Source organism: Oncorhynchus gorbuscha, linkage group LG13, assembly GCF_021184085.1.
Source record: "Oncorhynchus gorbuscha isolate QuinsamMale2020 ecotype Even-year linkage group LG13, OgorEven_v1.0, whole genome shotgun sequence".
In the NCBI taxonomy this organism is placed as follows: domain Eukaryota; kingdom Metazoa; phylum Chordata; class Actinopteri; order Salmoniformes; family Salmonidae; genus Oncorhynchus; species Oncorhynchus gorbuscha.
The window spans coordinates 73,530,821-73,602,909 of record NC_060185.1 but is presented as its reverse complement, the minus strand read 5'-3'; the positions used below and the strand labels follow the sequence as shown (position 1 = coordinate 73,602,909).

The 72,089-nt window shown below is 41.8% G+C and overlaps 3 protein-coding genes and 1 long non-coding RNA gene across 4 annotated transcripts in view; all 4 read left to right on the top strand.

Moving 5' to 3' along the window:
- The window catches only part of LOC123992604, a 19,381-nt gene extending 16,979 nt beyond the window's left edge, over positions 1 to 2,402 (top strand). Inside the window, exon 3 of the long non-coding RNA XR_006831281.1 lies at positions 2,352 to 2,402. This is a non-coding gene — a long non-coding RNA (uncharacterized LOC123992604). The remainder of the gene's footprint in view (positions 1 to 2,351) is intronic.
- A 38,470-nt stretch (positions 2,403 to 40,872) lies between these two features.
- On the top strand, positions 40,873 to 46,889 carry LOC123994110 (H/ACA ribonucleoprotein complex subunit 1-like). The gene is given in 8 exon segments (XM_046296617.1): positions 40,873 to 41,011; positions 43,435 to 43,636; positions 43,863 to 44,017; positions 44,207 to 44,266; positions 45,765 to 45,815; positions 45,817 to 45,886; positions 45,997 to 46,119; positions 46,232 to 46,889. Coding segments are annotated over 7 exon segments (660 nt in total). The 5' UTR covers positions 40,873 to 41,011; positions 43,435 to 43,446; the 3' UTR covers positions 46,243 to 46,889.
- A 2,616-nt stretch (positions 46,890 to 49,505) lies between these two features.
- LOC123993496 (alcohol dehydrogenase class-3-like) lies at positions 49,506 to 57,817 on the top strand. Its single transcript, XM_046295697.1, is given in 10 exon segments — positions 49,506 to 49,546; positions 51,101 to 51,202; positions 51,836 to 51,848; positions 51,851 to 51,976; positions 53,870 to 53,957; positions 54,894 to 55,113; positions 55,406 to 55,666; positions 57,009 to 57,144; positions 57,332 to 57,470; positions 57,607 to 57,817. Coding segments are annotated over 10 exon segments (1,128 nt in total). The 5' UTR covers positions 49,506 to 49,528; the 3' UTR covers positions 57,632 to 57,817.
- A 597-nt stretch (positions 57,818 to 58,414) lies between these two features.
- Positions 58,415 to 64,226, top strand: eif4ea (eukaryotic translation initiation factor 4ea). The gene is made up of 7 exons (XM_046296616.1): positions 58,415 to 58,551; positions 59,049 to 59,149; positions 60,036 to 60,131; positions 60,234 to 60,297; positions 61,117 to 61,230; positions 63,328 to 63,467; positions 63,578 to 64,226. Exons 1-7 carry the CDS (start codon positions 58,534 to 58,536, stop codon positions 63,690 to 63,692), a joined length of 648 nt encoding a protein of 215 aa, XP_046152572.1. The 5' UTR covers positions 58,415 to 58,533; the 3' UTR covers positions 63,693 to 64,226.
- Positions 64,227 to 72,089: the final 7,863 nt, after the last annotated feature.

Genomic DNA, 72,089 nt, shown 5'->3' with positions numbered 1-72,089 from the left:
CTCTTGAGCAGGCTGGATGCGGGGATCTGTCTGTATGTCTATCTGCATATCTGTTTCTCTCTCTCTCACACAGAGTCACGAAGAGTGAATTCCACTAATCAGCTCAGGATTAACAGGGACTCAAACAACACTACATCTAATTACCCCTTCACAGCCACTGGGGCAAACAGTGGCCCTTCATAGTCATAGAGGCAAACAGTCCCACACAGACACAGACACTGGGGCAAACAGTGGCCCCACACAGACACAGACATAGACACAGAGGCAAACAGCCCCACACAGACACAGACACTGGGGCAAACAGTGTCCCCACACAGACACAGACACTGGCGCAAACAGTGTTCCCACACAGACACAGACATAGACACAGAGGCAAACAGCCCCACACAGACACAGACACTGGGGCAAACAGCCCCACACAGACACAGACTGGGACAAACCAGCATTCACTGTGTCTGGAAGAGTGCCTTCTAATACAAACTATTAATCAGTCTACCAGTTTATGAATCTGTATACGCATAGATTGTTCAATGCATTTAACATCTATACATCTGAATAGCATTATGTTTCATTAGCTAATGTCTCTATGATGTGCCTTTGTTATAATACTCAACATGAGGTTGCTGTTCCATTATGTTTCCATTTGCTACTGAAAGATGACTTCTCAATTTGCATGGATCAAAACCATTTACGAGTTGTCATTCAAGTCAGGCTTATCCGGTGTTGTGATAAGCGTGTCTGGCTGCAGGATTCTGACCTCAGAGCAACCCACAAGCCTGGATATGAACAGTATGGTCAGTGAACATTTTTCAAAGTGACACAGGCAGTGAGTGCTTAATCATTCTAACCCACGGTCGCTTGCCAAGAAGTAGTGCTGGGCCACCCACAGTTTCTTCATTGGTTTTCTCTTTTGTTTTTGAAACATGTTGCCTCAATGTGACCTGTATTCAATTCTAACAAATGTTATTTTGAACTATACATGTATTTTCTGTACTTTTCCCTAATTTGTCGCAAATTTGAAATGTACAGTATCAGTCAAAAGGTTGGACACACCTACTCGTTCCAGGGTTTTTCTTTATTTTGACTATATTATAGAATAATAGTGAAGACAACAAAGCTATGAAATAACATGTGTAATCATGTAGTAATCAAAAATGTGTTAAACAAATCCAAATGTATTTTATATTTCAGATTCTTCAAAGTAGCCACCCTTCGACTTGATGACAGCTTTGCACACTCTTGGCATTCAGCCAATCAGCTTCATTAGGTAGTCACCTGGAATGTGTTAAAATTAACAGGTGTGCCTTGTTATAGTTCATTTGTAGAATTTATTTCCTTCTTAATGCATTTGAGCCAATCAGTTGTGTTGTGACAAGGTAGGGGAGGTGTACAGAAGACAGCCTTATTTGGTAAAAGACCAAGTCCATATAATGGGAAGAACAGCTCAAATAAGCAAAGAGAAACGACAGTCCATCATTACTTTAAGACATAAAGGTCAGCCAATACAGAAAATTTCAAGAACCATCAAGCGCTATGATGAAACTGGCTCTCATGAGGACCGCCACAGGAAAGGAAGACCCAGAGTTACCTCTGCTGTAGAGGATAAGTTCATCGTAGTTACCAACATCAGCAATTGCAGCCCAAATAAATGCTTTACAGAGTTCAAGTAACAGACACATCTCAGCATCAACTGTCCAGAGGAGACTGTGTGAATCAGGTCAAATTGCTCCAAAGAAACCACTACTAAAAGACACAAATAATAATAAGAGACTTGCTTGGGCCAAGAAACACGAGCAATGGACATTAGACCGGTGGAAATCTGTCCTTTGGTATGATGAGTCAAAATGTGAGATTATTGGTTCCAACCGCCATGTCTTTGTGACACACCGAGTAGGTGAATGGAGGATCTCTGCATGTGTGGTTCCCACCGTGAAGCATAGAGGAGGAGGTGTGATGGTGTGGGGGTGCATTGCTGGTGACACTGTTGGTGATTTATTTAGAATTCAAGGCACAATTAACCTGCATGGCTACCACAGCATTCTGCCGCAATGCGCCATCCCATTAGGTGTGCTTAGTGGGACTATCATTGTTTTTTAGCAAGACAATGACCCAACACATCTTCAGGCTGTGGAAGGGCTATTTGCCCAATGATATTATTGATGGAGTACTGCATCAGATGACCTATATTGATGATGAGTATTTATGCTGCAGTAGTTTATGTGTCGGGGCTAGGGTCAGTTTGTTGTATCTGGAGTACTTCTCCTGTCTTATCCGGTGTCCTGTGTGAATATTAAGTATGCTCTCTCTAATTCTCTCTTTCTCTCTTTCTTCTCTCTCTCTCTCTCTCTCAGAGTACCTGAGCCCTAGGACGATGCCTCAGGACTACCTGGCATGATGACTCCTTGCTGTCCCCAGTCCATCTGGCCGTGCGGCTGTTCCAGTTTCAACTGTTCTGCCTGTGATTATTATTATTTGACCATGCTGGTCATTTGTGAACATTTGAACATCTTGGCCATGTTCTGTTATAATCTCCACCCGGCACAGCCAGAAGAGGACTGGCTACCCCTCATAGCCTGGTTCCTCTCTTGGTTTCTTCCTAGGGTTTGACCTTTCTAGGGAGTTTTTCCTAGCCTACGTGCTTCTACACCTGCATTACTTGCTGTTTTGTGTTTTAGGCTGGGTTTCTGTACAGCACTTTGAGATATCAGCTGATGTACAAAAGGATATATAAATACATTTGATTTCATTTGATGACCTGGCCTCCACAATCACCCAACCTCAACCCATTTGAAAACATTTTTTAAAAGCAGCCAACAAGTGCTCAGCATATGTGGGAACTCCTTCAAGACTGTTGGTAAAGCGTTCCAGGTGAAGCTGTTGAGAAAATGCCAAGAGGGTGCAAAGCTGTCATTAAGGCAAAGGGTGGCTACTTTGAAGAATCTAAAATCTAAAATGTATTTTGATTTGTTTAACACTTTTTTTCATTACTACATGATTCCATATGTTTTTTCATAGTTTTGATGTCTTCACTATTATTCTACAATGTAGAAAATAGTTCAAATAAAGAAAAACCCTTGAATGAGTAGGTGTCCAAACTTTTGACTGGTACTCTATATTCCTTTATATATGTGACACCCAACTGTTTCATACATTTCAAGCATTTCTCTAGATCTTAGGCAGGTCCCAAACTCTCTTAAATCCAATGCATTATGCCATATGCACAACTCATAATAATGCATCGGAGGCGGCAATGGGAAGTGAGTGCATTTGCAGACGGGTTAAGTACATGTTGGCGTGGCTCCCGCACTATCTGGGAGACAGGTTGGCTTCCCAACCTCCCACAGTTTTAGCCGTAATGAACAAGCTGCCTTACCCAAACAAACAGGCTCTCTGGAGATGTACCTCAACTACCTCTCTAATCCAGGAAGTCTCTCTTATCTCCTAACAAATGGCCCAGCTCTGGGCAGCCGCAGGCTATGATGTCGTTCATCAGGTTGAAACCCAGACGGTGGAACAGGTATAGGTGTTTCAGGGAAAGAAAGTAACTGCTCCGCTGTGGTGGTGTGCATCAGAGCTTGGCCCTCGGCCCGTTGTTTATTTACACAGATTTCAGTCACATTGACATGTTTCCATGTGTCACAGATCTATTGCTCTCTTCTTTCACATAGAAAGGTGAGTCACTGAAAAAACTTCAATTAAACGCAGTCTCAAATAGCCACCTGTCCCTTTTAATACCTTAGCAACGGTACACATTTTAGTAAATAAACGCCTGTTTCAAATAAACACGGGGTCTAAATCATTGTTTATGAGATTACCATGAATTACCATAAATTGTTTAGGAGGTTTAATGTTTATTTTGTTGCATTAAATAATTCAGTAATGGGTCAAAATAATTATGTAAATCATCCGTTTTTACTATCAGTAAGAAACTGCTAGCTATTGGCAGCTGACAGGTGAGAACTGCTAGCTAACTTGCACGCACAAAAACAGTCAACAACTTTGGGAGTAGAGACCCTTAGAAATCAGCATATTAGTGGCAAAAGTAAGAACTGACAAAAATGCACCATCAAAGATGAGAATCATTATTCTGTCACAGAAACATATTTAAGACAAACAAACATGACACAGTGTGTAAATAATAAACACGGTAGTGCAGGAAATTAAGAAATGTATTAAACTGCTGAATTGAATGCTCGAATAAAACCATTCGCTATGAAAATGAGCAAAAGCTGTGTGCATTTTTAAGGAAATAGACACTTGGCTGAAATAGAAGCCTGTCTCTAATAAGTGCCTGTTGTGTTCAGTGATCTAAGCAAATAAACTCACAGGCTATTAATTGAAGTTTTACGGTATGTTGAGCTGGTTGAATGGGATATGCAGATGCGTTGGCATGGTGAATTTACTGTGAGGTTTGCTGTGAGCTAACATCCAAGACTTACTGTGAGGTTTGCTGTGAGCTAACATCCAAGACTTACTGTGAGGTTTGCTGTGAGCTAACATCCAACACTTACTGTGAGGTTTGCTGTGAGCTAACATCCAACACTTACTGTGAGGTTTGCTGTGAGCTAACATCCAACACTTACTGCCCGTCTTTCATTTAGAAGCTTCAAGAAGATAACTAAAAACTCTAATTGTATTTGGGGGGGCAATAGTTTCTGTGTTGGTGTGTTAGTTTCTATATTGGTGTGTTAGCTTCTGTGTTGGTGTGTTAGCTTCTGTGTTGGTGTCTTAATTGTTTCTGTGTTGATGTGTTAATCGTTTCTGTGTTGGTGTGTTAATAATTTCTGTGTTGGTGTGTTAATAATTTCTGTGTTGGTGTGTTAATAATTTCTGTGTTGGTGTGTTAATACTTTCTGTGTTGGTGTGTTAATAATTTCTGTGTTGGTGTGTTTATCATTTCTGGTGCCACAGAAGGACATAAAGCACTGGGTTATAGGTGTATAGCACATTTCTTCATCATCCAGTAATGCCATGATTATGGAAAACGTATAATGACAATCTATGGTTTGTATAGTGATAGTCCAAAAAGATGGTGGCGCCTTCCATTGTTGACAGGGAAGAGTAAAAGGAAATCAGGGTTTGGCTGTAGAGGTAGGTCATTTCTGGAAGCTTATGACGGGTGGTGCCGTTCATAAGAAAACTTTATGGAGAGATAAAATCTCTGGTCTTCCGGACTACCCCCTCCCACGCTAACCTGACTGGTCTGTGTCAGGCACCGCACCCCTGCCTGCTCCTTCTGTACACACACACACACACACACACACACACACACACACACACACACACACACACACACACACACACACACACACACACACACACACACACACACACACACACACACACACACACACACACACACACACACACACACACACACACACACACACACACACACTGCCAGGTCACCCATGATGTTAAACCACATTTGTTATCAGGTTGAAAACCTACTATAAACTGTGCTTTGCTTGAGGATGAATGTACACTTTTTGGAAATTCAATACATTCCTCAGCTCAAGCGTCTTATGCTCTAATCTGCTAATTAATGATCACATGATCAATTTATTTCTTAAATGTGTTGTATAAAAAAGTGTTTAACCAGTTCCCATTGCTATCCGTTACCCTGGAAAGAGATCTAAACCAGTTCCCATTGCTATATGTTACCCTGGAAAGAGGTCTAAACCAGTTGCTAGGAGCTCTCATCCAACAGTTTTGAGTGTTAATAGTGGCCTGGACATTTTTTTCCAACCAGAAGTTGTTATTAAGAGCTAAGTCCATTAGATTATGCTTGTGATTTTAGAGACTAGGTCAACAAGGCAACAACAAGGAGCGGGAGAGAATTGGACACCAAGCGCCGTAGCAAGTTCACAAAGCCCAAAACAGCTGTGGAAGATTTTCATGCCGACTACACATACTCCACCTGCCATTTCCATCACAGCGGTGGTCACAAAGGGAGCTGTATATCTGTCAACAGGACCAAGTCCTCAATAGACCCAGCAAGCCAGTCAATTGCTCAAACACCCCTTCCACCCCATACAACCTCTCAACCTGGCCATCTTAGCCAATTCAGATGGGCTATTCCCTAAATTGATACAAAGAAAGACGTGTCACGTCACCTGTCAAAACAGGTCAGTTATGAAAAAAAATCATATTTACAATGACGGCATACCCCGACCAAACCCTAACGCTGCTGGGCCAATTGTGTGCTAACCTATGTGATTCCCAATCATGGCCGGTTGTGATACAGCCAGGAACCAAACCCACCATGGGGTAGCAGTACCCTACCCGCTAGGGTAAAGAGTGAGAGAGAGTGCGTCGACCCAGTATGGATTAAGGGGGTCACGGTGGATCAGCTGTGTCTTCCTCTCCCACAAAGGAGGAAAAACAGATATTAATCACCTCTACTACTACACACACAATGGGCACGGGCCCCTGGAGTTGTCAGGAGGGCCAGTGGAGCAGATAACACAAGTCAAGGGGACTAATTAAATACTAGTGGAGCCTGCTGTCTATGTGTGTGGTTACGAGTGTTTTGTATGTGGTGTGCAGGTTATGTTTAAACTCCTTAATACTGTAGGTACAGTATGTATGTGTCCATGTGGATGTATATGAATAAGGTGGTCTATGGATGAGTGTGTGACAATCTGTCTATGTTTTTTGTGTATACTGGTGAAAGCATATTCACATACATGTGTGTGTGTGTGTGTGTGTGTGTGTGTGTGTGTGTGTGTGTGTGTGTGTGTGTGTGTGTGTGTGTGTGTGTGTGTGTGTGTGTGTGTGTGTGTGTGTGTGTGTGTGTGTGTGTGTGTGTGTGTGTGTGTGTGTGTGTGTGTGTGTGTGTGTGTGTGAGAGAGAGGAATGGAATGTGGCATTGTTTGCTTTACTCCCTGGCTTGGCACTGCATTCTGGCCACCCTCCTGCCTGTGCCTGGCCACTCTCAGTGGGACCCGGCCCAGCAAGCCGCTCTCTCACAGAGAAGACCCCACCTGGCTAGGCGCGAAGACGATGGCAACGCCATCTGGTCCTGCCGGTGGCCCACGATTGGCCTGTTCGGTGCCCATGGGCCCTGGTGCCAGTGTGGCGTGTTTAATAAGCACATATGAGGAAAGAGCGAGCTGCCAGGTGGTGTTGCCGCCGCACCATGTGACCTGGCAGCCTCCGACCTCGCTGTTCAAACCCAGGGGCATCAAAGGACAGAGTTGGATATCCAAAGTAACCAGGGTGTAATCCACCCCCTTATTGGTCCCATTCATATTGAAATGAATGATCATAGGAGTTCCAGGAGCCCCTAATCTTGCCAATGAGCAGACCGGCACAGCTGCAGGGATAAAGTTAGAGTGAGAGCACCACTATATTAGAAAAGCTAAGACCTTGCTGATTGGATTATGAGAAGGGGGTGGGCGGGGGAGGTCATGGGGAGAGTGGGGTGAGGAAATGTCATCTTTCAGTGATGGCCTGTGTGTGGTTGTGATGTGGTGGTTGCATTAGGCTTGGCTCTGTAAGGCCCATGGGCGGGGGAGGACGGGGGGCTTTGTCCCAGGGTATGGTGACCCACAAAGGGGAGCACTGGACAGAGAATGGGGGCGACAAAATGAGGAACTAAAAGCGGCGCTCTGTGTCTGGACTCTGCCCTTGATTCCGACTTAGCCTCCCAGCGTGAGTTCGTCTGGTATTAAGTTGTAGCGCGACCGAGGTTCGAGGGACTGGACTAAACCGGGCATTAGTTGCAGACTTAAAGGTTTTTGCCTGTTCCTCTGGTAGGAAGAGCCGCCCCATTTAAGTGTGATTGAACACGGCTTAGATGGGGATCAATGATTATCCTCATCACTGTTTTGTTTTGAGGTTTCTTTCAGCATTTATTGGAGAGTGGGAAAGGACTAGCCATTTTGTTTTGATAAGAAATAACTAATTGATATTTTGATTTCTTATAATGTGTCCTTTATGCCCTTTGACTTCTTCAGGATTGGTGCTTCCCCTACGGGACGGTTGAGCTAATGTAGGCTAATGCGATTAGCATGAGGTTGTAAGTAACAAGAAAATATCCCAGGACATAGACATATTGGCAGAAAGCTTAAATTCTTGTTAATCTAACTGCACTGTCAAATTCTCAGTAGCTATTATAGTGAAATAATACCATGCTATTGTTTGAGGAGAGTGCAGTTTTGAACATGCAAAGTTATTAATAAACAAATTAGGCACATTTGGGCAGTCTTAATTAAAAATTTTAAACAGAAATGCAATGGTTCATTGGATCAGACTAAAACTTTGCACATACACTGCTGCCATCTAGTGGACAATATACGAATTGCACCTGGGCTGGAATACTACATTATGGCCTTTCTCTTGCGTTTCAAAGATGATGGTACAAAAACAAATACAAAAAAAAATGTTTTCTTTGTATTATATTTTACCAGATCTATTGTGTTATGTTCTCCTACATTCCTTTCACATTTCCACAAACTTCAAAGTGTTTCCTTTCAAATGGTACCAATACGCTTATCCTTGCTTCAGGGCCTGAGCTGCAGGCAGTTAGATTTGGGTATGTCATTTTAGGCAAAAATTGGAAAAAAGGGGCCAATCCCATATTGTATACATTTAACATAGGGGGGTTTCTTTGAAAGTAGACCAGACATGTCATACTACGGATCATTAAGAAGGTCATACAAAGGATACTTTTGCTATTTGATTTGGAATTTTAAGACCTCTTGAAGTATCAAAAAATGTTATAAACATATTTTTTATGAAAAAATGTATTTGTCCTTACTGCTGTTAGCCCATTCAAATGAACTGAATAACAGATTCATTATATGGAACAACAGATAGTCCTCCACATTTTATCTAAAGGGATTTTTTTCTTCCTGAAGTGTCTAGCCTATATCTGAGAGACCAGCAAACATTTTTTAAATGTTTTTTTACATGTATTTTACTCCATATGCTTGGCAATACGCCGTCTCTAGGGTTTCCGGGATGATGGTGTTGATGTGAGCCTCGACTGATACCACTGCACTGATTCCGCTCCAGTCAATACCACGAGCCCATTCTCCCCAATTAAGGTGCCACCAATCCTCCTGTTTGGACCATTGTAAAAAAAAAAGAAGAAGGACAGACACCCGACTCCCAACTCCACTAAACTCCCCTCAAGCACCATACATTACAGTATGATGGTGATCATCAAGCTTGACAATATTCACTGATGATTGGGAAAATATGTGGTCCAAAAAAGCCATTGGTATCCTGCAAGGTTGCTGATGGAACATTGATATGAGTTCTTCACATCTTGCCTTCACTGTTTCGCCTACTTAGTTTATGGGCAGCCCAATGTGGAGATAGAGATATAAGATGCAAAGATACTATACTGTAGCCTATCAGACATATACAGTGCCTTTGGAAAGTATTCAGACCCCTGGACTTTTCCAAATTTTGTTACATTACAGCCTTTAAAAAAAAAATCAATAATGACAGAGCAAAAACAATGTTCTAGAAACGTTTTATTTTTAAACGGAAATATGAGATTTGCATAAGTATTCATACCCTTTACTCAGTACTTTGTTGAAGCACCTTTGGCACCGATTGCAGCCTAGAGTTTTCTTGGGTATGACGCTACAAGCTTGGCACACCTGTATTTGGGGAGTTTCTCCCATTCTTCTCTGCAGATCCTCTCAAGCTCTGTCAGGTTGGATGGGGAGCGTCGCTGCACAGCTATTTTCAGGTCTCTCCAGAGATGCTCGATCGGAAGTCCAGGCTCTGGCTGGCCACTCAAGGACATTCAGAGACTTGTCCCGAAGCCAATCTTGCGTTGTCATGGCTGTGTGCTTTGGGTCGTTGTCCCGTTGGAAGGTGAACCTTCACCCCAATCTGAGGTCCTGAGCACTCTGGAGTAGGCTTTCATCAATAACTTCTCTGTACTTTGCTCTGTTCATCAATGCCTCGATCCTGACTAGTCTCCCAGTCTCTGCCGCTGAAAAACATCCCCACAGCATGATGCTGCCACTACCATGCCTCACCATAGAGATGGTGCCAGGTTTCCTCAAGACATGATGCTTGGCATTCAGGACAAAGAGTTCAATCTTGGTTTCATCAGACCAAAGAATCTTGTTTCTAATGGTCTGAGAATCTTTAGGTGCATTTTGGCAAACTCCAAGTGGCCTGTCATGTGCTTTTTACTGAGGAGGGACTTCAATCTTCTCCAATCTCACCTCCCTAACCAAGGCCCTTCTCCTTCGATTGCTCAGTTTGGCAGCCAGCTGTAGGATGAGTCTTGGTGGTTACAAGCGAATGTTGGAGGCCCGTGGGGACCTTCAATGCTGCAGACATTTTTTGGTACCCTTCCCCAGTCCTTTGCTTCAACACAATCCTGTCTCGGAGCACAATGGACAATTCCTTCGACCTCGTGGCTTGGTTTTTGTTCTGACATGCACTGTCGACTGTGGGCCTTTATATAGACAGGTGTGTGCCTTTCCAAATAATGTTGAATCAATTGAATTTACCACAAGTGGACTCCAATCAAGTTGTAGAACCATCTCAAGGATGATCAATGGAAACAGGATGCACATGAGCTCCATTTCAAGTCTTATGGCATGGGTCTGAACAAACAAAATATTCAAAAAAACTGTTTTTGCTTTTTCATTATGGAGTTTGGTGTGTAGATTGCTGAGGATTTTAAAAAGTTATCATTTTAGAATAAGACCGTAATGTAACAAAATGTGAAAAAGGTCAAGGGGTCTGAATACTTTCCGAAGGCACTATACTGTAGGTCTTGTGCATAGACATGGTGTAGGCTACTGCATTCACAGCAGTCTGAAATAGGTATATTGGCCTGGCTATTTTATGTTTTGAGTTGTCATCACCTATACTATGCTGTCTATGTTTAGTGTCTAGGATAAAATGTTATGTCTGCTTTGACGGTGTGTGTGTGTGTGTGTGTGTGTGTGTGTGTGTGTGTGTGTGTGTGTGTGTGTGTGTGTGTGTGTGTGTGTGTGTGTGTGTGTGTGTGTGTGTGTGTGTGTGTGTGTGTGTGTGTGTGTGTGTGTGTGTGTGTGTGTGTGTGTGTGTGTGTGTGTGTGTGTGTGTGTGTGTGTGTGTGTGTGTGTGTGTGTGTGTGTGCGTGTATGCCTGCATGTGTGCAAGCATGTTCATACGTGTGAGTGTGTGTATGCATGTAAGTGTATGAATGTGAGTGTGTGTGTGCATGTGTGTAATCATTTGTGTTTGTAAAAAGGTGAGCATGCCTTAGGGGGTGAGAGGTCTCCTTTAATCCATCTCAAGCAGGTTTTTAGTTTCCAACTGGCAGACCTCATAGGAATCCCTGTACAAATTCAGCCAGCTGCGTTTGGTACAAACGAACGGCTTGAGCACTTGACATCTCATTTTAGCTTATTGAGTGTGAGGAGGACTTTGTGCCAAGCAATTTCACAGTTATTTGCGAAAGATAAACGTTGGATCGGGAATTGCAGAGTTTCAACTGTGCTAACTGTTACCGCAGCTAAAAAATTAAACGCCTTCACGAAGCGTAGCATATATTGTTGTGGACAGCAAAGTTGTCGCCACTGTATTTGGATAAGACTTCTACACACTCTACCTTTTGTGTTTGTTTAAATAATGAATAATGCATTTCTGTACTTTTTTCTCCTTTTGTTTTTGTTGAAGCCTGCAGCTACTGCCAAATATTGTTTGTGGTGCATTCTGTAGAAATCTATACATGTCACTAATGTATAGCAGAAGCATAAATGTCAATAGGTATTTACAGTGCCTTTGGAAAGTATTCAGGCACCTTTACATTTTCCACATTTTGTTATGTTACAGTCTTAATCTAAAATGGATTAAATAAAAAACAATTATCAGCAATCTACACACAACACCCTATAATGACAAACAAAAAACTGTTTTTTAGAATTTTTTGCAAATGTATTAAAAATAATCCTTGAGATGTTTTCTACAACTTGATTGGAGTCCACCTGTGGTAAATTCATTTGGTTGAACATGATTTGGAAAGGCACACACCTGTCTATATAAGGTCCCACAGTTGACATTGCATGTCAGAGCAAATACCAAGCCATGAGGTCGAAGGAATTGTCCGTAGAGCACCGAGACAGGATTGTGTCGAGGAACAGATCTGGGGAAGGGTACCAAAAATGTCTGCAGCATTGAAGGTCCCCAAGAACACAGTGGCCTCCATCATTCTTAAATGGAAGAAGTTTGGAACCACCAAGAGTCTTCCTAGAGCTAGCTGCCCAGGAAAACTGAGCAACCTGGGAAGAAGGGCCTTGGTCAGGGAGGTGACTAAGAACACAATGGTCACTCTGACAGAGCTCAAGAGTTCCTCTGTGGAGATTGGAGAACCTTCAGAAGGACAACCATCTGTGCAGCACTCCACCAATCACGCCTTTATGGTAGAGTGGCCAGACGGAAGTCACTCCTCAGGAAAAGGCACATGACAGCCCTCTTGGAGTTTGTCAAAAGGCACCTAAAGACTTTCAGACAATGAGAATCATTGGTCTGATGAAACCTAAATGTAACTCTTTGGCCTGAATGCCAAGTGTCACGTCTGGAGGAAACCTGTCACCATCCTGGGGGTGGCAGCATCCTGCTGTGCGGATGTTTTTCAAAGTAAAGAGACATCCTTGATGAAAACCTGGTTCAGAGCGCTCAGGATCTCAGACTGGGACGAAGGTTCACCTTCCAACAGGGCAACCCAAAGCACACAGCCAAGACAACGCAGGACTGGCTTCGGGACAAGTCTCTGAATGTCATTGAGTGGCCCAGCCAGAGCCCGGACTTGAACCCGATCGAACATCTCTGGAGAGACATGAAAATAGCTGTGCCGCAACGCACCCCATTCAAACTGATAGAGTTTGAGAGGATCTGCAGAATAGAATGGGAGAAACTCCCCAAATACAGGTATCCCAATCGTATCCCAAAGCTGTAATCGCTGCCAAAGATGCTTCAACAAAGTACTGAGTAAAGGGTCTGAATACTTATGTAGATGTGATATTTCATTTTTTTATGTATTAGAAATTAGAAAACATTTCTAAAAACCTTGTTTTTGCTTTGTCATTATTGGGTATTGTGTGTAGATTGCCAAGAAAGAAAAAAACAATTGAATACAATTTTAGAATAAGGCTGTAGCCTAACAAAATGTGGGAAAAGTCAAGGGGTCTGAATACTTTCCAAAGGCACTATACAATAGCTTGTTAATAACATGTATTATAGGCTAGGATACATTCTGTTTTTGTGGACATCAAGCAAACGCGTGGGTAACCTTTGTGGTGCTCCCAGAAACATCATGGAACCTGATCAGTGGACGACAGGGGGCGACTGGGGCCGACAAGGGCCGCTGGCTTCAGTTACTCCACCAGATTCATCATGTCATATTATCTTCGGACCCGGCAGGGCCACGCTGCCAGGGTCACTAAGGGCCCTGCCCCGGGTCGAGGACATCAGTGGGACATCTGTTCAACCGGCAGCATAGCGAGCAGAGCAATGCAATTATTCTCTACAGGAGGAATCTGTTGTTGAATGAATGAATTCCCTCCATTTGAGAAGCTACAGAAGGAGGCCAAGATGGGAGATAAATGTACAGGGATAGCATTGTGGTTTTATGGAGTTAGGCTACCCAGCTAGTGGTGACTTTAAAACAGTTACAGAGTTTAATGACTGTGATAGGAGAAAACTGAGGATGGATCAACAACATTGTAGTTACTCCACAAGAATAACTTAATTGACTGAGTGAAAAGATGAAAGCCTGTACAGAATACAAATATTTCAAAACATGGATCCTGTGTGCAACAAGGCACTAAAGTAATACTGCAAAAAAATGTGGTAAAGGAATTTACTTTTTGTCCTGAATACAAAGTGTTATGTTTGGGGCAAATCCATTTCAGCACATTACCGAGTACCACTCTCCATATTTTCAAGCATAGTGGTGGCTGCATCATGTTATGGGTATGCTTGTAATCGTTAAGGACTGGATTGTATTTAAGGATAAACAAGAAATGGAATGGAGCTAAGCAGAGGCAAAATCGTAGAGGAAAACCTGGTTCAGTCTGCTTTCCACCAGACACTGGGAGATGAATTCACCCTTCAGCAGGACAATAACCTGGTTCAGTCTGCTTTCCACCAGACACTGGGAGATGAATTCACCCTTCAGCAGGACAATAACCTGGTTCAGTCTGCTTTCCACCAGACACTGGGAGATGAATTCACCCTTCAGCAGGACAATAACCTGGTTCAGTCTGCTTTCCACCAGACACTGGGAGATGAATTCACCCTTCAGCAGGACAATAACTTAAAAAACAAGGGCAAATCTCTACTGCAGTTGCTTACCAAAAAGAGAGTCAATGTTCCTGACTGACCGAGTTACAGTTTTGACTTAAATCTACTTGAAAATCTATGACAAGACGTGAAAATGGTTGTCTAGCAATGATCAACAACCAATTTGACTAGTCTTAAAGAATTTAAAAAAGAATAACGGGCAAATGCTGCCCAATCCAGGTGTGGAAAGTTCTTACAGACATACCCAGAAATACTCACAGCAACAGTATAATCGCTGCCAAAGGTGCCTCTGAAATGTATCGACTCATACTCATGTAAATTAAATATTTCTGCATTTCATGAAGTGTGCTAAAATGTCTAAAAATATGTTTTCACTTTGTCATTATGGAGTATTTTGTGCAGATTGGTGAGAAAAAATATCAATTGAATCTGTTTTGAATTCAGGCTGTAACACAACCGAATGTGAAATAAGTCAAGTGGTATGAATACTTGACAACAAAACAAGGATAGCTTTCTGTCCAATACTTGCAGATTCTGCACCATTGGAAGAAAAACAATCCTGACATTATACTTTGTGTAAACTATTATAAGCTGTGAAGTCTATTGATATCTCAGCTATCCTGGATCAGCACCTTGGCCATATGAGTCCCCTTGGCATGGGCTAGCCTGACAACAGAGCCTTATTAATGTCCTAACAGTGTAAAGAGTGTGTCAGTCTCATTAGGGATTCATTACCACCACATATACTCCCTTCTCAGCATTACTGGGGAGCTTTGAGGGTCCACTACCTCCCTCTGTTAGACTGGGGGTCGGCAATAGAAGTCGTGCCAATTTTGCAAAGTGCAAATCTCCAGCCCTAGTGCACTCTGGGATTGGATGGGTTGGGTGACAGGTTGTGTCAGCTGTGTCTTTTACCTGTTGTCGAAGCGATTTTGCCAAATGCACACACACACACACACACACACACACACACACACACACACACACACACACACACACACACACACACACACACACACACACACACACACACACACACACACACACACACACACACACACACACACACACACACACACACACACACACACACACACACACTACCACCACGCCCACTGAGGTGAGAAGCGTTCCTCTCACCTCGAGTACTGACTCCCCCTCCACACTCCATACCGAGAGAAATGCAGAGGAGGGCCAGAGCTCCAGAGCAATTTATCTCTATCTCCACACCTTGAGGTTTGGCCACAACATCTCATTACACTCACGATCCTTCAATCAACAGGGGCCTGAGCCTGGCTATTCCTAGACTGTGGCTATAGCCCTGACCTTAGCACAAACCTGTTGTGTGTCTTAACATGGCCAGCAACATGTAATACTGAGCACCCTCTGATTGCAGTGTGTGTGAGTGAGTGAGTGAGTGAGTGAGTGAGTGAGTGAGTGAGTGAGTGAGTGAGTGAGTGAGTGAGTGAGTGAGTGAGTGAGTGAGTCTTAAGATGTTTGGCGGTGCTGCGTGCTCACTATGATGACAAGTGCACGGAGAGAGAGGGGAACAAAACAAAATGGCTGAAATATTTGGGTAGGCCAAGGGGTGATGACTGAATGTTTTTATTAGGCTATGTCAAATTGTAATATCTCACACAGAGATTACAGATCATGTTGTTTCATTCAGTTCTGGTCATTTTTACAATAGTGTTATTGAAGCTATAACTAAAAACTGTGTGGACTGTCAAAATAAACACGTACTAGTATTGAATATTTAAAAAAAAATCAAAGATCTTAACGCTCTTGATCAATCGGTTATTTTGAGTCAAAGTAAAGAATCCGTTGATTACACAGGCTAACTTCATTGTTGTTGTTGACTAAACAGTAAACGGTAACCTCACTCTAAGTACAGTAGACAAACAGTGTTGATTTTTACCGATAAGCCCCCAGATATGCCTAATTATACACTACCATTGACAGAACCCTTTGAACGTTCAGCCTCACTCACCACTCCAGGTTACTACACGCTTCCCTGTGATGTGACAGGAAAACCCCTTTTCTGGGGTGACGTTGTATCACCAAGGTTCACAAAAATGGTTAAACAACGGGAACACTTACCCATCGCCTGGTTCCTTTCTAGGTTTATTCCTCCAGTTCTCCTGGCCACTATACTTCTGCTTCTGCTGGCTCTTTTGGGGTCAAGGCCGGGCACTGGAAAGCACTTTGGAACAGCTCCTGATTTGAAAAGGGATATATTATATTAAAACATTTGATTGATTTGAACCACGTCCCGTAATCACAAACAGTCTCAGAGTAGGAGTGCTGATCTGGGATCAGTTTAGTCATTTTGATGATAATGAATAGGATGATATAATAGACAGGGGGACCTAATACTGTGTGAATACAGGCCTAGGGGGACATGATCCTAGATCAGAACTGTGCAAATACAGGCATAGAGGGACCTGATCCTAGATCAGAACTGTGTGAATACAGGCCCAGGGAGGGAAGAGGCCATGGGAGAAAACCTGGACCCCACATCCACATCTCCTGATGAGGGAGCAAAGTGAGGTGTCCTAACACCACTGTGAGGTCAGACAGCTTTATTGAGAACATTTCAGACTGACAATGGAGTCATATGGTCAAGGAATGGCCCTGCATAGGTGGAGGAGATCCAAGATTTATTATACTTTCATTGCACCCACGTCTTGATGTCATAACATTTTATTTTAAGCACATCTTTACCAGACCACAGAGCTATAACTCACTTCTGGTCGTAATTTACTGAGGCAGCGTTTCAAAGCATTAATCTGAACCTGCTCCTACGTGAAAAATAACGGCACGTCCGTCACTGCTTCTCTTGAATATTTGGTGCTGGTTTGGATATTTTCAGGGGGTTGCGGTCTTCAGCTAGGCCTACAGCGTGAGTGAGTCACAGATTTACTCTTCCCCAACAGTATTCAATAGCTACAAAAAAATCAGCTCTAATAGTTCCCATCTCTTGGACTTTAGCTGAGTTCAAACGACAGGGGTTACAGTTTGTTCTTTAGTGTGTACACCTCAACTAGCTCCCTATCTCCTTACCTGACCAGGTCATGATGGACACACACATACAGTCAGTACAAGACCATTAGAGAGAAAGCATTTGGATCAGGAGTCTTAAGTCGTTTGTCCTAATCATGACAGATGGTCTACTCTCTATCGTGGAGAAATGTACAGGCCTCATATTTAATGATGATGTCGTTTTTTTAAATGTGTCCCGGTTTCCCGATTATTCAAACAAACGGTGAAGCACACAAAGGTTCAGATCATTTTAAAAGGCTTGACCAGGGCCGAAGATGAATGCTTATGGAGTCCACTGATAAGAGAGAGACAGAGAGCAAACTGTCTGGTGAAGAGCTCTACTTTTACAGCCTGAATTAGTAGGGGACTGTGTGTGGAAGTAGACCTTTTCTAACTTCCTACTCCATACTGTCACTGCCACTGAGTTGTGGTGCTGCACTGCAGTGCCATAAAGTAGACTAACTGGCTCCTACACAGAAGATATGTAATGGTCTCAAGTCCTATCTTTTGGTATACAATTTCATCTCTGAATATTTCTATGCTCTATGGCTTTTCTGCAGGTCCTCCATGCTGTGTTGAATCTCATTATCATAGCCTATAGTATTCATACTTACTCAACCAGTCATGGAATTCAATTAAACCTTCCCTAGCATTGCTTACGCTGTTTAAATGCTACAAAAACGCAGCATTGTCTGCAGTACATCTTCAATTGTGTTAGTCAGTCAGCAATATCTCCAACACCAGTGCAATGGCTGCAGTAAATTGGTGCATCAGTGCTCCCTCTAGTGGTGGTAAATGAGCTTTGACAGACCGGCACTGAGCTGAAAAAAGAGCTGAGGCTCAATTCCATCCAAACCGCAGTTATTAATTACAGTATTTACACAGTAATGGTTAAATAATATCACAGATTGGTTTTGTGTACGGGAAAAACCTTCTACAGTATAACTCATATTTTTAGTAATACTAGTACTACCACCAGTCTGTTACTCAGTCTTGCCTTCCTTGGCATTGGATCATTTTATAAACATTTACCTCATAATTTAACTTATATTATACACCAGTCTGACATTATGAGTAAAAGCTGTCATTTATATCTGTCATAAAGGTGAGATAAAATGATCCAGTATTAGGCTGCAAATCATATCTTCACCTTGTTGGGTGCCTTACCATTAAACATTTTTCTCTCTATGAAACAGCTTTCAAAACCTCTTTTCAAAGATTGCTCAACATTGAAACCTGCCATTAAGCAATATTTTCAGTTTTTTTTTCACTCTCTTCCAAATAGCTCAATTATCCGTGGGAGCTCTGATCCCTCAGCTCTTGGTTCTGAAGCCGGTAAACCTCCTTTGTCAATGAGCCGAGACCGAGAAATGACTATAGCAGCCTCTTTGAATGGCAGAATGGCAGGGTGAGACAGGTACAAAAGCTTCCTAAATGGAATGGATGGATCTAGGACTTTACCGCAGGGCAAGCCTAGAGTTGGCCACCTTGCCACACACAGACTCTCCTGACTCTCCACAATCAAAGTCCCACACCCTACCTCCCCCACAACAGAATGAGTGAATTGCAGCATCCCGGATCTTGAATGGGGTTGAAGGAGTTGTTTGAAGGAGCAGGTAGCCTTTTCAGATGGCGATGACTGTGGGTGTTCCCCTCTTGGTCGGAGGGTGTGTAGCCTGTTAGGGCAGGAGAGGAAAGCTCTGGGGCGGGGATGGCTGGGGTGGTGGCCCCAGGACTCAGCGAGGATGGTGATTAGGTATAGGCCACTTGACAGGATAGGCCTGTCTGTCTATTTGTCTGTGGGCTGGGTTGATTTCAGGGGAAACGGTGATGAGAGGAGCAGGGTGCTTTAGAAAGTGGAGTGACGGAGGCGTGATGGTGCCTGGATTAGGGGATTTGATTTAAAAGCGTTAGCAATCAGCATGGCTGTTCTTGCTGCAATACGTTTTTCTTTCGCTCTTGGATTTTTGTTTGTTTCAATGAGGTATGGTTGGTATGGTTAGTATGGTTGTGTGTGTGTGCGTGTGTGCGTGACCATGATCTTTCATTAAAAGGATTGATCTACACTTTATATACCTTCTAATTAAACAAAATAAATAAACAAATTCAATGTGTAAATTACTAAAAATTGGTTTGGGGGTCAAATGGATTTTTGTGGCATTGTTGTTATTAGCTCTCTATATTGTTGTTATTAAATCAATTCCTAGCATTTGACATCTTCCTGCAGACATAAACAAAACCTGCTCTTTGGACTTTGTCCTACTTAATTAAGTCCTAACCACTTGAAGGAGGGGAGTCCAGTTTTGTTTTCTATCACACTAACCCTGGGATCACACTCAATTAAAGCCCTAGGACTTGGCACTAGAGATCCACCAGTTTGATGGTGTCTCAACTTGGACACTGGTGTCTGTCACTCACAGAACAGTCTTTATAAATGCTAGAAGTCAAAATGGGAAAAAGTAATAGGCTAATACAATACAACAGTAAGCTATAGGTTTCTGGATATATAATGTCCCTCTAGTGGGTGCTACAGTCCCTACAGGTATAGCATTTTTAAATTCAGACTGCTTTTTCAGCGATATTACAAAAATGTCATATCAAAATGAGATGGAAGTAACGTAAAGCTAGGAAGGGGCTTATATTATGTTGGCTTATGTTACGATGGACCTGTGTGTGAGATATTTCTATAAAATCAGAGTAAAATATTCATACCCTCCCAATTATCAATGACAGAGGCTGACATTCATATCAAGGCCAGATTTTCGCAATGTTTGCTCGAGGAACATCCTCTCAACCAAATGTGTTTGCTCATACTCCCCAGACATGTGGGCTGGGGACTGAAATATCAAACAGGACAACTGTTTAATGGGATGTGCATGACGTGCACACACGATGAAAGAACTCCTGTGCATATACAGACACAACACCCCCCCACACATACATATTCACCCAGTACAGTTCCTAGATTGTGGTGGCCCTTATCTCCATTACGAATAGATTGTTTAAAATCTTTCAAGAGACACTGCTTTGGGTAAAAAAGGATCAGTCCTATTGTACCATGGGACGGAGGCAAAATTACCCCATGTGCCAGGGGGATCTAATGTAATTAGTAGTGTTGACTTAAACCATGTGTCCCTGCCGTCTGTGAAATGGCACTGGCTGCATCCACCGGCATCCTACCATTCAAGGCAGTGTTTGTTTTCAGAATTTGCCCTCCTCCCGAACCCCCCCCCCCCCCCACCTTCCATATCACTAATTAAAGTAAACCAATAGGAGTAAGAAAGAGGAGGGGGGACGGAAAAAGAGATGTGTTTGGAGAACAGATTGAACTCTACCGGCAAATCAAAAGTCAAAAGAGACATTGGGAGGCTGGCAAAATATACATTATTTATGAGGCGAGAGAGGAGAGGGCCACATAGTGAGTTTGTTTACAAGATTAGTGATTGGCCTGCTTATTAGCTTTAGCACCCATCTGAGGAGCTTCCTTCCTTTTCAGGGGCCTCATTGGCTATGCTGTCTGCGTAGCAGTGCTAATTTATGTTAACCTCAAATATGATCAATTTAATATGAGAGGCTTTCACTCTAACTAATCCAGCCAAGGAAAATGGAGTTGTGTTGGTGAAGTGAAAGGGGATGAGGGGAGGAAGGGGCGGGTGCACAGAGGATCGTGTGTTTGTGTTCACCTATCTTCTCTAACTTCCAGCCTATACGGTTCTTCTCACAAACTGCATGTTTGACTTTTTGATTTTGACTCTGTACCTTGGGACTGGAATGACATTCCCTGTCTGTGTATCTTGTGCCCGGGATGATATTAAGCAAATCTGCCAATGCTCCAAGCGGGAATCTAAAAGTATAAGCAAACATGAACAGGAGAAGTTCCAGCTCACTTGAGCAGATCCGCTTTTGCTGAAACAACATAGCTCGGATAGAGGCCGGACGGGTTGTTGGTTTTCACTGTATGTGGTAAGAGTACTCTCCACATCCTAAAGTCCCCTGCTGGAATTTCACATTCAAGATTAAATCCTTATTTTAAGGTTAAATGTGTTTGTGTTTTAACATAACTCAAGTTGACTGTCCTTTTTGTGCTTTGCCTGAAACCAACCATTTTCCAAACGTCATTCAATCTTTCTGCTGTGTTCGTCTCAAAAACATATCAAAGATAAGTGGGCCTGGCTGTAATGTAGGCCTAGTTCCTGAACACAATTTGCCCGGGCAACAACAACAACAGATCAACAACAAAGACATGCAATAGGTGTATAGGCCTACCTTGAGCTCGAGACACCACTTTGGCGTGAGGACATGCTCACCTGAAGGTATTGATGGTGTAAATTGTGCAATTGTTCTGTTTAGGCTGTGTATAATTTAAATCTGTGGGAGGCAGACAGTGAGTGATGGCCACAAACCTCTGTTGCGTATCATTTGGGTTTTGTTTTGTTTTGACCATGACCACAAGCCAAAGTAACATTTCAACTGTATTTAGTTGCAACCGTATTTAGGGACGGGCGCTAATCCATTTTGTGGACTGGACAAAGGCCATGGAATAGTGTTTTGGGAAGCTCATCTTTGGACTACACCGATCTGTCAGTGGGGAATTCATTACTCATGATCTACTCATCTCAATATGTGTTTTGTCGTACCATAACAATTCAATTAACTTGTGATGAATGTTACCGATTTGAGTGTATTAAGCGTCACATTTCAAAAATACAACTGTAATGCTTGCACACATGCACACACAAATGAGAGTGTCAGGAAGCATACCGGTTAAGAGCATTGGGCCAGTAACCGAAAGGTCAGTCGTTTGAATCCCCGAGCCGACTAGGTGAAAATGTATGTGCCCTTGTGCAAGGCACTTAACCCTAATTACTCCTGTAATTCGCTCTGGATAAGAGTGACTGCTAAATGACTAGAATGTAAATTCCCACTAATGATCTTAAAAAACATTCCCCGTAATTAACCAAATTCCTGCTCTCCATTAAAAAGGGGGCATGCCTGGTTTTGGGATCTAAAGAAACCCAGTATTCCCCTGGCTTGTGAAGTTCTTCCCCAGGATTAGGGGGTAAACATGGAAGGCTGAGAAAGCTGTCTTATCCCACTCCATCTCCCAACCACATGCTATGATGATGTTGAGTGAACAGTTGAGAAGAGGGGTTTACTGAGTAGGCCTATAGGCCATCATAATAGACTCCCTCTCTCATCTTCTAGCCTTTCAGGTGAACATTACACAAATGAGAAGATAGAGATTGTGGCTCCCAGAATGTTTAGGATTGGGTTTGGAGAATGCTCCTCGAAATTCTATTTATTTCTCCAGTTTTCAGACTGTTCTGAGAACACTAGGTCTACTATTAGAAACTTTCAAACAGCTCTAACCAACTTCAAGTCCATACAGCTGTCCAGCTCTTAGTTTACAAGGTGAAAGGAGAGTTGAACTATAGTTTTCATTTTAAATTAAAACAAATACTACATATAAAAAAGGACAGTTGTGCCTATGGTGGCTAGCTAGCTGGCTTTACTGTCGCTTGACATAGACAGACCATATTGGGATCTAGCTAGTTAAAAACATTTAACCAAGTCAGGTAAAAAAATAAATCCAAAATAGTATTTTCTCACCTCACTCAGCAAGCTAAAACACTTTCTCAAACATCTTTCAAAATGACCATTGGAGATTTGAACTTTGAGTGACCGTCTGGCATTGCTAGCAATTTCGCTAAATTATGCTAGCTAATTGTAGTATTTTGTGACATTGGATGACATTTGTATGACAACTAAGAGTTATCAGATGTTTGTATGACAATAATATGGAGTTTGAGTTTAAAAATGTATTTGTTTGGTAATCATAGTTCAATATTTTTCTCATATTCAAAAACATTTCCATTCAAATTGCATCTGTTTTTAATATGCTGTCTGTCATTTTGTGTTTTCCCTATAACTTCTATTTTTAAAACGGTAAAAGCAAGTAAATATTACATCATATTTGAATCACACTTTAAAATGTATATTAACTGTATTGAATTTTTTTTTTGTGTCCCCAGAGTAAAAGAAAAAGGGGAGTAGCCTATCACAGACCATACTGACAACAAGCCACAATGTCTTCAGGTGACTCATTATTTACTACGTCAATTACAGCGAGGGATAGGGATCAAACCAGACAGAGGCGTGGCATGGACATACAGTAGTAATCTCACAATTACTACTTTACTGTTGTTGACAGACACAACAACAGCTTAGCCTGTCATGCAGAAAAGTGTGTGTGTGTGTGTGTGTGTGTGTGTGTGTGTGTGTGTGTGTGTGTGTGTGTGTGTGTGTGTGTGTGTGTGTGTGTGTGTGTGTGTGTGTGTGTGTGTGTGTGTGTGTGTGTGTGTGTGTGTGTGTGTGTGTGTGTGTGTGTGTGTGTGTGTGTGTGTGTGTGCAAAGAGAAAGAATATGCATTGTGAACCAAGTGTGGGTTGCTATAATCCTGTTTAAGGCCTTTGTTGTCTATCCTTTGCTGACACACAATAAGAAGCTGACAGTCTGGAATAGGTATTTCAAGAGTGGTCCATGCACAATAGGCTATAGCTATATTCTGACTAACAACATAACAGACTAAACAGAATAGATATGACAAGAAACACACTCCTCCAATGTCCACGTCTTCAAAACAATCCAACGGCTTGACCTCACACAACACAGAGAGGCTTGAGTCCATTTCATTATAATTATATTCTATAATATAGGTTTATATCCTATATTCTATCATTCTATTTCTATGCTCGGGCCTGGGGTTTCCTCCATTGATGCAGAGTGTGCCAGTGACAAAGAAGCTAAAGCCTTGTAACGGTTTAAGAGCAAGGCTGGGGATGTCACAGGCTATGCCTGGCCTTAGCAGTAATGGCCAGGATCTGCTGATTAAACAGGGGCCTCCGCTGCTAGTATTTAGTGACTTAAGTTACGTGTTCTTCCATAGCAGTTGCAGCTTTGTTTCTATCCCACTCTCTCTCACACTTTCCTCTCTCTTTCTTTAAGAAACTCTCTCAAACAGGTACATGTATTTCCTCCTTCATGACGATTAAGGGTGAGAGCTCAGTGAGTATGCTCTACTCCGTGTTCATCAAACATGTCACATTTGTTGTTTTACTTTGTGGGTTTAAGGTAATGCAACCAAATTCAACCTCCATAAATATTTTGTTTTGGTGCTAAAAATCCCAGGCAAAATGGGTAATCTTTTACCACTGTGGATTTATTTTCCTAATCCAATCCAATCTGAAGACTGAACAATACATGTTCTTTACGTACCCATGTCTGAATTTGCATGCAATGTTTTACCATATAGGGTCACACCCATGTGAATAACTGTGACTTAACTTTATCTTTAACTTACATGTAATAGTAGAAAATAGACAAAGACATTCATCAGAAGAGAAATCACCAAGGTGTGTCTACATGTGAACCACAACTAACGGCCTACAGTACCTCCTCTTGATAATGCTACAGTATTGGATGCTCTTGATTTCATTGTCGTGCTTCAGTACCAGATGTACAATCACCACTGTCTGGTCAGTCATTCATCGTCTTTCGTAATTTACCCATTATGCCGTTTCTATGGAATGTGGCGTTAAATATCCCAGGTCTTTAAAAGAGCAGCAGGCCTGAACGTAGAATAGCATAGTAAATGGGTCTTATGGAGTTTTGCACATCCTGGAAATGTGCGCATCTCACACATGCAATCATTGGTATCAGTAAAGTCTCATACACTGACTAACCCACACTAAGAAGGCCATAAGTGCACAGTGCTCAATCTTTAATTTACATTTCCACTCAACATCATAAAGTGCCCATGGTTTTGAAGTCTAGAACCTGGTTGGTTTCTGCCACCATCTGTCTGTGTCATATATACAAGACTATTATAATTAAAGGAGGAAATCTCTTGATCCCAATCTAAATATTGTGGAAGACAATGCAGCCCTTTGACATTTTTGTCCTACGAGGGTCTGTTTGTTCACCATGCAGTATTTACCCACGCTGGCATTTCTGTTGTTTGTACATTTTCCTTATGAGTCTCTAATATCTGTCGGGAATGAAGCAAACACTAACAACACCTCGACTGCAGGTTGAAAGCTCGATATTGGTGGGAAAACAGAAAATAGAATTACATTTCGTTATTAATTATTATTTAAACATAGACTCGAGTCCGAATGGTACCTTCCTCGGGATTGTCACTTCTCCCGTGGAAATAGTATTGAAGTTTGAAATGCATGTTCTACTATACTCATCGTTTAAATTACAACAGCATGTTTTGATCAAGCACTGAAATCATTTGCATTGCAATACATTGCCTACGCATTCTCACAGTAAAACAAAAAAAGGCAGATCTCATAATTCACAAGAAGATAAAAACATGGAGGGATTGAAGGAGATCAGTGGTTGAGATGGTTGATGCTTTAAGAGACGTGACTCCTCAGCATATTACACAGCGAGATACATGATGAAATAGGGAACGAGATATGGCCCAAGTCTCTCAAACATGTAGTGCGGTAGTGATGTATGGAATCCAAACACCAGTTCCTTGGTGTATCAGTGTCTTAGCACAGTGACAATCTAAAGGTTGAGAAATTCAAACACACCCTAAAGGAAGGAAGACAGACTTCTAGACTTCAACATGGATATTTTCTCACAGATGAGACAGACACATATACATTTGTCCCCAAAGCAAGCCTTATAAATCTGGAAGGGTGGGCTCATCCAACATTTATAAATGAGAGTGCCAAGTCACATAAGCACCTGTCAAAACTTGTCTCCTCCTTTCTTCTCTCGCCTTTTGATCTCTCTCTCTCCCCCCTCGTACCCATACCCCCTTCTCTCTCCATTCTTCTCTTTTTTGCTAACTTTCGAAGCTTTGGATCTCTGATTGATTACACACAGAACGCGGAGCTGAATGTGGAGAGGGGAGGCACCGGTTCATTTTCCATTTTAAATAAAGATGGAAAAGCAGGGAAACTGCCAAGGGTATTCATTTGATCTGAATGGAACTTCAATAAAGCACATTTCGAGACAGCTATTTCAGTTCATCATTGGGAGGCATTCCCCAAGCAACGTTTTGTCTTGGGCCATGACAGGCTGCAACTATTATTTTTTCCCGCCAGAGCGCTCTATATTAAATCAATATGTAATATTACCAAGGTCGAAACTATACCCCGGCCACATGAAGCATATATTTCTCAACCGCTGGTGACACTGTCCCATTTGTCTCTCTGTGGCAAAACATTCTCGCTGCTTCTTCCACCTTCTCCTCAATGCAAATGTATGTTATACTTTAATTTATTTGACATTGATTCCCCTTGGGGAAATTTGTCTTGTGTCTCCCATTAAACAAGAGTAGCATCACATACTAGCAAAGCTCTATTAAAGGGTTACATAGGAGGGAATGTTGATGTTCTTTGATTGTATCAAGTGAATAGCTTTTTCCTGAATTAATAGTTGATCATTTTCCATGATTGAATAAAACCATTGATTGTCACAATTAATGAAGTCTCTATCCATGACAATACTACACATTTCAACACTGAGTCTCAATCAATTTTGTCACAGCAGGGTCTAATATATCCGTCAGTATTTGATTCATTCTGTGCTTGAGGATGGTGTCATCAGAGGCTTTTTGTGAGGTGTGCCTGACATCTACTGGTAGATACAGCCAATGCAGGGACAACATCAAAATCAGCTGTGCACGGAACATGTAATGCATTTAAAGTGATGCTATAACATATCTGATACATTTCCCCATAACAGAATCTCATAATAGAATCTGGACCCTTAATAGGTCCATCCAGACCTACAACTAAAACAACCTGATTAAATAACAGTTAAATCAATACACGTCGATACAAATATCAAACTATTAAAATCTTCCATTACAGTGAAATTATGGGAATATAATGAGGTCGGTATTGGGCATTTCCTACGTTTCAGTGCACTTTGTAGAGATAATTAAACATATTTGGACCGCAGGAGCCTAGATAGTAATTAGAAGGTAGTTTATAAGCGATATGGCTTAACCAGCATATGGCTTATATGAAGTCCCTGGTCAGGATAATAATCAACCTATGAAATTCATCTTCCCCCAGCTGGCTCAGGGCTGTCAGTACCACCTTTTGATAATTGTTCGAAAGATAGACGGGGATGGGGAGAAAGTGGTCAAAGAACAAAAACACACAGGTGAGCTAAAGAGCATTTATTTGAGACAGCTACAATGCTACCACATAAAGTATTGTATTGATGTGGAAGTTCTCCCATATGACTTAATAAAAGGCAGTCACTGAAAGACACCATCCTCTTTAGTCAACAACTAAAGGCACAACTACACTAAGACATAATATGAATTATTTGTAAATAATTCTACTCTACAACTCCTGCTCTGAAGCTGTGATGTAATTATCCCATGTTAAGTGTGTGGGACATAACTCAGTTATCCAGTGACTGAGCACACACACACTTTCAGAACCCTCACCTCTTCCCGCTGTGCAGGAGGTCAAAGGCCTCATTGATCTGATCCAGGGACAGAGTTCATCCAGCTTCAGTTTCTTGTTCATGTACTCCTCAACGAGTTTGGGGACGCGCTTCAATGGCAATAACAATGTTTAGATCAGCTAAACTTAGTCTAGATTCGACATGTCCATCCTAGTCAACCTCCCCCTTTGCCCTCAGAACAGCCTCATTTCGTCTGGGCTTAGACTCAACAAGGTGTTGAAAGCGTTACACAGGGATGCTGGCCCAGCTTGACTCCAATGCTTCCAACAGTTGTATCAAGTTGGCTGGAGGTCCTTTGGGTGATGGACAATTCTTGATACACATGGTAGACTGTTGAGCATGAAAACCCCAGCAGCGTTGCAGTTCTTGACACCAACCGGTGAGCCTGGCATCTACTACCATACCCTGTTCAAAGGCACTTCAATATTTTGTCTTGCCCATTCACCCTTTGAATGGCACACTTACATAATCCATGTCTCAATTGCCTCAAGGATTCAAAATCTTCTTTTACCTTTCTCCTCCCCTTCATCTACACTGATTGAATTGAATTTAACAAGTGACATCTTTAAGGGATCATAGCTTTCACCTGGATACACCTGGTCAGTTAACCCAACCAGACATGCCACCAGGGGTCTTTCCACTGTCCCCAGGTCCAGAACAAATTCAAGGAAACGTACAGAATTATACAGTCACGAGTGCATGGAACTCCCTTCCATGTTATTTAGCGTAAGTGAACAGCAAACCTTGTTTCAAAAAACAAATAAAGCAACACCTCACGGCACAACACATCTCCCCCATGTGACCTACTTGCTGTGTGTATGTACTGACATGTACAGTGTATGTATACCTGATAGACGCACACACACACACTACATGTTAATGTTTTTAAATATATCTCAATTGTGAAGTATTTTGTCTGTAATGTATTTTTTTGTTATATGTCTGACCCCAGTAAGACTAGCTGTCGCCATTGGCGTCAGCTAATGGGTATCCTAATAAATCAAATCAAAGAGCAGGTGTTAATGTTTTGTATACTCAGTGTATATCTGGCCCTTTTGGATACTGATGATTATTTATTTTTTAATGTATTTAACTAGGCAAGTCAGTTAAGAACAAATTCTTATTTGCAATGACCGCCTACCCCGGCCAAACCCTAACTCGGGAGACGTTGGGCCAATTGCGTGCCGCCCTATGGCACTACCAATCACGGCCGGTTGCGATAAAGCCTGGAATCGAACCAGGGTCTGTAGTGATGCCTCTAGCACTGAGATGCAGTGCCTTAGACCGCTGCGCGGCTCGGGAGCCACACTGATACCACTAGACTTCAGCTTGCCGATTTATAAGGAAGGTTTGTGGCCACACAATCCGTCTTACATGAAGCCCAATTGCTTTGTATTTTACCATTTGATGGAATAAAAATGTGACTTGCTGAATGCCAACCATGACAGTCACATTCCCCATAAACTTCAGGGTGAAGTCCACCCCTCCGTTGTTCATCTCCACCAGCACCTTCTGGGTGGGCTTGCTGTGGCCCTTGGATTTCACAAACTCAGTGGCCTCCTCCTTGTTAAACTTGTCCGGGTTGATATCCACCTTGCAGCCCATGACTGTAGCTAGGCCCACGGCCTCCTACCTGAACACTCCACTATTGGAGCTGGGCTCGACATGAAGAAGGATAAGGAACAACTTTATAATTATATTGACATCCCATTTAAGCCTGTTGAGACACAAGACTACACTAAGCAATTAACAGCACTGAGAAGACTTATTTTGTTTTGTCTTAGCATGAATGCATGGGGTTGGAAGCCTTATTTAATGCCATTCACACATTGGCTAAGTGTGTCATGATTACACGCCCATGAGTATGGCGGAAGTCTGAAATTCCTAACTTGGCAGTGTTGAGAGCGGCACCGTAACCAGGTGCACTTTAGATTCAGTTTTCAAATTCAGGTTTCTAAATTTAGATTAAAAACCAGAGACTACATATTGGTAAAAACCATTAATTAAATTATTCAATTCGTGCATTAAACATTTAAAAAATTGAACATTCTAATACAATCTGTTGGCACTGAAATCACTCCATAATTATCCTTGAAATAAAATTACATGTTGATGTTGCTGTAAGAGGAAAATAACGTGAACTACTGACAGACTACTTTGTAGTGGGGGTCAATTCCATCAAGTCAGTTGAATTAGACGTGTGTGCTGTATTCTTTAATAAAAGGCACGCCTATGGCATACCCTCATACCCCCTCAATTCGAGTCTTGTTTTTAATAGGTCTATTCGCACGGGAATAGCATTACTATAGAACGTTGGTTATGTAATTATAGCATGTCTGTTTTTCCAGTTGACAATACGGACGGGATTAGTTTTACCACACTGCCCCTGTAATATGATTTTTTTCCTCATTCCAAAATCGACCATTATGACGGAAGCCTGGGATAGCCTAATATTGGGCTAATGGCTTTCAGTCCCATGTTTATTTTATCCAAACTGGGTGCAGCACCTAGTTAAACTCTGGGATATCACTAAAAACACAGGGATGACGGGATGATAGTGTTTTAGAGCCCTATTCGCACGGGACTCGTATCACTAGAGAACGTTGGTTATGTACTGTATGTATTACTCCAGAATTTCCATAATTCCAGAGGACGATAAAAGACGGGATTAATTTCCAAACTAACCCATGTAATTAGTTATCTTTTTTTCTCAATATATTGAAAGATGACGAAAGCCTGTAGGTTTTTTTCTTGGCATGAAGATATTTCTGGGCGATAACAGACAACACTGATAACTCGAACAAGTTTATTAACCATTCCAAACCATCTTTGGTATAGTGTTGCCATAATATCTGAATTGAGGAAGTGTGATCATAATCATTAGGATATTTTAGCGATCCGCAGTAGACGTCCTAAATGCTGTTATTTAATTGCTGCACCCACACTGCTCGCGCAAGCCAACAAGCGTGCTAAGGGCTAAAATAGAAGTCATTCCTATTTCTGATGCAGATCACGCTGCAAGTCCTGCCTCTCCCATCTCCACATTGGTTTAGAGAAACAGATACCCACGTGCCATCTCCTCATTGGTTATACCCACGTAGGTGATTGAAAGATGAACTGTTTTGCCAGTTGTCATGGTAATACTTTGAAAGTGTAGATGCCAATCACCACATAGGTTCAAAGATGAAAAAGGCTGGAAGGAGGAGAGATGACAACAAACAGATTACCGACCATTTCGAATCTCACCATACCTTCTCTGCTATGCAATCTGGTTTCAGAGCTGGTCTTGGGTGCACCTCAGCCACGCTCAAGGTCCTAAACGATATCTTAACCGCCATCGATAAGAAACATTACTGTGCAGCCGTATTCATTGATCTGGCCAAGGCTTTCGACTCTGTCAACCACCACATCCTCATCGGCAGACTCGACAGCCTTGGTTTCTCAAATGATTGCCTCGCCTGGTTCACCAACTACTTCTCCGATAGAGTTCAGTGTGTCAAATCGGAGGGTCTGCTGTCCGGACCTCTGGCAGTCTCTATGGGGGTGCCACAGGGTTCAATTCTTGGACCGACTCTCTTCTCTGTATACATCAATGAGGTCGCTCTTGCTGCTGGTGAGTCCCTGATCCACCTCTACGCAGACGACACCATTCTGTATACTTCCGGCCCTTCTTTGGACACTGTGTTAACAACCCTCCAGGCAAGCTTCAATGCCATACAACTCTCCTTCCGTGGCCTCCAATTGCTCTTAAATACAAGTAAAACTAAATGCATGCTCTTCAACCGATCGCTACCTGCACCTACCCGCCTGTCCAACATCACTACTCTGGACGGCTCTGACTTAGAATACGTGGACAACTACAAATACTTAGGTGTCTGGTTAGACTGTAAACTCTCCTTCCAGACCCATATCAAATATCTCCAATCCAAAGTTAAATCTAGAATTGGCTTCCTATTTCGCAACAAAGCATCCTTCACTCATGCTGCCAAACATACCCTTGTAAAACGGACCATCCTACCAATCCTCGACTTTGACGATGTCATTTACAAAATAGCCTCCAATACCCTACTCAACAAATTGGATGCAGTCTATCACAGTGCAATCCATTTTGTCACCAAAGCCCCATATACTACCAACCATTGCGACCTGTACGCTCTCGTTGGCTGGCCCTCGCTTCATACTCGTCGCCAAACCCACTGGCTCCATGTCATCTACAAGACCCTGCTAGGTAAAGTCCCCCCTTATCTCAGCTCGCTGGTCACCATAGCATCTCCCACCTGTAGCACACGCTCCAGCAGGTATATCTCTCTAGTCACCCCCAAAACCAATTCTTTCTTTGGCCGCCTCTCCTTCCAGTTCTCTGCTGCCAATGACTGGAACGAACTACAAAAATCTCTGAAACTGGAAACACTTATCTCCCTCACTAGCTTTAAGAACCAACTGTCAGAGCATCTTATAGATTACTGCACCTGTACATAGCCCACCTATAATTTAGCCCAAACATCTACCTCTTTCCCAACTGTATTTAATTTATTTATTTATTTTGCTCCTTTTCACCCCATTATTTTTATTTCTACTTTGCACATTCTTCCATTGCAAAACTACCATTCCAGTGTTTTACTTGCTATATTGTATTTACTTTGCCACCATGGCCTTTTTTGCCTTTACCTCCCTTCTCACCTAATTTGCTCACATTGTATATAGACTTGTTTATACTGTATTATTGACTGTATGTTTGTTTTACTCCATGTGTAACTCTGTGTTGTTGTATCTGTCGAACTGCTTTGCTTTATCTTGGCCAGGTCGCAATTGTAAATGGGAACTTGTTCTCAACTTGCCTACCTGGTTAAATAAAGGTGAAATAAATAAATAAAATAAATAAAAATGACTTGAAACCATTCAGTTGACTGTTTTATGTGTGGATTAATTATCGAAGTAGAGGACTTTGTGCATTTCAGGTAAAATAACAACTCAATGTTTATATCACAGGACAAATTAGCTAGCAACAGCAAGCTAGCTAAATAGGACAAATTAGCTTGCAAGTGCAAGCTAACTAGCTAAATTTCCATACATGTTTAATGCTCTCCGACCTGTCCCCAAATTAATGTAATTGGTTCAGAGTTTGTTTTGATTTTTTAAACTGCGTGTCGTGATCGCGTTTGGTGTAGGGGGACAAAATACATTTATGCACGATAGCGCGTGTAACAGCCTCACCTGTTATTCCTGTCAATCAGACACGCAATGTCAACCAATGAACCAAAGATGCGTGAGGGAGGGCCGAGCCAACTCACTCAGTCGCACACTTAGCAGCCGAGGAGAGAGAGGAAGGACAGCTGTGAAAACAACAGCTGGAAAATGAGTCGGAAGCACAGTACCATTTGGATGCATTTTAATAATGTTGTCAATGTTAGAGCACAGCGTAGAATTTGCCAAAACAAAATCTCATATAAAGCCTGTTCTACGCACAACCGACACCGGCATATGGAAACTGTGCACCCAAGTGTGAAGCTAGCTGTAGCGGAGCTTTGAGAAACTAGCGGGCCGGTTAGTGATAATGGTGGAGCCAGCGTATCCACTCAGTCAAGTAGGCCTACTCCGCGAAACACAGCAACGCAGTCTTCTATGGACCAGTTTATGCCAAAGTATATGTCTGTACAAAACAAGGCCAAATTGATATTGCATTGGCTAAAATGATTGCCACCAATTTCCAGCCATTTTCGATTGTGGAGGACAGAGGTTGTCACTTATAATTCTCTGTATCACAATTCCAGTGGGTCAGAAGTTTACATACACTAAATTGACTGTGCCTTTAAACATGGAAAATTCCAGACAATTATGTCATGGCTTTAGAAGCTTCAGTTAGGCTAATTGACATAATTTGAGCTGGTGGAAGAACAAGGCCTCCGTCTACCCATGTCTTACTAAAGTCATGACAGGGAGACTCTGCATAGTGGCCACATCTGTTCCCTCTGAGATGGTCTTCTCGAAAACATGACAAATAATTACTGAGAGAAGAAACCACATCAGCCCCTCGAAAGTGAGGCAGCTTGCATTTCTGAATGCAAATCTCTCATAAAAGCAAAACATGGTCAGCATTGCTGTGTGCTGCTGGTTATAACATGGCAATAAAGAAGAGAGAGAAAAGAGGGACCAGTTTAATGTTTTAAGTGGGATGCTGCAGTTTGCACATTATTAATAATTTGTATTTGATATGGTGCAATATTCTATTATTACGTTGTTCAGATTGTATTTGTTTTGAATTGTTACATTTATAAGTACTTTGTTGATATACATTAAAAAGTTATACTTTAAATGCAAATGTTTAATAACATTCTTTTTCATAACAAACCAATGCATTTTTAAATGCATTGTGGTTAAGTTAGAGTATGATTTCATTTAAAAATTTAATTAGAATTATTTTAACACCTATCATAGTCAGACTCTCACAAACTGTTTAACTTGATAAAAAAAAAACATATTTTTTAAAAGAGCTGTTTGGGAGCCAAAAGAGCCGGCTCTTTTTGTTGAGCATATCTGAACGAGACGGCTCTTTTCCCATCACTACTACCAAACTAAGACATTTCTCTCAACAGGGATGTCAATTCTCGCTGGAAAACTATGGCTATCAGAGGACTTTGGAGTTCGCCAAAACTGTCTGGAATTGGCAATCTTCTGCCATGTAAAAATAACTGCCATGCAGTGTTGTGTATTCATGGACGCCAAGGGTATATTTAACAACAAAATAAATAATAACACGTAAAACATTTTATCTTTCGTCTCTGTGTTTCATAATTTTCCTTCAATTAGCAAGAGGCTGAATGTATCTCACAGGAGAAAGCATTGGAGCGAGCGAAACAGCGTCCCTCTGTCTCTCTACGTGTAGGCCATCTATCTGGTGCTGTCTGGTTCAAACGAGTATGACATTGTTGGCGCCCGTTGCATTGAATGCAAGCAAGCATTTGGCCTCCCTTGAAAAAAAAGTATACAAAATTAACCAATCAGCTTTGAGCTCAACTGTGAATGTCCTGGCAAGGAAAAAAATGGTTAAGGGAATCCAGCTTGGATTTGGCGTCTCTCCTATCAAATCCCTTTGAGAGCATACATCATTAACAGAAGCAACTTGAATTGTTATATCTCTTTATGTTGTTGTCCTCAGGTAGCTAAATGTGTCCCTTTCCTAAATTAGCCATGGATGGGGATAGGGATTTGGACTTGTGGTTTTACTTAATTATCCCTGGACAATGAGTCAACAGAGACTGTACTTTCTCAAAAAGCTGGGCTCTTTTAATGTTAATTGTACTATACTGACTCTGTTTTACAAATCTTACATTTAGAGTATTCTAACCTTTGGTATTGTTTGTTGGTTTGGCAATTCCACTGTCAGCCAGAGAAATATGCTGAGAAGGATTATCACCACAGCAAGCAAAGTACTTGGAGTTAAACAGACGGTCCTGGATGACATCTTTAAGATCAGGGGCCTCCGAAAGGCTCACAAAATAATTTTAGACTCAAGCCACCCTGTCACGCCCTGACCTTAGAGATCCTTTTTATGTCTCTATTTTGGTTTTGTCAGGGCGTGAGTTGGGTTGGGCATTCTATGTTTTTGTTTCTGCGTGTTTGGTCGGGTGTGCTTCTCAATCAGAGGCAGCTGTCTATCGTTGTTTCTGATTGAGAACCATACTTAGGTAGCCTTTTCCCACCTGTGTCTTGTGGGTAGTTGTTTTCAGTTTCTGCACCTGACAGGACTGTTTGTTATTTCATTCATTCTCTTTGTTATTTTGTTTTGTGTTCAGTTTAATAAAAATAACATGGACACTTCCCACGCTGCGCTTTGATCCACACCTTCTTCATACGACAACCGTTACAGAACTACCCACCACAAACGGACCAAGCAGCGTGGTAACAGGGAGCAGAGGGTTCAGGACTCCTGGACTTGGGAGGAGATATTGGACGGACAGGGACCCTGGAGACAGGCTGGGGAATATTGCGATATGAGGCAAGGCAGCACAGCAGGCACGAGAGGCAGCCCCAAAAAATTTTGGGGGGAGTCAGGTGGGGAGTTTGGTGGAGTCAGGCAATAGACCTAAGCCAACTCCCCGTGCTTACCGGAAGCAATGTGGTACTGGTCGGGCACCATGCTATGCGGTGAAGTGCAAGGTGTCTCCAGTGCGAGCTCATAGCCCGGAGCGCTGCATGCCAGCGCATTTGATCTCCGGTGCGCCGTTTTGGCCCAGGGTATCCTGCGCTGGGTATAAGTACTGTGTCTCCGGGGCGCTGGGAGGGTTCAGTTCGCCCTATGCCTGCGTCGGCATTGAGCCTAAGGGAGAGGTGCAAGTGGTAAGCAGCAGATCTCCAGTGCTCCCCCACAGCCTGGTTTGACCTGTGCCTGCACTCTGGAGGGGCCGGGCTAAAGTGGGCATTCAGCCTGGAGTGGTGCCAAGGCTGCACACTAGAGCTCCGAATCGCCCTCCTGTCTCCCCAGCCTGGTGGGCCCAGTGGCAGCCCCATGCACCAGGCTGTCTGCGTCGCCCTCCTGTCCGGAGCTGCCTGAGTCGCCCTCCTGTCCGGTGCCTGTGGCGAGGGTCCTCTCTCCAGAGGCGCCAATTGAGTGGGCCAAGCCTAAGGTGGAGCGGGGTCCACGTCTTGCACCAGAGCCGCCACCACGGATAGATGCCCACCCAGACCCTCCTCTATAGGGTTAGGCTTTGCGGCCGGAGTCCACACCTTTGGGGGGTGGGGGGGGGCTGTCACACCCTGCCCTTAGAGATCCTTTTTTATGTCTCTATATTGGTTTGGTCAGTGCATGAGTTGGGGTGGGCATTCTATGTTTTCTATTTCTGTGTGTTTGGCCGGGTGTGGTTCTCTATCGTTGTCTCTGATTGAGAACCATACTTAGGTAGCCTTTTCCCACCTCTGTCTTGTGGGTAGTTGTTTTGTTTATCTGCACCTGACAGGAATGTTTAGTTTTCATTCATTCCCTTTGTTATTTTGTTTTGTGTTCAGTTTAATAAAAATAACATGAACACTTACCACGCTACGCTTTGGTCCACACCTTCTTCATACGACGACCGTTGCACACCCCCTGTACCCGGACTTTGAACTACTCCCCTCTGGGTGCAGGTATAGGGCACCCCTCGGCAGGAAAAACAGAACTAGACAATCATTTGTCCCAGGTGTGATATCCCTCCTAAATAGCTCAGGCTAATGTTCCTATCGACCCAGTAAGGCCAGCAGGCTAGTCCCTTGTTATTGCAAGGTGTGATTATTCTGCAACTGTCTTCTTATTGTCTCAGCCTTTAGGCCTATATATCACGGTCACAAGGCATATGAATTAATAGCAAAGAAAGGCAACACATACAGTGTAGGTTGTAATATGGGGGGGGGCTCTTGATTTTACCCACGCATCGCTACTGCTGCCACGGCAGATTTGGACGGGATTCAAATTACAGATGGCTGTTTTCACATTACCTGACCTTCCTGAGTAAAACTAATCCCATCCGAATAGGGTTTAGGGCTGGGATAATAACCTTCCTGCCAAGTAAAAATGACTGACATGGCAGATTCGGACTGGACTAAAATTACAGATGTGGCGATTTTTGCTCATGCACATAATTAAATTACCTGAGCTCCCCCAGTAAAACATACAGTGGGGCAAAAAATTATTTAGTCAGCCACCAATTGTGCAAGTTCTCCCACTTAAAAAGATGAGGCCTGTAATTTTCATCATAGGTACACTTCAACTATGACAGACAATGAGAAAGAAAATCCAGAAAATCACATTGTAGGATTTTTAATGAATTTATTTGCAAATTATGGTGTTAAATAAGTATTTGGTCAATAACAAAAGTTTATCTCAATACTTTGTTATATACCGTTTGTTGGCAATGACAGAGGTCAAACATTTTCTGTAAGTCTTCACAAGTTTTTCACACACTGTTGCTGGTATTTTGGCCCATTCCTCCATGCAGATCTCCTCTAGAACAGTGATGTTTTGGGGCTGTTGCTGGGCAACACGGACTTTCAACTCCCTCCAAAGATTTTCTATGGGGTTGAGTTCTGGAGACTGGCTAGGCCACTCCAGGACCTTGAAATGCTTCTTACGAAGCCACACCTTCGTTGCCCGGGCGGTGTGTTTGGGATCATTGTCATGCTGAAAGACCCAGCCACGTTTCATCTTCAATGCCCTTGCTGATGGAAGGAGGTTTTCACTCAAAATCTCACGATACATGGCTACATTCATTCTTTCCTTTACACGGATCAGTCGTCCTTGTCCCTTTGCAGAAAAACAGCCCCAAAGCATGATGTTTCCACTCCCATGCTTCAAAGTAGATATGGTGTTCTTCGGATGCAACTCGGCATTCTTTGTCCTCCAAAAACGACGAGTTGAGTTTTTACCAAAAAGTTATATTTTGGTTTCATCTGACCATATGATATTCTCCCAGTCTTCTTCTGGATCATCCAAATGCTTTCTAGCAAACTTCAGACGGGCCTGAACATGTACTGGCTTAAGCAGGGGGACACGTCTGGCACTGCAGGATTTGAGTCCCTGGCGGCAGTGTGTTAATGATGGTAGGCTTTGTTACTTTGGTCCCAGCTCTCTGTAGGTCATTCACTTGGTCCCCCAGTGTGGTTCTGGGATTTTTTCTCACCATTCTTATGATCATTTTGACCCCACGGGGTGAGATCTTGCATGGAGCCCCAGATCGAGGGAGATTATCAGTGGTCTTGTATGTCTTCCATTTCCTAATAATTACTCCCACAGTTGATTTCCTCAAACCAAGCTGCTTACCTATTGCAGATTCAGTCTTCCCAGCCTGGTGCAAGTCTACAATTTTGTTTCTGGTGTCCTTTGACACCTCTTTGGTCTTGGCCATAGTGGAGTTTGGAGTGTGACTGTTTGAGGTTGTGGACAGGTTTCTTTTATACTGATAACAAGTTCAAACAGGTGCCATCAAGACAGGTAACAAGTGGAGGACAGAGGAGCCTCTTAAAGAAGAAGTTACAGGTCTGAGAGCCAGAAATCTTGCTTGTTTGTAGGTGACCAAATACTTATTTTCCACCATTATTTGCAAATAAATTCATAAAAAATCATACAATGTGATTTTCTGGATTTTTTACTCATTTTGTCTGTCATGGTTGAAGTGTACCTATGATGAAAATTACAGGCCTCTCGCATCTTTTTAAGTGGGAGAACTTGCACAATTGGTGGCTGACTAAATACTTTTTTGCCCCACTGTATCCCATCTGAATAGCCTACCTCCATGTCTTCCTCATCTTCACACTCTTCTCAAGTTCTCTTCTGAACAGAACATAGGTTATAAACTAGTTCCTCGCAAGATAGTGCATTTTCTGGACTAGGCCTAATCAAAACATTTTGGGGGAGAAACCTTACTCTACTCCTGAACTGCCACCATAATCCTACACAGCACAGTCATTGGTTAAGCAGCAAGAAAAAAAAGAGCAGAGCAGGAGGGGGCTCAGTGTTGGAATATATACATTGCATGGCCAGGCACGACTCCAACACCATCATTAAGTTTGCTGACGACACATCAGTGGTCGGCCTGATCGTACGGCCCGGTACATCACTGGGGCCAAATTTCCTGCCAGGACCTCTATACCAGGCGGTGTCAGAGGAAGGCCCTAAACCAGCCACCCTAGTCATAGACTGTTCTCTCTGCTACCGCAGAGCAAGCAGTACCAGAGCACCAAGTCTAGATCCAAAAGGCTTCTGAACAGCTTCTACCCCCAAGCCATAAGACTCCTGAACAGCTAATCAAATGGATACCCAGACTATTTGCATTGCCCCCCCCCCCTCTTTTACGCTGCTGCCTCTCTCCATTTATTATCTATGCATTGTCACTTTAACTCTACCTACATGTACATATTACCTCAATTACCTTGACTAACCTGTGCCCCCGCACATTGACTCTGTACCTGTATGTAGACTCGCTACTGTTGTTTTACTGCTGCTCTTTAATTATTTGTCATTTTTAACATCTATTTTTTACTTAACACTTATTTTCCTTAAAATGGCATTGTTGGTTGTATTCAGTTGTATTGTATTCAATTGTACAAGTTGTATTCGGCGCATGTCACAAATGAAATTTGATTTCATGCAGCCTAGTTGTATTTATACCATCCCAGCAGCTATAACTTTGCTCTGTGCTTCTCAAAGCATGAACTTCGTAGGCTATAGGCTATGGATCATTTGATTGAGACCACACTTAATAGCCTACAGGTGAACATGATATTGAGTGCCCAGTGCCCATCGGATAATCAGGGACGCTGGGAGGCATCAGGCACCCATCGATACATAACCTAATAAGAACGTAATTCTAAAACACTGCCGTCCCTCGTCCCCTATTAAAATAATCCTAAATCCTCCCATTGACTGAAATTGAGAAGGAAAAAATAATCCTCCAGGTAACCATTCTGTATATGTCGATCTGACCCTAACAAGACAGACACGTCATTGCTTACCTGGCCCTCAATATTCATTATGGCTTCTTCTAGATGTGAGAGAGTAAATGCACATCAATAAGTAGGCGGATGAACATAAATATGTCAAACATGTACACATTACACACGATAGCTCTAGTACAGGTTGTTACACGTGGCTTGAGGGTCAAGATGCATGTAACGCTCTGGACCACCGGAGCTGTACAAAATTGCAGTTGTACAACAATACGTCTTTTTTTAAAGCATTATTGTGAAACAGTCTTTTTAAAATTAGCCTACTCTATGTAAAGTATAGATGTATGTATCAAAAGTATTGTTAACTTGGTAGCAATTCGTGCGTGTGTTGTGAGCATTTCCTCAGCGTGAATTAAGCACATTTGTTTTACGACAGTAAGTTTTACGACAGTTTAAGTTCTTGTTTTTCAGTGTGGTCGCTAGTTACCTCAGCCACAAAGTCAAAACCACCGCCCATTCCTACATTTTATTTGATTAAACTCAGATTTTAAACCTAACCACACTGCAAACCGTATGCCTAACATTAATCTTAAATTAAGACTAAAAAACTAATTTTTGTTTACATTAATTTTTACGATATAGGCAATTGCAACATTGTGGCTGTAGTAACTAGTGCTTCAGTTCAGGTTTTGATTTACAGCACCACAAAAAAGCCACATGCGTTTGCATCGCGTGGAAATACTTTTTGGCTCCGGCAGCTGATCTTATTTGTTCTACGAAGGTAACTATGTTTTTCAAATATATTTTGTTTTCTATTTCATCAGTTGCAAGAGGCTACCACAATGTGCTCAGCAAAGCATTTGTTGTAAATAAGAAATCGATGTTGGCTAACCCTAGTTAAGTCGAGTTAACTGTTAGCTATCTTGTTCTATTGATCCCTTCTGGAAAGTTGCAGTGTAACAGCAGTAGCTTGATTTGTTAATATCAATGAAAATGTTACAGCCATTACAAGTCACTGTACTGGTATAAATCGGAAACGTGATATAAGGCATCGATCAGGTCAATTAATTAGCTAACTACCTAGCTAAGTTACGTAGTTAGCGCAGGAGTTCTCAAAACTTTTTGGGGCTGGGGACCCCATTTGTTATAAATTCATCAGGGACCCCCTCATAATCAGAACACAACTTGAGAGAGGAAAACATAGCATACAAGTACTGTAGTTTTACTATAACGTTAGCAGTGCATGGCTGGATGAACCAAGTCTCCGGCCTTGGAAGGAACTCGTTGCATCGGAGAGTTCAGAGTTTTCAAACTAATTTCCGGCATTTTTGTCCCTTGTCAGCGAACTTTGTTGTTGCAGCGTTAAAGCTAATATCCTGCCATAATACTACATATTTCTACTCTATGGGGTTCAGGGTTGATTTGTTATGCTCTGCTCAGTTTTTCACAAGCAAATGGCCAAACAGAATCAGCTCACCTGCTTTTACTCTATGATTTGAGTTTGATCTAAAATGTTATAGTTTTTTTAAAGGAATAGTTTCATCATATGAAAACTAGAGCACTGACTGACATGGGACTTTTGGATCCGAGTGAAAATATTAACCAATAAATCTGCTAATATAATAAAATATCTGTAATAAAAAATAAATAATCCCCTCATAAACCTGATTTAATAAATTTGAGGAATTAACAATGGAAGCACCACATAAAATTTTGGGTCACTGGTATGACAGTCTTTTAAAATAGAAAATGTGTTACTCTAGTGAAAGGAGGAGATACTGCACTGATTCCAGCAAAAAACATTTTCACGGCTCTGAAGACTGAACTGCCTCATGCCAGCCACCATGAAAACAATGACACGGGACACATTTTCAATGTATTGGTATTTAGCACTAACCCTAAGTGAGCGGCATCAAGTACAGTGCCTTGCGATAGTATTCGGCCCCCTTGAACTTTGCGACCTTTTGCCACATTTCAGGCTTCAAACATAAAGATATAAAACTGTATTTTTTTGTGAAGAATCAACAACAAGTGGGACACAATCATAAAGTGGAACGACATTTATTGGATATTTCAAACTTTTTTAACAAATCAAAAACTGAAGAAATGGGCGTGCAAAATTATTCAGCCCCTTTACTTTCAGTGCAGCAAACTCTCACAAGCATCAAAACATAGCTACGAAGTGATGCTTTGCAAAAAGATAATGTAACGCACCAGATTTTGCGAGCTTCACCGCATGTTCTTAGCACAGCACTTTGCTTTACTTTTGGGGCGTAGCATCCATTGTTTATCACGTCACCCAACATCACCTGGCAAGCTTCTATCTATTCAGCACTCACCTCTCTGACTGATGTGTATTTAGTTGCATTGTTGGTATAGTGTCCAGTCTTGCAGTAGAGGGCAAAAGCCACATATGCTTATAGCCATGCAAAGAGTGCCCTCTTCAGGACAAATAATGAAATGTGAAAATATAGTTCTATGAAGAACGGCTTTTTTTATCAAGTTATGCGCCAAACACTAAATTTAACAACGAGAGAGAGCGAAATCATAGTGTTTTTACATATTACAATCATTTCATAGCCTAAGTTTAATTTTCAAACATTGGAGATTCAATAGACACATGCACATTCACTGAGTTGCCATCTTCGAGGAACAGAAGTTAGCAAAAAGTTGGGGGTTGTATTTCATTAACGTTTTATTGAAAAGGTACGGATTTAAGTATTGACCTTGGGAGAATCAATGTAGTAGGAGCTAGATTCCACAAAGCCTGGTCTCTGCTCCACTCTGTTGGGGAAATTCATCATAAACTACCTTCACGATGGAGGTGGTGTTTAGTCCGCTAGTCAAAATGCTGAGTTTTGGCACTTTAGCAAGGCGTTATTCCCCAATTTTTAAAAACGTTTTCCATGTGGTCTGTATTAAAGGGTACTTAATTTAATGTAACAGGCTTTTCAAGTTCAATATTGGTGCACAATTTCTGCTTATCAAAGGGATGCAAAAAGCACACTTTTCGTGGAACAACACATTGTATTGTTAGGTTGCTGGTTAGAATTACGGAGCCAGCAAGGTGAAAATGAATCCCTTGGACAAAATGTAATCTGTTTATTGCTGACATTGTTTGAAAAACATATATTATCTTTGAAAATGAAATGCAAGGAATTGTTGCTATGCCACTTAGCTAATATCATCTCCTATCTATCACAGACGCACAAGAACATGTCTTTCCGAGGAGGTGGTGGAAGAGGTGGCCGTGGTGGCGGATTCAACCGTGGTGGAGGGGGAAGAGGAGGATACGGTGGTGGTGGTGGTGGTGGTGGTGGAGGATATGGGGGTCGAGGTGGCGGTGGTGGTTTCCGAGGTGGACGAGGAGGATTCCAGGACTATGGCCCTCCAGAATATGTTGTTGGTAAGATGACTGATTTGGCAATGTGATGATGCACCCATATTGATTAAACACTTTCTCGTGATGCAGGGGGCATTGTTGATACTTGGCATCCTGAATTTACTCCAGTTGTCTATTAATGTCCATGTTGTCTGCCAGGCGTTGCAACCTCCGTTGTCGTGGGTTTACTTGCAGGTGATGATCCATGTTTTTTTCTGTACTGACCATATGTCCTTGCTCTTTCCTCCAGCACTAGGGGAGTTTATGCACCCCTGTGAGGATGAAATTGTGTGCAAGTGTGTAACTGAGGAGAACAAAGTTCCCTACTTCAACGCGCCTGTGTACTTGGAAAACAAGGAGCAGATCGGGAAGGTGGATGAAATCTTCGGTCAGCTACGTGACTTTGTATCCTTTCAATGTTTTGTTGTCTAACCTGTATCGTATTTGTGGTTGGTTTATATCATTACATTTTTCGGTGATGCAAAATACTAATCTCAATGTAAAAAGTTGCATGCTATGGTCATTTTTCTACTGTTTAACACTGAATTTCAGGTCATTTGTGACACTGGTTGGCCCCTTAACCTGAAGCTACAGTATTTCTCTGTCAAACTCTCTGATAATATGAAGGCTTCCTCATTCAAAAAATTACAGAAGGTAAGCAATATCAGTTTGTTACATGTAGCAGAGCTTGACCAGTAGTTGCTTAAGTACTTTTTTTTTCTTTCTATGCTATAAAAACACTGTATAAAGGAGGGATCACAGGTTCCGGGAGGGAGAGAGAAAAAGAGGGGGATCACAGGTTCAGGGAGAAGGAGAGGATGAGGAGGATGACTCACTGCGCTGGACAGTAGACTCCTAGTCGTACTGAAGAGGAGGATTGTGGGGGTGAATAAGCTCCGATGTCCAGGAAGAATACAAGACAATAAACATGAATACAGTAACAGAACACTAACACATTCTACCCCTGAGAAGAACAGGCAGGATGACTCGCTGTCTAAAGCACTTACAATGACTGAAAGGACTTAACAGCAATACACTGTTGCACTCTTCAATTTCATCATTACTCTGTGGTTGTGGTATGCTACGATACTGTAATTAGTATGGTGCTCTTTAATACACAGAATTTCGCTGTGGTACTCTTCAGTACTCTGTGGTACTGTTTAATGCGGTCATTATTATGGTTCTTTTCAATACTCTATTACTCTTAGTGAAAATGAGTTTGGTCACATGATTACACTGACTGAATAGTGATAGGAACAACCACACCAACATGTACTGTGACTATTTAAAACTGTAGCTGGTTAATGTCTGCTTTCACAGGGTGAACAGTGTTTCATCTGATCCTACTGGTGCCCTGTCACACGGACCTGATGCACAGCAAACACTATTCCATCCAGTCCTTAATGGAGATCTGATATGCAAGTGTACTTTTTTAAAACACGGTTGGACCAAATGCTGCCAGATATATGAGAATGATGAACAAATGTAGATAGTTTTTCTAATTCATGAAATCAACAATATTCTGCTGAACGTGGTATCATAGTTAACATTGCTTTAGAAATGTTATCTGACAGTTTGATTCCTATTCTGCTGTATGTTCTACTACTTGACTGCCTGCCACTACAGATGCATGTATGGAGTTTGCTCTGATACCAATCCTCTCACCATTTCTTCACACACACACTTTACACATTGTATTTGTAGCATCTGTGCACAACATGTAAGTCGCTCTGGATAAGAGCGTCTGCTAAATGACTTAAATGTAAATGTACTTTTTGTCTTGTCTGTGATACCCAATCTGGCATCCGTGGGGTTATCTGAGAATGAGGAGCTTTGTGACGGGCAGTGTGTTCATGCTTCTCATGCTTTTTGGAACAGAAATGACAGAAATACCTCCCTCAACTCTCCTGTCAACCAATCATCATCTGTGAATCAAACACGGATTCACAAATCTTTGTTTATTTTTTTTTAGCCGGAGCTCAGTGCAGCCCCTCTGCACAGCCAATGTGTACTTCTGTTTTTGCCACAGTTGTATCATAATTCCCCTGCGGAACCTTTACGCCATGGGCACTGGATTGACCATAAATCTGCTTTAGTTATTGCATATAAATGTCTTGACCTGTATTGTGTAACAGCATATTCTGGTCCACAGTTCTACGTAGACCCAATGAAACTCCTACCACTACAGAGGTTTCTTCCCAGACCCCCCGGGTGAGAAGGGTCCCCCAAGGGGAGGCAGAGGAGGTAGAGGTGGACGAGGAGGTCCCCGCGGAGGTAAGAGTGAAATGCCAACCGCTCAGCCCATGGGTGTTTTTTCTCTTGTGATTAAAAGTGGAGGAATGTTAGTCAATTGATATTCAAACAAAATACATTTGTCCTCCCAGGTGGATTCCGTGGTGGCAGGGGTGGTGGTGACCGTGGCGGATTTGGAAGAGGAGGCTTCGGTGGTGGGCGGGGAGGAGGAGGATTCAGAGGAAGAGGTGGCGGAGGCGGGCGAGGATTCAGAGGTGAGTCCAAATCCTGGAAAAGGAATCCAAGTGACTGTGAATAGACAATTTGCTGTTTTTAGATTTCATGATGTGTGTTCCTGTGGCATTGATGCCTTTTTCTGTCATCCAGGTGGCAGATGATGACAACCACTGTATGCCCCGTGGGATCCTCACCAAGTGTCAATCCCTACAGGAAGCACATCAGTGCAATGCGATGCTGGAGCTTGGCTCTGTTGGACTTGACATGGAGAATGAACATTTCATCTTTTTATACTGCTCAATTATCAATGTGTTTTGTTTTTGTATACCAATCTATGATGTGTGAATTAATGGCTTTTGAACCTTGAAAGCACTCTGCTGTCACAGGGAATAGTATGTCCCAGTTTTTGCAACTCTTCAACATTGTTCACACTGGATGGTTTGGGGGTACATTTAGGATGTGTCATGGTGTTATACTGTTGAATATGATTGAGAGCTTTCATGTTGGAGTGCAATGTTGATAAGAGACAGAAATTGATAATACCTGGAATTGTATAAGGCTTGGTTTGGTAAGTGGAAGATATGGTGGACATTAGTATTCATTACAATCAGTGGAAAATATTGTATTTACCCCAGAAATCTAATGTGGTTACAGAGTACTGGCACCTTGTGTAAAGAAAAGCCTTTGATTAAATAGTGCTCTGTAGAAGTTTCTCCTGTTTTTATTTGAACATCTAACTTAATGTCTTATTTTTTGCTCATGCAAAAATAAACAAGTGTTCCGGAATTGGAACAATACCTCTTTCAAATTCAGGGTGATTTTGTTTGTTTCAACACCTTTTGTCAACTGGTCATGTACCGAAAGGTTGCTAGTACCACTGCCGAAAGCAAATAGTCCAGCAGTTCTCTGCAAAGGCAAATTATTAATCTTTGAAATTAGTTAGCTGTTTGTGTGGGTAAATGTGATAATTTATGTCTTCACCATACATTTGTCATTCTTATTGGTGTCCCATATCAGGCTCAAATCAAATTTTATTTGTCACATACAAATGGTTAACAGATGTTAATGCGAGTGTAGCGAAATGCTTGTGCTTCTAGTTCCGACAATGCAGTAATAACCAAAGAGTAATCTAGCTAACAATTCCAAAAATACTACCTTATACACAAGTGTAAAGGGATAAAGAATATGTACATAAAGATATATGAATGAGTGATGCTACTGAGCGGCATAGGCAAGATGCAGTAGATGGTATCGAGTACAGTATATACATATGAGATGAGTATGTAAACAGTGGCTAGTGATACATGTATTACATAAAGATGCAGTAGATGATATAGAGTACAGTATATACGTATACATATGAGATAAATAATGTAGGGTATGTAAACAGTATATTAAGTAGCATTGTTTAAAGTGGCTAGTGATATTTTACATCAATCCCATCAATTCCCATTATTAAAGTGGCTGGAGTTGAGTCAGTGTGTTGGCAGCAGCCACTCAATGTTAGTGGTGGCTGTTTAACAGTCTGATGGCCTTGAGATAGAAGCTGTTTTTCAGTCTCTCGGTCCCAGCTTTGATGCACCTGTACTGACCTCGCCTTCTGGACGATAGCGGGGTGAACAGGCAGTGGCTCGGGTGGTTGTTGTCCTTGATGATCTTTATGGCCTTCCTGTGACATCGGGTGGTGTAGGTGTCCTGGAGGGCAGGTAGTTTGCCCCCGGTGATGCGTTGTGCAGACCTCACTACCATCTGGAGAGCCTTACGGTTGTGGGCGGAGCAGTTGTCGTACCAGGCGGTGATACAGCCCGACAGGATGCTCTCGATTGTGCATCTGTAGATGTTTGTGAGTGCTTTTGGTGACAAGCCAAATTTCTTCAGCCTCCTGAGGTTGAAGAGGCGCTGCTGCACCTTCACGATGCTGTCTGTGTGGGTGGATGCCGAGGAACTTAAAGCGTACTACCCTCTCCACTACTGTTCCATCGATGTGGATAGGGGGTGTTCCCTCTGCTGTTTCCTGAAGTCCACAATCATCTCCTTAGTTTTGTTGACGTTGAGTGTGAGGTTATTTTCCTGACACCACACTCTGAGGGCCCTCACCTCCTCCCTGTAGGCAGTCTTGTCGTTGTTGGTAATCAAGCCTACCACTGTTGTGTCGCCCCTTTAAGATTTAGATGCACTATTGTAAAGTGACTGTTCCACTCGATGTCATAAGGTGAATGCACCAATTTGTAAGTCGCTCTGGATAAGAGCGTCTGCTAAATGACTTAAATGTAAATGTAATGTAAATGTCCACAAACTTGATGATTGAGTTGGAGGCGTGCGTGGCCACGCAGTCGTGGGTGAACAGGGAGTACAGGAGAGGGCTCAGAACGCACCCTTGTGGGGCCCCAGTGTTGAGGATCAGCGGGGTGGAGATGTTACCTACCCTCACCACCTGGGGGCGGCCCGTCAGGAAGTCCAGTACCCAGTTGCACAGGGCGGGGTCGAGACCCAGGGTCTCGAGCTTGATGACGAGTTTGGAGGGTACTATGGTGTTAAATGCTGAGCTGTAGTCGATGAACAGCATTCTCACATAGGTATTCCTCTTGTCCAGATGGGTTAGGGCAGTGTGCAGTGTGGTTGAGATTGCATTGTCTGTGGACCTATTTTGGCGGTAAGCAAATTGGAGTGGGTCTAGGGTGTCAGGTAGGGTGGAGGTGATATGGTCCTTGACTAGTCTCTCAAAGCACTTGATGACGGAAGTGAATGCTACGGGGTGGGCGGTAGTCGTTTAGCTCAGTTACCTTAGCTTTCTTGGGAACAGTAACAATGGTGGCCCTCTTGAAGCATGTGGGAACAGCAGACTGGGATAGGGATTGATTGAATATGTCCGTAAACACACCAGCCAGCTGGGCTGCGCATGCTCTAGCAAACCTGTAATGTGTCTTCTAAATGGCTACTGTGACTAATCTTGTGAGATACTTCTCCTTGCTGTAATAATAGCTGTGTGGTCAACAGATGAGATGTACTCCACAGTGAGGAAATTACATTGCAGTGTCAAATGTCAATGCCTCACTTCAGGGGTCGATATCCATGTTCAGTTTGTGTGCATGATGCCCTTTATGTGAGTACTATCTGTGGAGAGGCCAAGGCTTTTTTTGGCACAGCTTGGTGGGTAGTCATCGTTCCCCCCCATAAACCCACAGGGTTGCTGGTTCAAGAACACCCCTTCACCAATTGACAGTGTGATCTACTGTATAATAAGGTTTGCTATGATTGGATAATATCCTCCAATAAATGTCAGGACCGTGTGCATTCACTGCATATGCGGTTGGCTGAGGATTTCATGGGTTTCCACAAATCATGGAACACATCGTCATGGACGCCAACACCTATCCTGATTGGTCGAGACGGTAGTTCTTGAACCGCCACTGCAACCACCCCTTTCTCTCGTGCGGAAGAAAGAACATGGAGGCAGCTGGGAAGGTAAGCTCAAAGTACATGAAAAATCAACATTGTATACGTTTACATTTTACGCTTCTGAAATGTGCAATGTTAACATTTTTGCCGTGAACGATATTAAAGCGTGTATTTTGCTCGCAAAGACAGATTTTGAATGGACATTGACCTGGCCGTAGAAGTTCCACGTATAGTCAGCGAGAGATTCCAATAAACATTGTAACGTTAGTCTTTCATTTTAAGCGGATGTGAATCAAGTTAAACTACCGTTATGCAATTCGAGGGGTCATGGGTTTAGAATGAATCTAGGTAGGCAAAAGCCGACCTAACTCAACTATTTACGATGGAGTTGTGGGCGGACTGGAGCTCCAATGTCACATACAATTAAGTTATGAAAAACTTGATTTCAGCACCCGAAGATAGCCCGGAATTGAACCATAATATGGATTTACAGTAGAAGTTCAATATGACGATTCACGTCTCCAACTCGGTCATCAAGTTTTCTGAAGACAAATCAGTGGTATGCCCAACAACGACGAGACAGTAGGTGGAGAGCCCTGGTAGAGTAATGGGAGCAAAGTACTCTGTACTCTGCCCTGAAGTACCCAGTACTCTGCCCTGAACTTAATCACTGTTACTAGCCGGCTACCAACCAACACCTTAGCCTGCTGTCCTATGTATATAGCAGAGGGGGCAGGTGGGAGGAGCTGTAGGAGGAAGGGCTAATTGTAATGGCTGGAATTAAATCAACAGAATGGTACTAATTAAAACACATCACACACATGGAAATTGATTCCATTCCAGCCATTACAATGTGCCTGTCTTCTTATAGTTCCTCCCACCAGCCTCCTCTGGTACATAGACAAACACGGGTCACTTTTTAATAATGTTTACATACTGTTTCACCCACTTTTATATGTATACACGGTAAGAAATTCCACATGAACTTTTAACATGGCACACCTGTTAATTGAAATGCATTCCAGGTGACTACCTCATGTAGCTGGTTGAGAGAATGCCAAGAGTGTGCAAAGCTGTCATCAAGGCAAAGGGTGGCTACTTTGAGAAATCTTAAATATAAAGTATATTTTAATAGGTTATGGCCTAATGATTTTATTTCAATTGACTGATTTCCTTATATTAACTGTAACTCAGTAAAACCAATGAAACTCTTCCTTGTTGCATTTAGATTGTTGTTCTGTATACTACAATTTATTATGGGTATTTTTGTGACCATAACTAAAATAGTGTAGTAGAGACCACATTGCTTTTTGCCTCTCAGGAAGGTAACATTAGCTAGAATCACAAACGGTTCATTGCTGTTTCAAGTTGTCTCATGTTTGAACCAGTCCACTCCAGATTAGACTAGAGATTGTATACTGTCTTTAGTAGACCTGGCTCGAGACTACAGATTAAAGTCCGTCCAACTGCTAAGAGGCCCAGTCACTGCACATTCCATCTTCTATCACTGACCGCCCTCCTCTCTTCAACTGCACTCACCATAAACCCCAATCAATCTTCCAAATTCATATTTTCTGTGTATGAAGTTGACTGTTGACACATTGAGCTTCTGTCTTCCAGGTGATCAAGTGCAAGGCAGCAGTAGCTTGGGAGGCTGGGAAACCTCTGTCCATTGAGGAGGTGGAGGTGGCCCCACCGAAGGCCAATGAAGTGCGCATCAAGGTAACCCTTCCCTTTGCCAAAAATGTCTAAGACTAATGCACCTGTATTATACTTGCATTACATGTCCAGCAACACCATAACCAACAACCTCATCCTGCAGTAGACTGCTGGATCTTTGGTTTGTGTGTGTGATACAATATATATTCCTAGAACCATGTCAGTGAGCACTCGCTCTGTAAAACACAACATACTCTTTGATGCAGGCCGCTCTTCGACAGGGATGAACTGTTCAGCAGCTGGAATACCGTGGGGAGCTTCTTGTGTTTCCCTGTCTCCCCGCCCAAATAGATTCAGTGGGCCAGCTGTGAGGAAGTCATCTTTGGAATATGTTCAACACAGGGCCTATCTGGCCCAGTGTTTAGACTAGAGAGCGTCATTTATGGTATACTCTATAAGCATTTTACCACATTCCTCTAATAGCTAGCCGTCTGTCTTGCACCATTTAGACAGCCATGTGATAGTTTCTATGATCAACATAGCAGGTGCAGTTGTTGGTATTGTACTGTAGGGAATAGTCCTGGTGGGTTGAGATGTGGTTCAACAATTAGGGATGTTTTAGGCTAGTTGGCACACGTGCTTCATAGCCTACTGGGTGTGATGGATGAATTAACTAATGGCAATGTTGTCTTTCAGGTCTTTGCGACAGGGTTTGTCACACAGATGCCTTCACCTTGAGTGGCAGCGACCCTGAGGGACTTTTCCCTGTCATCCTGGGTCATGAGGGCGCCGGGACAGTCGAAAGCATAGGAGAGGGAGTCACCAAGTTCAAACCAGGTGAGGGACTGCGAATATCAACAAATGTATTATCCCTAAAACAGAGGTTAGAGCATTGGACCAGTAACCGAAAGGTCGCTGGTTCAAATTCCCGAGCCGACAAGGTTAAAAATCTGTCTGTGTACTTGAGAAAGACACTTAACCCTAATTTGCACCAGGGGCGCCGTACTACTATGGCTGACCCTGTCAACAACACATTTCACTGCATCTATAGTGTGTTCATACCCCTTGACTCATTCCACATTTTGTTATGTTACAGCCTGAATTAAAAATGGATTTAACGGACCCACCTCATTTACATAAGTGTTCACACCCCTAAGTCTACATGTTAGATTCACCTTTTGCAGCAAATACAGATGTGAGTCTTTCTGGGTAAATCTCTAAAAGCTTTGCACACCTGGATTGTACAAAATTTGGATATTATAAAAATAAAGTATTTTAAGCTCTGTCAAGTTGGTTGTTGAGCATTGCTAGACAGCCATTTTCAAGTCTTGCTATAGATGTTTAAGCTGATTTAAGTCAAAACTGTAACTTGTCCACTCAGGAACATTCAATGTTGTCTTTGTAACAAACTCCATTTTATATTTGTCAGTGTGTTTTAAGATCTTGTCCTGCTGAAAGGTGAATTTGTCTCCTAGTGTCTGTTGGAGAGAGTTGTTTTAGCATAAAGATAAACGAAATAGAGCTAAGCACAGGCAAAATCTTAGAGGAAAACCTGGCTTTATGCTAAAACAACTCCCTAGTACTTCGCCGATGACGAGCATACCCATAACATGATGCAGCCACCACCATGCTTGAAAATATGAAGAGTGGTACTCTGTGATGTGTTGTCTTGGACTTGCCCCAAGTATAACGCTTTGTATTCAGAACAAATATTTCTTTGCCACATTTTTGCAGTATTACTTTAGTGCCTTTTTGCAAACAGGATGCATGTTTTGGAATATATTTATTATGTACAAGGCTTCCTTTTCACTCTATTTAGATTAGTAGTGTGGAGTAACTGCAATGTTGTTGATCCATCCTTAGGAGACAACTATCATAGCCATTAAACTCTGTAACTGTTTGAAAGTCACCGTTGGCTTTCTGGTGAAATCCCTGAGTGGTTTCTTTCCTCTCCGGCAACTGAGTTAGGAAGGACGCCTGTATCTTTGTAGTGACTGGGTGTATTGATACACCATTTGAAGTGTAGTTAATAACTTAACCATGCTCAAAGGGATATTCAATGTCTCCTTTTAAAATGTTTACCGATCCACCAAAAAGTGCCCTTCTTTGCGAGGCATTGGAGAACCTACCTGGTCTTTGTGGCTGAATCTGTGTTTGAAATTTACTGCTCAACTGAGGGATTTTACAATTATCTGTATGTGTTGGGTACAGAGATGAGGTAGTCATTAAAACATCTGGTTAAACAATATTATTGCACATACAGTGAGTCCATGCACCTTATTATGTGACTTGTTAAGCACATTTTTATTCCTGAACTTATTTAGGCCATAACTAAGGGTTGAATACTTATTGACTCAATACATTTCATCTTTTTACTAGCTTGTAAAGATTTCTAAAAACATATTTCCATTTTGACATGATGGGGTATTCTGTGTGTGTGTAGGCCAGTGACACAAAATCTACATGTATTTCCTTTTAAATTCAGGCTGTAACACAACAAAATGTGGAAAAAGTCAAGGGCTGTGAATACTTTCTGAAGGCTCTGTATCTGGTGTATGTGACAATACATGTTATTTTATTTTAGGCCAGAACTAACATGCCAGAATCAACTAATACCAGGACTTGATCAGTTGAATCGGATGTTTAGGTACTGGGCTGGAATGAAATTATGTTTGAATGAAATCGTCCTCCTGAACTGTCTCCTTACTAAAAGTCATTGTTATCTCCTAGGTGACACCGTCATCCCATTGTATGTGCCACAGTGTGGTGAGTGCAAATTCTGCAAAAACCCCAAGACCAACCTCTGCGGGAAGATCAGGTAACTAGAAGGGAATCTGGCCTGTCAATAGTCAGCCATGAGTCCATAGCTTGGAAGGTTGAGGTCAAGCTCATTCTATTTTCAAAGTCAGCCAGGTAGGCAGTGAAGGACTGCGCATATCTGTAATGACAGTTAGAATAATCTCAGATATAGTAGGACCGTATGCTACTCCAGTCTTGGGATTGAAATAGCTGCTGTGCGGGCGAAGAAGCAACCAGTGTTGTGAACACCAACATTGCAACTTAAACCAAATCAAGGCCAAATTCTGTCAGGCAGAGCTCTGAAATAGCCCCTGAAATAGTTTTTTAAATTTTATTTATTTTATTTTACCTTTATTTAACCAGGCAAGACAGTTAAGAACAAATTCTTATTTTCAATGACGGCCTAGGAACAGAGGGTTAACTGCCTGTTCAGGGGCAGAACGACAGATTTGTACCTTGTCAGCTCGGGGGTTTGAACTTGCAACCTTCCGGTTACTAGTCCAACGCTCCAACCACTAGGCTACCCTTCAGCATTGGGTACCATCCTGTGCGCACATACCACGTCTATTTCTATGGGCACAAGCCCTGTTCATGACAGAAACAGTTTACACCCCTGTTGGTGGAGAGAGTTTTGCAGGTTTAAAGCTTGTTTCCTGCAATTTTACGTGTTTTGTGATGGGGGCGCAAAGAATATCCACGTCTCATGTGTATTCATGTGATATTTGGGTGACAATTGCTACAATATCTGTGGGCTAAAACCTAAATAAAACAAGGTTAGCTGACATGGGCCAGTTGATCTGGACATTTCGGACAAGTTATAATTAGCACTCTAAGCTATGCAATGACTAACATGACAAGCTCAACAGATGATGTACTACCTAATTTCGAAAATTGCACCGTGTGCATTATACTATTACAACTGGCTGTTACTGATAATCATTCGCACCCTCTCCAGAATGACCCAGGGCCGGGGTCTGATGCCTGACAACACCTCGCGGTTCACCTGCAAGGGCAAGCAGCTGTTCCACTTCATGGGGACCAGCACCTTCTCTGAGTACACAGTGGTGGCCGACATATCGGTGGCCAAGGTGGATGAGAAGGCCCCCCTGGACAAGGTGTGCTTGCTGGGCTGCGGCATCTCCACGGGCTACGGAGCTGCCCTCAACACTGCCAAGGTTGGTGGGAGACGCCAGGCTGCAAAACAAAGTACCTAGTCTTGAAGTGGAAAGCACAAGCGATGAGTTACAGCTTTGTGTCATTTGGTTGTATCACTTTGTTTTCTATCCTCTGTAAATTAGCTTTCCACTCATGCAAATACTTAGTTAATATGTCCACTGGTTTCAAATTTAGGAAAGCAAATGAATAGGCAATGATTATAATAACACACATCTGACACTAAAATTGTATTCCATTGTTTTACTGACCAAAAGCCATTCTGTAACTCTTGCGTTCCCAACCCACCTCCAGGTTGAGCCTGGCTCCACTTGTGCCATTTTCGGCCTGGGCGCCATCGGCCTTGCCGTCATCATGGGCTGCAAGGTTGCCGGGGCAACCAGGATAATCGGCGTGGACATAAACCCAGACAAGTTTGACAAGGGCAAAGAGTTTGGGGCCACCGAGTTCGTGAACCCCAAGGACCACAGCAAGCCCATCCAGGAGGTGCTGGTGGAGATGACCGACGGAGGGGTGGACTACTCCTTTGAATGCATCGGCAACGTGGCTATTATGGTGAGACTGTCCATTTAATAAAGTTTAATGTCACATTAATAAATTATTTTGCTATCTCTCAATTCAATTATCTTATGTCTCTTCCTTCACCAGAGAATACTTTTTTCTAACGATATGAACAGAAAATATTTTATATTTATATGGAACAATAAAACTGAGAATATTTTTATAAAATATATTACTGATTTCAAAAGGGTGGGCTTAAACTGACTAATTTAAAAGCCCTGGATGTGACCTTGAGGGTGTCCTGGATACAGAAACTATATTCCAATCCAAACTGGATTTCAGCTAAATTAACTAAATGCGACATTATGATTTTGACACACAACCTCCTACCTTTTCTTAAACATTTCTCTACCAAAACAACAGTATTTTTTTTTAGCAGTGCATCTCCATTCCTCCAGGAGGCAATAAAAACATGGTTACAGTTACAATTCTATCTACTTGAAAACCCTGAGGAAATTCTTCAGCAACTTATTTGGTACAACACAAATATTGAAATTGATGGACAACCACTTTGTTGGAAACCTTTTATTGAAAAACACATTTATTTTCTAAATGACATTGTGGACAAGGATGGAATGTTGCTTGATTTTGGAACATTGTGTCGAACCTATGTGGATATTTAAACAAGTCATATATGCTGAGTTGGTGTCTGCTATCCCCCCCACATGGAAGGTTAAGATGAAGATAGAAAAGCACAACATAACTGTGTGCTGTCCTTGCTACAGGTTCAAGGCTGGCTTTCCCATCACTCCATCAAGCAACATATTAACCCTCAGCTTATCATCTTTGGTGACCTCAATGTCTATAGGTATTCAATTAACAACACCATATTTTCTGCTAGGTAAAATATGAATATCCAAAACACCCAACCTTTTTAAACAATTTGTTAAGACAACGATTCATCCTTGAATGTACAATTTACTATTAGAAATCAGAAAATTCAACAGCATCAACGAAAGTGGGAGTGTTGGTTAACTCTTTAGGCATATTTATTTGACTATGTTGACTAGAGTTCTATTGAACAATGTTAATTAAAGCAAATATACTGTGGAATTATAGGGCAAAATGTTCCATATGCCATGGAATGTAAGCTAACAATAATTTGTCCTCATTTCTTTTTGTATTAGGCTACACCATGGCATTGTTCTATTGTGTCTGTTATGTACATTGTCCTCAGTTCTTATGGTTGTGGAAGGTTTTATACTCTTCACCACCGGAGGTCACTGTAGGGGATACTTCAGTCTTGGACCACAACTGCAAAATACATGTCACTTTGCTAAGCAGATGAGTATTTAGGGAATCCAATCTTCTGATGATGGTCAATTGGTTGTTTCAGAGGGCAGCTCTGGAGGCGTGCCACAAAGGCTGGGGCGAGAGCATCATCATCGGGGTGGCCGGCGCAGGGAAGGAGATCTCCACACGTCCGTTCCAGCTGGTTACCGGCCGTGTGTGGAGGGGCACAGCATTTGGAGGTTAATGTCGTGGATGATTTTCATAAGGAACCTTGCCTTTTTTTTGACGTAAATGTATTTTACTCTGTAAAGTCACCTATGTTTTGGATAAATGTGTAGTTATGAGACTTTTTTTAATGGAAGTATGATAATGCAGTAAGGTAATGCATAGATTCCTCCATGATGTTTTCCTGTTCCTTTGTCCCAGGCTGGAAGAGTGTGGATAGCGTCCCCAAACTAGTGACTGACTACATGAACAAGAAGCTGAAGGTGGATGAGTTTGTAACCCACACCTTGCCCTTTGACCAGATCAATGAGGCCTTTGACCTCATGCATGCTGGAAAGAGGTAAATGGATCAGGTGTTGCATCATATTACATCCGTGTGATGTTAGTTTATAAAAAATATATACTTCCAACACAAAGTATATTAAAGGCTTTTAAATCTGTATGCTAATCACTGTATTTTAATGTGTCCTTTACAGTATCCGTACCGTCTTGAAGTTCTGAAGTGCCATGTTGAGCATCACATTCACCTTCAGGCCTTTATAAAACAATCACCTTTCATACACTGTAACACTTAACCCTGTGCACTTAATGTCATTCAACTTTCAGAATTAGCTCTCCAGTCCAGTTGCGTACATATGTAGCTCTGTCCATGTCAATTAGGATCAATAAAACATATCAAAAAAGCAATAGTCCTCTTGTGTTTTCTTTACAGTTTTTGAAATGAAATGTGCCATAGGTACCGGCTATACTTTTGAAAAAATGATTTTTTTCTGGATGACTCAGAAATTGTCCAAAGGACTTTCCAGACTAAAGCTCAACCATGTAATCCTACTGAAGTCTGGCAATCATCCAGAGCTCCACAACCAAATGGTTTACTTATGCAACATTGATTTGAATGATCATGGATGCATCATTGAAAGGGACGTAACAGGTAAAATATTATGGAGCAAAACATCTTAGGCATTATTTTGAGCAGAGTATTGGCATGTTTTGATATTGACTGATGCAGTAAGATTGTCACTGAGTCACCCTGGTATCAAAGCATATGAAAATGCGTCGCTCTGGATAAGAGCGTCTGCTAAATGACTTAAATGTAAATGTAAATGATTAATGAAGACTAAATAAAATGTCTGCATTGTGTACTGATGAAGTGGTAATAAAATAGGTGGGTTAACCCTAATGCCTTAAACTAGTGTAAAAATAAAACGATTCACAACATAAATAGTGGTCATAGACTTAATTACTGTACTTTCCAAGTGCTCCAAGCAAATTTGAAGTCGGAAGAGCTCACATCTGTGAGCATGCGCAGTTAGGTTTACCATACTTGGTTGTCATGTTGGAAAGCGCAATCCAATCCGCTTTTATGTTTCACATTACAGAATTGTGAATCCGATAATCAGAAGATGGCGACAGCTGAGTCGGTGAGGGATTGCATTAACTCTACATTTTGTAACATAATGGGTTTTGGGTTACAGTTATACTAAAATATATAACGTGATATATTAGCTAGTGATGCAAATGTATGGTGGGTGTTGCTGCGAGTGCACGACTACCGCAAATGTGAGAATGATTGTTGGAATGTTCGACTCTTCGAGGGCTCCTAAGTGAACCACGAGCTGTCGCTAGCTAATCGATTGTGCATGTTGGAGTTGGGGATATAGCAAGTTACAAGACTTCTCAATGTTAGTCACTATACCTTCATAAGTATTGAAGGTTAAAAATATCCGTGCCCAGCAGTGTCAACCATTAACAATACTAGAAACATGCATGATCGCCACCGCCCCTTCAAGAAAGGTGGCTAGCGAGTTGACCTTTTTGGTGCGTTCCAGGGATAAGTTGCATCAGTTGGGCGTAAAAATGTAAATGGTGTATCTCAAATGCTAGGTCGCTTTTTGAGATCTCTTCCCTATCTCTCCAGGAATCAAGTTTGAATCCCCCTAATTCCGAGGCGAAAAAAAGTGAAACTGGTCAAGAAGTTGTAAATCCTGAAGATTACATCAAACATCCACTACAAAATAGGTAAGTACTATAGCTGCTTAACCTAGCTAGTTCCACATGAAAATACACAACTAACTATATCCATTGGGATATCAGTATCCACTAGAGTTAATGCCTGACTATGGTTTATACCAGTCTTGTCAGGCATGGGTTAAAATATTACAGGAAGCACTGTATATCCCTAAAAGTGTACTGTGGCGCTTATCTGCACCATTATCCACGGACCACTTGCCCTGTTACCACAAGGTTGCTGGTTCAAGTACTGCTCATCTTATTATATGCCATTTAACAGACACTTTTATCCAAAGCGTCTTAGTCATGAGTGAATGCATTTTACATATGGGTGGCCCCAGCGGGAATCGAACCCACAACCTTTGGCATTGCAAGCGCCATGCTCTACCAGACACACGGGAACACAATCTTCCCCCTCAATCACTACACAATGTGTAAGAAACGTACATAGTAAACTGAAAACTGTCAAGGTTGATGTGGAGTGTGATTTGCCTGATTCATTGTCAATATACGCTTATAGGCTATAGACAGGTTGGTTGTAAAGCAACAAAACCGACGCATTTACAACTGTGGGGCAAAACTGACAGGGTTGGCTTAGAATGTTGACATGTAAACTATATTTAGTCTCCAAATGTTAATTGAAAATATAAATACATTTGCACAATGAGCTCATGTCTTTCAAATACATCGTTGTTGGTTAGCTAGCTAGTGAGTTCTTGCCATATTAGCATTGCCATGAAATCAGTCAAATCACCTGTTGTTCGATATCTGACCGTTCAGAATCATAACCAATCATGGCCTCCGGCCACATTGATGCTCACACATTATTTTTGTGACGTCAGCCAATCCATCTATAGTGTTGACACAAAATCGTTGAATTTGGTTTGCTATGCAGATGGGCTCTGTGGTTCTTTAAGAATGACAAAACGAAAACCTGGCAAGCAAACCTCCGTCTCATCTCCAAGTTTGACACAGTGGAAGACTTCTGGGCGTAAGTATTTTATTGTAGAAAGTCACCTACAACCTCTTACATATATTCAGACTCTGAGTGTCTTACTGCGTCACTACTGTGCCTGTCCTCCTGTTTCCCCAGTCTGTATAATCACATCCAACTATCAAGTAACTTGATCTCCGGCTGTGACTACTCACTTTTCAAGGTAAGGATGATTTTTCCCTATCTGTAATCTCACACATGCTCCTTTTTCTTCCATACCCATTTCTACATCCATAACAGCACATTTTTGTTGAGGTTGTGGCCAGTTGCAGCAAACGATGAAATTGTCCATAAAACAATTATGTTAATTCACAAATTCAGTCGAGTTATTGACTTGCGCAGTGCCTTTTAGACAGAGGGCTACACTATGACAGGGAGTAGTCACATCTCCCAAGGTCTCGTTTCAGCCTATGGCTTTAGCTTTCACTGCAAGGGTTATGACCCCACCCAAGGAGGTCAGTCTGCCCTAAATAGACCACTACTCAGACTCTTAAACAGCCTCTATCAGTCATAATTCAATGTCACGATCTTATACTAGTATTGGTTGGCTGCTTTTCACGTCAGTCAGCTTTCATTTCCATTCCTTATGTCGAACTAGATTTCAGTTTTAGGTTTCATCTATTCCTCTTATGTAACAACCAAACGAACCGAGTTGTTCTTGGGTATATACCTTAATCCCTTTATCTGAAAACTTGTTTAATACAAAGCTCATGTATCATGTAGTTTAGTTTAGTTTATTTTATTTTTACAGGGACAGTGCACATTAATCAACGTTTCAGTAAAAGTGTCGGTTTTAGCCAGCCGGCTAATTTTCAACCACAGTCCCTGGGCAGGTTATTAATATCAAGTTCTGCAAACAAAACAAGCAAATATCGGGGCTCATCTTTGCATACAAGCAACCCCTGACCTATAAAGGCAAAAAAAAATTATGAATTGAACTTTGCCCTTTAACCCCTGAGCCTGGTCGGTTTTTGTGCTGCAGGATGGTATCGAGCCCATGTGGGAGGACGAGAGGAACAAGCGTGGTGGCAGGTGGCTCATCACACTTTCCAAACAGCAGCGCAGGGCCGACCTCGACCGCTTCTGGCTGGAAACGGTTAGTACCCCAACCCTACAGGTCTGAATACACGCACAAAGGGCATAACTACACAAAGATGTATTAACTATTTGTATGTAACCCTACTCTGTAAAAGTTGGTGTATTTATCTCATGTTAAGTGTGTGGGACACACAGTGCCTTGCGATAGTATTCGGCCCCCTTGAACTTTGCGACCTTTTGCCACATTTCAGGCTTCAAACATAAAGATATAAAACTGTATTTTTTTGTGAAGAATCAACAACAAGTGGGACACAATCATGACGTGGAACGACATTTATTGGATATTTCAAACTTTTTTAACAAATCATAAACTGAAAAATTGGGCGTGCAAAATTATTCAGCCCCTTTACTTTCAGTGCAGCAAACTCTCCAGAAGTTCAGTGAGGATCTCTGAATGATCCAATGTTGACCTAAATGACTAATGATGATAAATACAATCCACCTGTGTGTAATCAAGTCTCCGTATAAATGCACCTGCACTGTGATAGTCTCAGAGGTCCGTTAACAGCGCAGAGAGCATCATGAAGAACAAGGAACACACCAGGCAGGTCCGAGATACTGTTGTGAAGAAGTTTAAAGCCGGATTTGGATACAAAAAGATTCCCAAGCTTTAAACATCCCAAGGAGCACTGTGCAAGCGATAATATTGAAATGGAAGGAGTATCAGACCACTGCAAATCTACCAAGACCTGGCCGTCCCTCTAAACTTTCAGCTCATACAAGGAGAAGACTGATCAGAGATGCAGCCAAGATGCCCATGATCACTCTGGATGAACTGCAGAGATCTACAGCTGAGGTGGGAGACTCTGTCCATAGGAAAACAATCAGTCGTATATTTCACAAATCTGGCCTTTATGGAAGAGTGGCAAGAAGAAAGCCATTTCTTAAAGATATCCATAAAAAGTGTTGTTTAAAGTTTGCCACAAGCCACCTGGGAGACACACCAAACATGTGGAAGAAGGTGCTCTGGTCAGATGAAACCAAAATTGAACTTTTTGGCAACAATAAAAAAAAAATGTTATGTTGGGCGTAAAAGCAACACTCATCACCCTGAACACACCATCCCCACTGTCAAACATGGTGGTGGCAGCATCATGGTTTGGGCCTGCTTTTCTTCAGCAGGGACAGGGAAGATGGTTAAAATTGATGGGAACATGGATGGAGCCAAATACAGGACCATTCTGGAAGAAAACCTGATGGAGTCTGCAAAAGACCTGAGACTGGGATGGAGATTTGTCTTCCAACAAGAGAATGATCCAAAACATAAAGCAAAATCTACAATGGAATGGTTCAAAAATAAACATATCCAGGTGTTAGAATGGCCAAGTCAAAGTCCAGACCTGAATCCAATCGAGAATCTGTGGAAAGAATTGAAAACTGCTGTTCACAAATGCTCTCCATCCAACCTCACTGAGCTCGAGCTGTTTTGCAAGGAGTAATGGGAAAAAAATTCAGTCTCTCGATGTGCAAAACTGATAGACATACCCCAAGCGACTTACAGCTGTAATCGCAGCAAAAGGTGGCACTACAAAGTATTAACTTAAGGGGGCTGAATAATTTTGCACGCCCAATTTTTCAGTTTTTGATTTGTTAAAAAAGTTTGAAATATCCAATAAATGTCATTCCACTTCATGATTGTGTCCCACTTGTTGTTGATTCTTCACAAAAAAATACAGTTTTATATCTTTGTTTGAAGCCTGAAGTGTGGCAAAAGGTCGCAAAGTTCAAGGGGGCCGAATACTTTCGCAAGGCACTGTAACTCTGCTATCTAGTGGCCTGTCTCTCTCACACACACACACACACACACACACACACACACACACACACACACACACACACACACACACACACACACACACACACACACACACACACACACACACACACACACACACACACACACACACACACACACACACACACACACACACACACACACACACACACACACACAGTATATATTCACACAGCCCTTTTCCCAGAAGTACACATCTACAAGTTCATTACATGGACATGCAATAAATGTCTCAGAAAGTTGATTATGTCTAGCTGTCATTAAAGTATTAAAACATCTGGCTGTCCATGTGCATTTCAGCTCCTGTGCCTAGTGGGTGAAGCCTTCGATGACCACAGTGATGATGTATGCGGGGCAGTAGTTAACATCCGAACGAAAGGAGACAAACTTGCAATATGGACAACAGACTACGAAAACAAGGATGCTATTACACACATAGGGTGAGCCGGCGTCGCCATACCATTTAGTTAGCCCTGAAAGATGTTGACCATCTCTTGTTTTTATCCATATACAGATATTTTTACTAGACTGTATTTTCCCTCCTCTGTAGACAAGGGTGGAAGGAGAGGTTAGGCGTGCCACACAAGGTGATCATCGGATATCAATCACACGCGGACACTGCCACCAAGAGTGGTTCCACCACCAAGAACATGTTTGTTGTCTAAGGAGTTTTTTTTTTGTTGGTTGGTTGTTTTTCCTTTCCGTTTCCATGGCGTTTGTTGAAATGCTGTTGCGAAGTTTAATCTGCTACCCAATTGAAACCAAAGCTTCAACACAGACAATTGCCTTTATTCAATCAATTGCAATATGATTTCACGACAAAATGGTCTCATTCATATTTGCCCTGAAACAAACCTATACCTTCGATGAAGGGTGGGAATAACCATGAGAATTGAAATACCAAAAAAATACCCCCCAAAAGTTATCCATGTTCTTTTTTTAATTCGCCATTTCCCTTTTCTTACTGAGGATATACTAGGAGGCTTTTTGTTGATATATTTTATGTTTAACAGCATCACACTCGTAGCTGCCAGGGATTTGTCTCCGTAAGCGTGTTTTCGGGACGCCTAATTCCAAACTGTAAAAAAAAATATATATAAAAAAGATATATATATTAGTACCAGTCAAAAGTTTGGACACACCTACTCATTCAAGGGTTTTTCTATATTTGTACTATTTTTTTACATTGTAAAATAATAGTGGAGATATCAACTATAAAATAACACATGGAATGATGTAGTAACCAAAAAAGTGTTAAACAAATCAAAATATATTTTATATTTAAGATTCTTCAAAGTAGCCACCCTTTGCCTTGATGACAGCTTTGCATACTCTTGGCATTCTCTCAACCAGCTTCATCTGGAATGCTTTTTTCCATCTGGAATGCAGTCTTGAAGGAGTTCCCACAAATGCTGAGCACTATGCATTTTCGGAATGTAAAATTGCTTTCAGTGTAAACTTAAAAAGCAAAAAACAAATAAGGATGTATAAAATATGTTTTTTATTTATTTAATATAATCTATCAGTCATCAAAATAATTGCTGAACAGTCGGGAGAATAATAAAAAATTCCCAACTCATCCCAAACCATCTCAATTGAGTTGAGGTCAGGTGATTGTGGAAGCCAGATCTGATGCAGCACTCCATCACTCTCCTTGGTAAAATAGCCCCTACACAGCCTGGAGGTGTGTTGGGTCATTGTCCTTTTGAAAAACAAATGATAGTCCCACTAAGCGCAAACCAGATAGGATGGCGTATTGCTGCAGAATGTTGTCGTAGCCCTGCTGGTTAAGCGTGCCTTGAATTCTTAATAAATCACTGACTGTCACACCACCTCGTCCATGCTTCATGGTGGGAACCACACAGGCAAAGATAATCTGTTCACCTACACTTTGTCTCACAAAGACACAGCAGTTGGATGCAAAAATCTCAAATTTGGACTCATCAGACGAAAGGACAGATTTCCACTGGTCTAATGTTCCATTGCTTGTGTTTCTTGGCCTAAGCATGACTGTTCTTCTGTTTGGCGAAGGCCTGATTCACACAGTCTCCTCTGAACAGTTGATGTTGAGATATGTCTGTTACTTGAACTCTGTGAAGCATTTATTCGGGCAGCAATTTCTGAGGCTGTTAACTACGGAACTTATCCTCTGCAGCAGAGGTAACTCTGGGTCTTCCTTTCCTGGAAGGAAAGTGCGACTGCACTTGAAGACACTTTCAAAGTTCTTGATATTTTCCGGATTGACTGACCTTCATGTCTTAAAGTAATGATGGACTGTCATTTCTCTTTGCTTATTTGAGCTTTTCTTGCCATAATATTGACTTGGTCTTTAACCAAATAGCCTTATCTTCTGTATACCACCCATATCTTGACACAACTGATTGGCTCAAATGCATTAAGAAGGAAATTCTAGAAATGAACTTTAACAAAGCACACCAGTTAATTGAAATGCATTCCAGGTAACTACATCATGAAGCTGGTTGAGAGAATGCCATGAGTGTGCAAAGCTGTCATCAAGGCAAAGGGTGGCTACTTTGAAGAATCTCAAATGTAAATTATATTTTTTGGGTTATTACATGATTGCATATGTTATTTCATAGTTTTGATGTCTTCACTATTATTCTACAGTGTAGAAAATAGTAGAAATACAGAACCCCTTGAATGAGTAGGTGTGTCCAAACTTTAGACTGGTAGTGTATGTGTAAAATGTAGAGAGAGATCTACATTTTCGGGAATATAAACTTAAGTAGCAATATAATATAATTTTTGAGAACTAACAATTATCAAAATAAACACTGAACAGTCAGGGGAATTTAAAATTCCCAAAACAATTTATCAGTATTTAAGTTTGAGCAGAATAAGACAGTATTAGCCATGGCAAAATACATAGAATTGCAGTTTGTTCTTTAACTGCTAAATGTTCTCTCAGGTCCATCGCAAAATGTTTAGAATTGGAAGAAATTAACTTTAAAACTGCAAAAATGTAAATAAAAAAACTTCAATATTGGGGGCCTAAAATGGGTTTACTAAATTCAGCAGCACTGACCACGCCCCCTTTCCAAGCCCACCACCTAAGATCCTTTTTGATTCCAAAAAAGCGCAGCCAGGGTTATCTTTTTGCCAAATGGAGTTTGTTTTACCAGATCTAAAGAAGTGCTGTAGTTTCCTCCATTGAATCTCAGTTCATTATTTTCAATTGGTTTAGCCTTAAAGTGGTGAAAGTTGACCGATACTATAGTTTTGCTTTCAGTAAAATGTTCACAACTTTTGGTATTGCAGATCTATTTAGTGTTATTTTTTATTTCTCTCACAATATTGTATTCTTCATGTAAACCTGTATTGTTTAAAAAAAAACATTTTCTAAGCGCAGCAAGATGCTTTAATAAAGTGTATGTTAAACTGTACTTGTATTCATTGGAGGTGTATTAGGTGTAACTGAATGCCTTGCTTTGGCACCTTGTCCTGCTCCTATGAACATGGTACAAAAGATGACTGTAAATAAATGTAAAGTATGTTGTCTTCAAGCTGAAAATTGAGAGAGAGTATTCTGTTTAAATGGATGTTGATGCCTGTAGTCTTGTTCAAAACTACTGTTTCAGAGAAGCTTTCTTCATCTGTATCAAGTCCCACCAGACTCATTCACAGTGCAATTGTATGCCTAAAAAGGTGATAAAGGTATTTGATTTATTTTCCACTAGCCATTCAAAAGAGCACATCAAGATAAACCTCTTAATGATGCACTCCAGGATCTTAAGCACAAAAAAATGTTTAACATGTCATTTGAATTCGAATCGTAACAAATCACCCAAATATATATTTTTTGCAGGGTGTAATGTAAGATATGGATGACTTGGTGCACAATTTGACATACTACACAAAAAACAGGGACCAGTTTTAGCTCCTGACCACCACTTTCAAAACTACTGTCTGGCTGAATTTATACTGAAGTTTCAGAGTGCGTTGTTCATTCTCATTTTCATGCAAATATTCTAAAATCCGCAAAAGGAAAATGTGGATTTTCCCACCAGTGGTGTTTCTACAAAACAGACTTGCTGTGGATAAAAGTCTGTGCGTGATGATGTGGTGCACACAAAATGTACTCTTTTGCTTAAGTTTTCATTTACCAAATAAAAATCTGCTGCTCCTTTCTGATGTGTGGATGTACTGCAATACCTGAGATTTCTTGGTAGCTCTGATGAACACCTATAATTAATGACAAGCCATTTCCTTCAACAAAACATGTCATTAATCATTTCTGATATCTGACCAATTGAGAACAGACCAGAAGAGCGAATATGGTGTTAATCCGTGTGAACTTGTTTAATAAAGCAACCTTTTATGTACGTTTAACTGTAACCACCCGAAGTCATCCAGCTAGTTTTAAGTTTTCCTTTTTGTTTGCAGATTAGCCAATAGTGTATGAAATATAGACTGAAACATTCAGAATCTTTGAAATGTAATCCACATGCTGCCCAATTATGATATTTGTTTCAGTCATTTATCTTTTGACCAATCAGATCAGTTCTGAAAAATATCTGTCAAAATACCAATTAGTGGGAAAAAATCTGACTTTGGCTACCTGTATAAACGCAGGCTTAGATCTGAATGTTGTGTGGCCATGCATTACACTTTTTTAAACTGATTTGGGATCCATCACACATTTCTGGGCTTGCATGTAATGCCGGGTGGGACACGACTTTCAAAGTCCTAACATCGCTGAGCATCTCACATTAAACAACCATCTTTCCTGTAGTTTTTTTTTCTTGCCAACGTAGTGGTGTGTGCACTTAACAATCTGGCACAGACAGGATGTCACACACTATAAGATTCTTGATTGATTGTGAGGATTCTCGATACCTCGCTGACTCTTGAAAACAGTGATGCTCCTCAGTCAGACATTCACACTTGGCATACAGACTTGAAATATCTAGCCAACATTTTGAATTGAATAACATTGCTTGTGAAATTCATAGCTGCAACATTTTGACGCTTTGGGTAAAGGCAAGTACAAACGCGTAGTCATAGTTTGAGAGTACACCAGGCGTGGGCAAATGGCGGCCTGCGGACGCAGTCGTGGTGTCAACTTACTGTTGTGAGTTAGAGCAGTAGAATACACAGGGTGCAATTTTGAAATGTGGTTATACATCAACAGTTTTTCTCTTGTCAGTCACTGACAGTCACTCAATTAGCCCATGTTAGCCAAAAAGTTTTTAGGAGATTGGTAAATTAGTCTAGCGGCCAGCTATCAAAACTTGTAGGCCTAATCATTGTCAAATTACCGACTGTGGGGTTCCCCATTGATTTTGTTAGTCACTCTCAGATATCATATAAACAATGTGTATAATTGCAGGAAATTAGCTTTAAAACTACTAATTTCCCTCTGCCGAGTAGAATTACATGAAATGAGTTATAAAACTGCTAAATCTTCTCTCTGCCCCATGGCGAAATGTGTAGAATTGCAGCAAACATGCTTTAAAACGGCAACATTTTCTCTAAGCTCCATGTCAAAATGAGTAGAATTGCATGAAAAAAAGGATGTCTCTGCTGTCAAGGGGGGGGGGGGGTCGCAAATTTATATTGCTCACCAAGTAGGGGAGCGGGGGGTTTGGGGTGTGGTATGGATGTGGGTATGCAGACCCACAAGCCACTGCGGCCCCTCATTATGAGTTGAGGTTTTTTGTGGCCCAAACTCCCATTAAAGTTGCCCATCCCTGGTCTTCACATTCTGCGTGATGCGAAACAACGTCATCAACTCACTGGCTTTTCTCTGGTGAGCTCTCATTGGCTGTTGCTGACCGTCGTTCTCAAATCTTGTCACTGCACATCTCACACTACAGGAGTACTGCAGATTTTGTGCTGATAAAATCAAACATGTTTGAAAATATTGGGACATCTGGGACTGCTCAAATGCTCTGACCCTCTCACATAAAATGACTGTTGGTGATGGGTAGGCAAAGACATTGGGATTTTGTCTCCAATATCCCAAACTGTCTGACCAACTTTAAATCCTAACGTCGGTCGTAAACTCCGACCAAGACGTCGTAGGTCGCATAATGTGAGCAGGTGAAAGATGTGCGATTATGGGTCTTGCATTGTCCCAATCCGCATCTTAGGTCCCAATTATTTTTCTGACATGCCAGAAATGTTTGTTGTATCTTGTATAGTGGGGTGGTACTACTGGGATACTACGATGCTACATGCAACTTGTACAGGCAGGCCACAACTCATCTGGAAAGCACCCCCCCCCCCTAACACACACACACACCGTGAAACAGCGCCCCTCTGTCTTACTGTATGTGTCCCATGTTCAGTGGGGCAAAAAACTATTTAGTCTGCCACCAATTGTGCAAGTTCTCCAACTTAAATATATGAGAGAGGCCTGTAATTGTCATCATAGGTACACTTCAACTATGACAGACAAAATGAGAAAAAAAAATCCAGAAAATCACATTGTAGTATTTTTTATGAATTTATTTGCAAATTATGGTGGAAAATAAGTATTTGGTCAATAACAAAAGTTTATCTCAATACTTTGTTATATACCCTTTGTTGGCAATGACAGAGGTCAAACGTTTTCTGTAAGTCTTCACAAGGTTTTCACACACTGTTGCTGGTATTGTGGCCCATTCCTCCATACAGATCTCCTCTAGAGCAGTGATGTTTTGGGGCTGTTGCTGGGCAACACGGACTTTCAACTCCCTCCAAAGATTTTCAATGGGGTTGAGATCTGGAGACTGTCTAGGCCACTCCAGGACCTTGAAATGCTTCTTACGAAGCCACTCCTTCGTTGCCCAGGCGGTGTGTTTGGGATCATTGTCATGCTGAAAGACCCAGCCACGTTTCATATTCAATGCCCTTGCTGATGGAAGGAGGGTTTCACTCAAAATCTCACGATACATGGCCCCATTCATTCTTTCCTTTACACGGATCGGTCGTCCTGGTCCCTTTACAGAAAAACAGCCCCAAAGGATGATGTTTCCACCCCCATGCTTCACAGTAGGTGTGGTGTTCTTTGGATGCAACTCAGCATTCTTTGTCCTCCAAACACGACGAGTTGAGTTTTTACCAAAAAGTTATATTTTGGTTTCATCTGACCATATGGCATTCTCCCAACCTTCTTCTGCATCATCCAAATGCTCTCTAGCAAACGTCAGACGGGCCTGGACATGTACTGACTTAAGCAGGGGGACACGTCTGGCAATGCAGGATTTGAGTCCCTGGCCGCATAGTGTGTTACTGATGGTAGGCTTTGTTACTTTGGTCCCAGCTCTCTGCAGGTCATTCACTAGGTCCCCCCGTGTGCTTCTGGGATTTTTGCTTACCGTTCTTGTGATCATTTTGACCCCACGGGGTGAGATCTTGCGTGGAGCCCCAGATCGAGGGAGATTATCAGTGGTCTTATATGTCTTCATTTCCTAATAATTGCTCCCACAGTTGATTTCTTCAAACCAAGCTGCTTACCTATTGCAGATTCAGTCTTCCCAGCCTGGTGCAGGTCTACAATTTTGTTTCTGGTGTCCTTTGACAGCTCTTTGGTCTTGGCCATAGTGGAGTTTGGAGTGTGACTGTTTGAGGTTGTGGACAGGTGTCTTTTATACTGATAATAAGTTCAAACAGGTGCCATTAATACAGGTAACGAGTGGAGGACAGAGGAGCCTCTTAAATAAGAAGTTACAGGTCTGTGAGAGCCAGAAATCTTGCTTGTTTGTAGGTGACCACCATAATTTGCAAATAAATTCATTAAAAATCCTACAATGTGATTTTCTGGATTTCTTTTCTCATTTTGTCTGTCGTAGTTGAAGTGTACCTATGATGAAAATTACAGATCTCATCTTTTTAAGTGGGAGAACTTGCACAATTGGTGGCTGACTAAATACGTTTTTGCCCCACTGTATCTGATGCTGTCTGGCCAAAAAAGAGTATAACATGCCATACTCCTTTTGGCCAGACAGCATCAAACCCATTTGCTACACATACATGTCCTCTGCCTCGATAACAATGGTAGTATTATCAGCAGCACCTGTCTTTTAATAAAGAAATATATATTGTATCCCCCTAGATTCTAATGGCCCGGGGTTGGGTTTCTACTAAGCTAGTCTCTTCGAGATCCCTAATATTGATAAGCCTAGGGAAGTTCATGGCAGAAAAATAGATAAATAGGGATGGAGACCCTGTGTAAATTGGTGACGCCTCATTACATGTTAAACCTATCAAATGCCTTGATTGAGCGGAGCTCCATTAGTGCTCAGCAGATTAGTATCGTAGGTGCAACATTGTACCGGTATGTCGATTTTGTGTATATAGCGCACTACTGACAACAATTACTTTTTTCCCCCCAAGGTTTTGCCTCCAGGTTTTCTTCAATTCTCTGCAATGTTGCAAACTAGCATACAGAACAACTTTCTGCAAAATGTGTCCTTCCCAGTCTAAAAACAGTGACAAAAATAACACGTAGCACCAATGGACATCTTCCCCAAGAGTTGTATTTCATTTAGCACCCCTGTAGGTATAAAACAATATATAGAAAACAATTATTTGATGAAACATTGAATTTGGCCTTACTGCCATTAACCCGTAAAAACTCATTGAATAAGAGATTCATGCATGGAATTTATTATTTATTATTTTTTTTTTACAGTTGAATTACCTGTATACCATATTCATGTCCTTTCATTTTTCATCCCGGTACCGGGTTACCTTCAGATGAGTCCCCTGACACTTGTGGGGGTCGTAGAACAAAACGGAGTACACCATTGTGTTCTTTCCATAGAGGGGTAATACCAGTTGACCAAACCAGTTGGACGTTACAGACGTTTTCGTGAGAAGACCGATTTTCAAGATATCTCCTGGTCTGACAAACGCGGTAGATTGAGATGTACCCCATGCAAAAAATAGATATCTCTAGCTTAAAATGACAGATTTATTATTTTTTAAATTATGCTTTAAATGGACTGAACTATCTGGCAACTCATCATGAGGGTACGCAGACCCACAAGCACTGGCAGTGGCTTGTGGGTCTGCGTACCCACATCCACACATTTATTCTATTAGACACCTTAATA

What these genes read in the sequence shown, in the direction of transcription:
- eif4ea (XM_046296616.1), top strand. An exon ending in ACAGTGGAAGACTTCTGGGC is followed by an intron (nt 60,132 to 60,233) that starts GTAAGTATTTTA and finishes CTGTTTCCCCAG; the next exon opens with TCTGTATAATCACATCCAAC. An exon ending in ACCGCTTCTGGCTGGAAACG is followed by an intron (nt 61,231 to 63,327) that starts GTTAGTACCCCA and finishes TGTGCATTTCAG; the next exon opens with CTCCTGTGCCTAGTGGGTGA.